The sequence below is a fragment of the Ictidomys tridecemlineatus genome, chromosome 2 (assembly GCF_052094955.1).
Source record: "Ictidomys tridecemlineatus isolate mIctTri1 chromosome 2, mIctTri1.hap1, whole genome shotgun sequence".
Classification (NCBI taxonomy): domain Eukaryota; kingdom Metazoa; phylum Chordata; class Mammalia; order Rodentia; family Sciuridae; genus Ictidomys; species Ictidomys tridecemlineatus.
The window spans coordinates 178582196-178653853 of NC_135478.1; the positions used below are offsets into that span (position 1 = coordinate 178582196).

General features: G+C 39.5%; 3 protein-coding genes across 9 annotated transcripts in view; 1 reads left to right on the top strand and 2 right to left on the bottom strand.

Moving 5' to 3' along the window:
• The first annotated feature begins 12506 nt into the window (after positions 1-12506).
• Opn1sw (opsin 1, short wave sensitive) lies at positions 12507-18757 on the top strand. 3 transcript variants are annotated; one of them, XR_013435249.1, is made up of 7 exons: positions 12507-12879; positions 13127-13295; positions 13747-13912; positions 14308-14547; positions 15053-15217; positions 15914-16007; positions 17715-17746. XR_013435249.1 is itself a non-coding variant. In XM_005319430.4 (6 exons), exons 1-5 carry the CDS (start codon positions 12525-12527, stop codon positions 15170-15172), a joined length of 1050 nt encoding a protein of 349 aa, XP_005319487.1. In that variant the 5' UTR covers positions 12507-12524; the 3' UTR covers positions 15173-15217; positions 17715-17746. The 3 variants fall into 3 exon arrangements, 2 of the variants coding, with proteins under 2 accessions (XP_005319487.1, XP_021578081.1); XM_005319430.4 differs by lacking the exon at positions 15914-16007; XM_021722406.3 differs by lacking the exons at positions 15053-15217; positions 15914-16007 and having other exon boundaries at positions 17715-18757.
• Calu (calumenin) lies at positions 16257-48899 on the bottom strand. 3 transcript variants are annotated; one of them, XM_013356041.4, is made up of 7 exons: positions 48763-48899; positions 38819-39050; positions 33297-33490; positions 29562-29728; positions 28597-28657; positions 20242-20441; positions 16257-18884 (listed from the first exon to the last, which is right to left on the bottom strand). In XM_013356041.4, the coding sequence occupies exons 2-7, from the start codon at positions 39037-39039 to the stop codon at positions 18780-18782; spliced, it is 948 nt and encodes a 315-aa protein (XP_013211495.1). In that variant the 5' UTR covers positions 39040-39050; positions 48763-48899; the 3' UTR covers positions 16257-18779. The 3 variants fall into 3 exon arrangements, with proteins under 3 accessions (XP_013211495.1, XP_005319486.1, XP_077896398.1); XM_005319429.4 differs by lacking the exon at positions 33297-33490 and adding an exon at positions 33564-33757; XM_078040272.1 differs by lacking the exons at positions 33297-33490; positions 48763-48899 and having other exon boundaries at positions 38819-38959.
• A 12262-nt stretch (positions 48900-61161) lies between these two features.
• Garin1b (golgi associated RAB2 interactor 1B) overlaps positions 61162-71658 on the bottom strand; it is a 15597-nt gene continuing 5100 nt past the window's right edge. For 2 of the 3 annotated variants that reach the window (XM_040291635.2, XM_078040273.1), the window contains 4 exons: positions 69348-69469; positions 66320-66363; positions 63384-63551; positions 61162-61573 (listed from right to left, as the gene is read on the bottom strand). In XM_040291635.2, the coding sequence (XP_040147569.2) occupies positions 61560-61573; positions 63384-63551; positions 66320-66363; positions 69348-69469 (348 nt within the window). In that variant the 3' untranslated portion in view covers positions 61162-61559. The remainder of the gene's footprint in view (positions 61574-63383; positions 63552-66319; positions 66364-69347; positions 69470-71658) is intronic. The other variant, XM_021722350.3, reaches the window with a different exon arrangement.

The following is a 71658-nucleotide window of genomic DNA, read 5'->3' on the forward strand; positions in this document are numbered from 1 at the left end:
TGGGCCAGGTTAATTACCACTGTCCTGGGCAACCCCAGGGCTGAGTGAGCCGGTCTAGGAGCTTTCACAACAAATTAAGAACCATCCTTCTTTCTTATCTCATGATTAGACTACCAGAAAAAAAATTCTCCACACTCTTTAGACTCTTAGGTGAGGACACAGAAGACTGTCGCAGCTCACCTCTGAGTAGGTGACATTTACTAAATTACTCTTGTTTCCTCATCTGTCTACCTTACAAGGTAATGGGAAGGATCAGGTGAGAGGATTATGTGAAAACACTCTGCAAACTGTAAAGTGCTATACAAAGGAAATGGGTACAATAGCAACAGGGGGTACTGGGACAGTACACAATAGGAAAGTGACCATTTAATGCCTTCCAAATTAGATTTATACATCTAATTTAATCCTGTAACAACCTGGTAAGACTGATGATTACCCTCAGAGTAAGATAAAGAAGATTGTCTAGATTTTTAATCTGTATCTGTATTCATCTGAGTGCTTAAACTCACCTAAATTCAGCTTATTCACATTTATCTAAATCCAAAGCCTGTTTTAAATGTAGTATTCACAGCGATCCAAACTTTCTAGAAAAACAGAGATAGGGACTACATCCTATAGTGTAGGATAGTATAGCCATATACTAAGTATAGCCATACTCCGCTTCCCACCCCCCAGCCCAGCCATCCTGCTTATTACCCTGCTGACAGAAGCTGTCTGGTAGAACTTGCTCACTGCATAAGGGAGGCCTGGATGGGGCTTCTTCAGGTGGGTAGGACCCACTCCAAAAGAGGATGAGAGGTGAGGCAAGGTCCTTGTAGGAGACCCTGTCAGCTCAGCCAGGCTCTTTCTTGTCCTTCCACTGTGCCTGTACCACATCCATCACACCTGGGGCCCTTGTTTTCTTCCAAGGAAGCTGCCCTCTGTGAGCTGGGAGCTCCATCGGGAAGAGCGATACCTTAGTGGTCTTTGGGTCTAAGCCAGTGTCCAGCCCTTGGCGATTCTAACAGTGCAGATTCTGTGAGTGGGCCTGTGAAAATGTTAACTAGGTCAGTCTCCTTTAACCCTCAGCACAATGGCTGTAATCATCGCTTTCCAAATTGTCTGTGGAGTGCATGAATGTGTGGGAAAGAGTCTCACAAGTGGGCACAAAAAATCACTAGTGGCCACAGACACTCAGGCCACACCTCACCACTTGGCTTAGAGAGGAGACCATAAATTTGGAGGGACCTGCTGGCCCTCTCTCCTGTGGAGCAGGCCTCCTTGGGAACATGTCCCTCTCTTGGATAGGTGGGGAGGAAAAGCCTACTTCAGAGAACGGATTGATCAGGATTCCTTTGTCCTCAGGCCATAAAGTTTTGTTATTTTCCCACAGGAGTGTCTGAACCAGACAACTGGCTCTCCTCAATAACATGGTCAGAGTGAGACATAACAGCTCATCTATTCTCAAATCGAAGAGACTTTTTTGGACAACTCTTTTTGAGCTTTAAACTGCCTTATAAATAAAAGCACACTTGACATGTCATCGTATGACCTCAGCACACATTCCCTAAATTGTTCCTCTTAGCGGGTATGCCAGGGAGTGATGCTGCTCAAAGCTAGAGTTCCTGGGGGGACTTTGCTGAAAATGTTTCAGAGCTGAGTCGAGGGTTGGGTCACAGCCAGTGCTTCTCTCCTGGGCGGGGGATGGTGGTGCCGTTGAACTGGGGGCAGGATTGTTCTTCTTTATGTAGCCTCTTTGGAGCAGCATTCTGTTCACTAAATACCAATAGTCCTTTCTCTGCTTTTACAACAGCCATAAAACACCTTGTGCCCTTTCAATGCCTCTTCCATGGTGGGGTCGGGATGGGGGAAGAGTGATGCTCTGGTAAGAATCCATTGGTATCTGCTTTCAATTTATTTCTAATATTACTGTGCCCTTGCTCCTTGAAGTAGAACTTAGGACCCCCATTGCTTGTTTGTCTCTGCATTGAAAAAGACACAGATGAAATTTTCTAGGGAGATTTGTAGTTCTACCTCCAAAGCTTCCTATTCTCTCAGGCATGAGGATGGCTTTTTGCAAGGCAGATTCTTAAGTGAATTCTCATTTTCATAAGAGCCTGTCAATCCTTCCTTCATATCATCACTTATGGGGAAATACTTAGGGGTCAGGATCCAACAGACAGCGCTGCCACAACACATCTTCTCAAGTTCACTGTTACCTCCTCTGCATCAAAATTAGCAGAAAGCTAATGCTGGTGGCCTATCAAACAGATTACTAAGTAGCTGGAGGCTACTCCAGATGGGGGAAAGTAACTATTTTTATGTTTTTTGTTTTTTTTTTTTTTTGTGTGTGTGTGCGCGCGCTTTTTGAATTTTGAGCTCAATCAATTTTTCATCTATATATATAGTTCACTCAAAATAAAAATTAATTTTTTAATGTAACTTAAGATGTACAGTGTCAGCCCTACCAAAAGCAAGTAAAGCTGGAGGCTATAAAGGAAGTATTCTTGTGTGAGAGTGCCTAATATTGATCACAAGAGTCACAAATTTATCCTGAGTTAATTTGAGCCTGATCTCATAGTCCTACAAATCTTCTTAACCCCCTGTGTTGATAAACTTGATCTGTTTTTCACTGATAAGATTATGAGTAGCTGTCCTCATGGTTTTCAGAGACTGGCTGAAATACTAATTGTTTTTGTGCTAATTATTTACAAGAAAGTAATGCTTTTATTATGGGGCAGACCGTTCAGAAAACATACCAAGTCCATTTGGAGAGTCTTTATTTAGCCAGCCAGCCAGCTGGCGACTACTCCCTGCAGGACCCATGACTGTCTCTGCAAGGAACAGCCTGGAGCCTGAGCATTTCAGGGGCTTTAAAGGCAAAATCTGCAAAAAAAAAAAAAAAAAAAAAAAAAAAACCACAACAACACATCCAGGTTGACACAGCTGCAAGCAAGCAGGAGGACAGAAGTTGAATTGAGCAGTTAGCAAAACAAAGCCATTTCCCTCAGGACTTTCCAGGTTGGCATAGCAGCAAGCAAGCAGAAAGGAAGTGGGTCAAAATGATCCTAGTTGAGTACAAGTTAGAGAATGGTTACTAACGTCTAGATAATCAGTCTCTGATAAGAAAAATGGGAACCAAAGTGAGAACAATGTTACATTGTATAAGAATTGCTGTTTTGTGTTGCCAAACATGCTTTGCTAAGCAACTATTGATGGTACAAAGGTGGAGTGTTCCCATGGGAGAAGCTTTTCTTATATGACATGGAGTCTCAGGGTAAAATGAAATTTGGACATAGCCTGGCCATGACGTGTTGTCTTAGTATGATCCCTGCCTTATGTATGCTTTGTCCAGTCACCTGCCATCTGCCATTATGGACCTCTGGACTGCTCTGATCCTGAGTGACCTTAACTGTCCATACTCCATCTGATAGAGAACAAGGATTTTAGGTTACTCCCCCCAACTTTGCCCCTCTCAGAAGGCAGCAGTTTGGAGATGTCCTTACCCATTTTTCCATAGCAATGGAATGTAGAAATTGACAGTGGGGAAATTTTAACAGTGGATTACTTTATGCTTTGAATATAACCTTTGCTGCTCTGCCACTACAACTTAGTTTTTAAGTGGACATATTTCCTTCCTTTCCTCTCTCCCCCTCCATACTCTCAGGGGAAACAGGATTAACTTTCTTCCCCTTCCTAGGCAGATTTATCTGTCCCTGAGTACATACCCACCATAGGAACCAAGTACTCTAGACTATAGAAGATCTCAGAAATGACTCTCCTAAATTAACAAGTGAATTACAACTCCAGACAGAGAACACATGGAATGTAGTCCTTGAGTCACTTCTTTAAAAGCCCCCTCTTCCTGCTGATGGGTAGAACACAGCCTTTGGGACAGAAGTCTCCTGTGTTTCTCCTTTGCTAGCAAAGCAATAAACTTTTTTTTTTCTAAATAAATAAATAAATATAAATAAAATCATAAAATACTAACAGAAGCAACAGTTAAGAGAGAAGTGCACTCTAAGCCTCCAGATTGCCAAAATTTCCTATGGATCAGAGGAGCAGAGCCTGTGGCCTCACTCACTAGCAAATTCACAGCATGATCATATTTCAATTTCATTCCTGACTCTTTAACTCTTTCAGGTTATTTCTCTCTCATTCTTGCATTTGATTCATGGTTTCTTTATGTCATACTTCCTGCAAGCCTCCCTTAATCTATGTCTAAGAGGGGATACAAACAAATAAACTCCTAATGATAATGAGGGGGAAAAAACCCCTCCTGAAGCTATTCAGAAAATATCTACTTTACTTTTTTCTGGACAATTAGAATGACTGGAAAAACAATTTGCCTCTTGACTGTTTTCCATTCAATTCTGGGCATTTATAAGTCTAAACCTAAATCAGAGCAGGGCAAGGGTGCAGTGGAGGACAGGGATTTTATCTCTGCGGACAGCCTTGATTAATATGACTAGGAAGGTAGTGATAGTTTGGGTAGAGATCAGGGATGTGTTAAACATCCTCTGAAGCACAGGATTGCCTCCACAACAAGTAATTATCTGGTACAATATGTCAATAGTGCTGAGGATGAGAAACCTAGGTCGGAATATATATCACATGACCTTCCATAAAGGCTTAAAGCCTCCATGTGTTGTTTTGTTCCTAAACTAATAAAGAAACTTTGACCTGGAAAGAGCACTGTGTCTATTATATGCACTTGAATGCATCCATTTTTTATGTCATTACCCTCTATCTCACCTCATGCCCTGCCTCCTCCTACTCAATGGCTTCAATACCTTCGGGAAGTTTTGGTTCCGGGTGGATGCCGGTGAGACCCTGTGCTTGGGTGATGCTCTTTTTGGCCTGAGCTCCTCAGGGGAGCATCTTACCTGGGGCTGGGTTGTGCCCAGCTTGGGCCAGTTTTCCTCCCTCTGATGCTGGATGGGATATAGTAGGAGGGAATGGTCTGGGGAGGTGTCAGGATAGGGCTAGGAGAGGCCAAAGATGTAGCTACTTAGCCTGTACAGTGGGAGTAGAAGGGCCTCAGTGTCTTGTACCCATGACAATTAGACTCTCAGTTGCAGAGGTAGGTGCCTTGGCAGCATCCTGCACAGAGCAGAGGTTGATTTGCTCCATTCAGGTTAGGCTAACTCACAGGCAATGTGCCCTGCCCAGGAATAGGTGCCTTAAAGTGGCCTCTGGCCCTTGTATTCTGGTGGGCTTGAAGCAGCCTTGCAATTTCTGAACCCTTGATTTGATCTCTTCAGTAACCCCCACGGGAAACTATCTGGGTGAGCATTTGTATGGGGTTATGTTGTGCACACGTGAGAATGTCTGTCTTTCAAAAATAACTGACTAGACTCCAATCTGTTCTTCTAACTTAGTGGTCAGGGGAACTCAGTAGATATCCTAGTCAGTCTAGAATATGGCTTTGGCTTTATTTTTATTTATTTATTTTTGGTACTGGGAATTTAACCCGGGGTGCTTTACCACTAAGCCATATCCCCAGCTCTTTTTATTTTTCAACTTTAAGAAAAGGTTTCACTAAATTGCTGAGGCTGGCCTCGAACTTGCAATCCTTCTATCTTAGCCTCCTGAGCTGCAAGGATTCCAGGTGTGCACTCCTGTGCTCAGCTGGCTTTGCTTTTATTAACCCACATAGGTAGCAGAGAACTATGAGGCTAGAGGAAGGCTGGAGGCATGTCAAATCTGCAGGCTTCATCCAGACTGGGTGACCAGTATATCCAAGGCCTTTGAGAGCCAGCCTCCACAGGTGACTGGTTGGCCTAGTGGCCACTAACACTTCTATAAATGTGTAAAAAGGAAAATGGTAGAAAGGTAAGGAAGCTGGCTGGATTCACTATGAAAAAGTCATATCAAACCCCACTCATTTCCTTTTTTTTTTTTTTGAGAGAGAGAGAGAGAGAGAGAGAGAGAGAGAGAGAGAGAACTTTTTAATATTTATTTTTCAATGGACACAACATCTTTATTTTATTTTTATGTGATGCTGAGGATCGAACCCAGTGCCCCGCGCATGCCAGGCAAGCACATTACTGCTTGAGCCACATCCCCAGCCCTCACTTCCTTTTTAAGAATTTTGATAGGGCCAATAAGATGCATTATCAAATGGGACCCTAAGGCAGATAGTATCTGGATTTCTGGGAAACATGTGACACATTCGTTGACCAAAGAAAGAATATCAACTTGAAAATAGTAGGAAGATGAAGGAATGGCTGAAGAATGGCACCCAAAGTTGTGAACCAGGTATGAGGTCTTCAGTGGAGGGCCACAGTGCTGTGTCTCTGGCTTGTCTAATGCCCTCTCTCCTAGCAAAGAGGGTTGGCAGGGGAAGGGAAGAGGAGTGTCCCTATGCAAATGGATTTCTTCTGCATTAATACTTCTTTAGGGGAAGATCATATCTATCTTCAACTTGGGTTGAGTCAATAAACTCTGATGGTCAGCCAGGCTTAGAGCTTTACTCTATTCCTTGGCTCAGAAGGAATGAGGCCAAAAGGAGTTGGAAGAAGAGGGGTGGGAAGAAGGTCTGAATCAGTGGCACAACTTCCCTTGCTTTCTAGTAAATACCTGTGGCTGGGGGTGAGCCAAGCAAAGCAAGGATTTCATTTTTTTGTCCCCACCTAGGCTAGGATGAAAAGTGGAGCAGCAGAGCCTGTCCTCTGATTGCATGCTGTGTGACCATGACAGAGACAAGGTTGGGAGAACCACCAGTGGCCAGGGTGGACAGGCCTTGGGGATGTGCAGGACTTTGGAGAGGCGGAGCCCCAGCACCTCCTCCTATAACTACAGACTTCACAAGCCCATACTCAGAGCTTTCCTTCTAGGGAGCTCTTCCTCCTACTTGGGAGGATTTGTGTGCTATGTATTTAGAAGGTGACTTGAAGCCAACACACTGGTGAAACTTCACAGGGGTCTGGCCAAGCTGGAATAATGACACGTCCAACAAGATGAGATTTGGAGTGAGCATAAGGTCCAATCTACAGGCACACTTATGTGACCTCATGTGTGGAAGGGATTGCTTTTATTGACTGTGAGTTCACTGGGATATGCACAGCTGCCAAAGAGTCCAGAGCAAGCTTAGACCCCATGATAACAGCCATGACAAAGGGGAAGGCATGCTCACCCCTGGCGCAGCCCCAGCCCTCTTCAGGATAATCCTAGACAGAGGCAAAAGGCCTCTGAGCCTGGGACCTGCTCATACTTAGCCTGAAGATAAGGACATTCATGTACAGAATAGAGTCTCTCGAGAGTGGTTGGTGATGGGGAAAAGGGATGAGGTGAACTGAGGGAGGGTCCAGGGGAGGAGTTAGTTGGGGAGGGTGCTGGGAAGGAAGGTTTGGTATCAGTACCAAGGAGACTTTTCTATCTGTTGGAGCTGTCCAGAGATAGACCCAGTGACCTCAGGAGGGAGGGAGGGTCCTGCTTCTTGCAGAAAATGTATATTTTGCATTTAATAAGCCCTGGTATAACAGCTTCATAGGGAATTTCTCATACAATCCTTCAACAAACTGGTGATATAGCACTAAGTTCCAATTTGCAGATGAAACAGGCAGAGGGAGACCAGTTCCCAAAGTCACTCGGTTAATAAGTGATAGAGTACAGCTTCCAATCTGGGTAGTATGACTTTGGAGCCCCTATGACTCCTCACTGTGGTATTCTGTCTCCTGGTCCTGGAGAATTAGAGCATGGGCTGGAGAATGATGTTTAATGATTCACTCACATATTCAACACAAAAATTAAGTACCTGCTATATGCCCCAGACACTACCTGAGCTTGGGTAGAATGAATAAGACACAGATGCTAGGCTCAAGGAGTTTATTGACCAAATTAGCATCTTCTTTTAACTTCTCTTCCTATAGCTGGTCTGGTCTCCTTTGGGCCTCTCCCAACCCCAAACACTGGGTGGCATTTCCATCTTAAACCATGTTGCCCTGTTAGAAGCTTGAAAGAGGAGAGAACATACCAATCTATGCAACAGAAACTTGATATGGACCTTGACCTTTTGAGGAATACCAGGGGCTTCATATAAATTTACTAGGTAACAATAAGCACCTCCATGGATTTCAGTTTCCCCATTGGCAAATATCTGCTCCTTACAAATCCCAAAATTAGTTTTGAAACATACTTACCTCATTTTTAGTATCTAAGAATTTTCAAAATGGTGATGGTGAGTGATTCAACAATTGTATTAATGAGTGAGTATGGGTGTGTGTCTCCAAAAGAAATAAAATCACTATATCAGAGAGATAACTGCACTACCATGTTTATTGCAGCACTATTCATAATAGCCAAAATAGGGAATCAACCCAGGATTCCACTGATGGATGAATGGATAAAGACAATGTGATATATATACATACACACACGCGCGCGCGCACACACACACACACACACACACATACACAACGGGATGTTATTCACCCATAAAAAAGAATGGAATCCTGTAGTTTGTGACAACATGGATGAGCCCGGAAGACATTATATAGTGTGACATAAACCAGGCACAGAAGGACAAATACCCATGTTCTGATTTATATGTGGAACAGTTGACCTCATACGAGAGTAGAATGTTAATTATCAAGAGGCCAGAAAAGGTAGGAAGAAGGCAGGGATAGAAAAGGGTTAATTAATAGGTACAAAAATGCAGTTAGATAGGGGGGAGTACAGTACAGAAGGGAGAATATAGTAAACAAGGATTTATTGTAGAGGCTGGGGATGTGGCTCAAGCGGTAGCGCGCTCGCCTGGCATTCGTGCGGCCCAGGTTCGATCCTCAGCACCACGTACCAACAAAGATGTTTGTAGGTTGTTTGTAGGTTGTTCTACCAACAAAGATGTGTCCGCCAACTAAAAAATAAATATTAAAAATTCTCTCTCTCTCTCTCTCTCCTCTCTCACTCTCTCTTTAAAAAAAAAAAAAAAAGATCAGCTGAGGCAATTTAGCAAGACCTTCATTTAAAAAAAAAAAAGGATTTATTGTATATTTCAAAATAGCCAGAAGAGAGGATTTTGAATATTTCCAATACAAAGATATGATAAATATTTAGGATGACATTTTTTGCTAATTATCCCTGATTTCATCATTGCACATTGTATACATATGTAGGAATATCACACTGGACCCATGAATGTGTATTATTATAACATGTCAGCTAAACATTTTAAAAAGGGATCTGGGAGTGTAGCTCAGTAGCTCAGTGATACAGCTATTTGCTCTATGCCTGAGGCCCTGGGTTTGATTGTCAGCAATGCCCACACACAAAAGTTTAAAAAAATTTAAATGATAATGGTAGCTAAATTCCTGCCATAAAGGGGCTGAAAAACTCCCGTTTACCCAGTTCCTATTGAGGAGTTGCTTGGAGAGAGGAGAGAGCCCTGTGTTCAGTTTTGCTTCTGATTTCACTGATTTTTCTCTATTCATTTTCAGTTTTATTACGTTATGCTCTTACCTTTAGTATTTCCTTTCTGTTTATTTTGGGTTTGTTTGTTTTCTTGTTTGTTCGTTTGTTCACTCATCCATCCATCCATCCATCCATTCAGTCCTGGAGATCAAACCCAAGCCTCTCCATATGCAAAGTACATGTTCTCCCACTGAGCTTATACAGCTATCCCTTATTTTGGATTTAATTCTCTTTTCTTTTTCAGTTTCTTCTTTTCTAATATAAATATTTAAAGGTATAGATTTCTCTTTCAGTACTACTTAGCAGCATCCTCAATTTTTTTTCTCCCCATTATTGGGGATGGAACCCAGGAGGACTCTGCCACTGAGCTCTACCACATCCTATTTTTATTTTGAGACAGGGTCTTGCTAAATTGTAGAGGCTGGGCTTGAACTTACAATCCTGTTGCCTTGGCTTCCTGAGTTGCTGTAATTATAGGCCTGCCCCACCACCCCTGACTCTCAATTTTTTTTTTTTTTTTTTGGTACAGGGAATTGAGCCCAGGGGCACTTAACCACAGAGCCGCATTCCTGGCCCTTTTTTGTATTTTTTTGAGACAGGGCTTGATAAATTGCCAAGGCTGGTTTGATTGGTGATATATATATATTTTTTAAATTTTTTATGTAGTGCTTGAGGATCGAACCCAGTGCCTCAAACATGCAAGGCATGCACTCTACCACTGAGCTATAGCCCCAACCCTCCAAGGCTGGTTTGAACTCACAATCCTCCTGCCTCAGCCTCCCAAGCTACTATTTAGATGTATATTCTTTTTTTTTTTTATAAGTGTTTGGAGAATGTCTAGATAGCTTTTTGTTATTGTTCTATCTTCAAGTTCACTGATCCTTTCTTCTGCTGTTCAGTCTGCTATAAGGCATCCAGTGAATTCTGCATTGCACATATTGAACTTTTCAGTTCCACAATTCCACTGGTTCTTTTTCATTCTTCCCATTCTTCTGTTGAGATATGTTAACACGCAATGACCATCCCCCCCACCCCTTCAGTCCTTCAGCTGCTTAAGGTCCTTTCTGCTGGTGCCAACTTCTAGGTTATCCATGGGTCTGCTTCTATAGACTATTTTTTCCTTTGGCTATGAGTTACACATTCCTATGGGTGCTTCCCCCACCCACCCCCACCCCCACCCCCATCATTTGCCTTTTAGTATTTTATTGTATCTTAGACATTGTGGATAGTATACTTTGGAGACTAGATTGTTGAGTTTCCATTTAATAGACAGTTAAATTACTAATTGATGACCTTGAACTAGAGGCTTCAAGTTTTATCCTTTGCTATTATGAGTCAGCTTTGGTTTTGCCTTAGACTCAGGGCAAATCTTTAGTTCTGGAACTAAATATAGATTTTAGCCTTATGACTTTGGAGTTTTATTTATTTTTTAATTAAATTTTTTTTATACTGGGGGTTAACTCAGGGGCATTTTACCACTGAGCTATACCTCCAGCCCTTTTTATTTTATTTATTTTGAGACAGGATCTCACTAGGATGCCCAAGCTGGCCTTGAACATTTAATCCTCCTACCATAGACTCTCAGTGGCTGGGACTGCATGTGTTGCCATCATGCACAGCTTTTATTGGAGTTTCAAATGGAAAGCCTGAAGTGTTTACCCAGTTCTTGGCAGGATTCTTTTGTTTGTTTTGGCAGTGCTAGGTATTGAACCTGGGTCCTATTGCATTCTGGGCAAGTGTTCTAACACCTCAGGTTGGAGGGATTCTAACTCAGACTTACTCTATCACAGTGGGTAGTAGTCAAAACCTCTAGTCAGCTCTTTCAGGTCTCCAGCTGTTGCCATTTGCTGAGCTCCTTGAAGTTTCCTCCATCCATAATTTGGTAATCGGCCTTTGATTTCAGGAGGATTTAATTAAATGCAAAGGCTTCCCCTTTTGTGGCTTGACCATTCTAGGAAATCTATCTTCAGTTTTCAACTTTTCTAGAGTCCCCAAATCTGTCCTCTGACTCTTCAAGCCTTAAAAGGCTGGACTTTCTGCTAGAGTTCTAGCTGTCCTATACCATAGGAACTGGGAAGTGCCCCCAAGAAAAATCTTTATTTAAGTGTAGATGGTTCCTTTAAGGGTTGAGTCCCCTCATTTCTGTGTGCTTTGTGATAGTTTAAGTGTTTTAATATAGTTGTTTTTCATGTCTTGCTGAGAGTTTATAATCTGCTACCTATGGGGGGTTCATCTAATATACTACTCTGTCATTACTAGATCATCCTTTCACTTTGAAGTGTCCCTTTTAACTTATCTGTCCATATTCTACCGGGGTGAGGAAGAAAACACATTCATAAAAGATAAAGTGTGACATTGAGTCCAAATGCACTTGGAACTTTTACAGGGGTCACATGGGCAAGCTTCCCAGAAGAGGTCTTTGAGATACACTGGGGGCTGAGCAGAATTTTTAAGGAACAAATTGAGGATGAGTGTGGCAACTTGGGCTCTGCTGAGGGCAAGAGTTGACATAAATGTGTTGTGAGGACAGTGAGAAGACCAACCTCAACCTGTCTAGACAGTGGGAAAGACACTGGGTAGGTTCGATATGAAGAAATGGAAGAAGCTGGCTCAAGGATGTCCTAGTCAAGCTGCCTCTGTTCTTTCATGATTGTTTACAGCGTGCTCTCCACTCCCCACCCCTTCCTCTAGCTTGGGTCTGATTCCCATTCTCTGGAGAGGGTGATTTAGATGGGCACCTTCCATAAAAGGGCAGATGAGGTTCAGAAATCTTTAGGGATATAGCTGTGCCAGAAGCCAAAAGACAGAAGTATCTTCATTGAATATGGGTCAGCACATTCTAGGATTTAGCGAACAGCATTGACTCATGCCAGCACCCAATATAGCATATTAGGTTCTGTGACCCCAATCTTTTGTCCTCTGAAGAACACACAATTGGCTTTAGGACCACAAAGGGTTTAGGCGGGGGCTTAGAGATCTCTTAATCCCAGACTTTGTCCTTGGGAGGCTTAGGATCATTCACAGAGCCCAAAAGTGTCTTTAGAAGAGGGGTTTGATGGGGCCGGGGGGCGGGGCGGGGCATGGTGGAAGGATAATCTATAAGAGGGATCAGAGGGGGTGGGGTTCATCCCATGAACACAATGTCAGAGGAAGAAGAGTTTTTTCTGTTCAAGAACATCTCATCGGTGGGGCCCTGGGATGGGCCTCAGTACCACATTGCCCCTGTTTGGGCCTTCCACCTCCAGGCAGCTTTCTTGGGCTTTGTCTTCTTTGCAGGGACACCACTGAATGCCATAGTGCTGGTGGCCACGCTGCGCTACAAAAAATTGCGACAGCCACTCAACTACATTCTGGTCAATGTGTCCCTTGGGGGCTTCATCTACTGCATGTTCTCTGTCTTCGTTGTCTTCGTCAACAGCTGTCATGGATACTTCGTCTTTGGCCGCCATGTTTGTGCTCTGGAGGCTTTCCTGGGTTCCGCAGCAGGTACTACAGGGGAAGAGGGGTCTGGGGAGGCAAAGGACACTACTCCAGGAACTAGACTATGGGTTTGGAGCAGGCCCCCAAGTTGACTATAGACATATGACCAAAATAAAATGTTTGAGTCTTAAACTCCACTCCAAATGTATCAGGCCAATTCTCTATCTTTGGGCTTGCTCTACCCATCTGTCTTCCACTGTACTTGCCAGGCTGGATGGGGCTCTGTCTATCCTATTCTCACATTTTGTCACAGGTCTGGTGACAGCCTGGTCACTGGCCTTCCTGGCCTTTGAACGCTACATTGTCATCTGTAAGCCCTTCGGCAACTTCCGCTTCAGTTCCAAGCACGCGCTGGTGGTGGTTCTGGCTACCTGGATCATTGGTGTTGGCGTTTCCATCCCACCCTTCTTTGGCTGGAGCCGGTGAGAGCACAGGGAAGTGGTGCTGACTTAGTTGGGGGTTCAGGTTAAAATGGGTAGAAAGAGAGATTGGGTATAACCACTTAGTCTTTGACCTGTATTTTTTTTTGGTGTAGTAGGTGAGGCAAGAGCTGTGGGAGATGAGCATCAACACTTTGCAGTTGGAATTACTGTGGCCTCTACCAGAAAATTCCTCTGCCACCAAGTACAGTGTTGAGTGCCTATAATCCCAGATTCAGGAAGCTGAGGTGGGAGGATCTAGAGTTGAGATCAGCTTGTATAACTTAGTCAGACCCTATCTAAAAAGTTAAAAAAAAAAAAAATTAAAAGGAAGAAAATTCCCCTGTCCCAAACCTGGCACTCTCTAAGTGGAGAACATAATCCAGGATTCTCAGCCCCACTCCACTGATTCTTGTGAAGAACCCAGAGTAAATGAGTTCTTGGTCCTTTGCAGGTTCATTCCTGAGGGCCTTCAGTGTTCCTGTGGTCCAGACTGGTACACTGTGGGCACCAAATACCGCAGTGAATACTACACCTGGTTCCTCTTCATCTTCTGCTTCATCTTACCTCTTGGCCTCATCTGCTTCTCCTATGCTCAGTTGCTGAGGACCCTCAGAACTGTGAGTGGTTTTTGAGAATCAGGGAGAAACAGACCAGGGGTCTCCAGGAGAGATGGAAGAGTAGGGACATGCTGTAGAACATAAGGTATCTGGAAATGTTCATGGCCAGATAACGGGTATCTAAAAAGCAGTAAAGGAAGCGGTGGTGGTGGGGGGGGATATGAAATGGAACGAATAAGGGAGTATTGCTGCTTAAATTGGTGTAAAGAGATGTATGCATGTGATCCCTTCCATCACTGTAGACCAGAAAGCTACCTCCACCCTACTGTCCTCAAGGGAGGAAAGCCAACAGAACCTGGCCAGAAGCAAGGCAATCAGAGTGAATGTTCCCAGTAGAAAAGGGTCCAGAGATCTGGGGGAAAGAGTGATGCGATGCTCTCTATGCTCTGCCCCAGGTGGCAGCTCAGCAGCAGGAGTCAGCTACAACTCAGAAGGCTGAGAGGGAGGTGAGCCGCATGGTGGTAGTGATGGTGGGATCCTTCTGTGTCTGCTACGTGCCCTATGCTGCCCTGGCCATGTACATGGTCAACAACCGCAACCATGGGCTGGACTTACGGCTCGTCACCATTCCTGCCTTCTTCTCTAAGAGCTCTTGCGTCTACAACCCCATTATCTACAGCTTCATGAATAAGCAGGTAAAGTTGTCTATCACATTCCCATAAGGTCCTGGTCCATAAAGTCACTGTTTTTTTTCCAACACCTTTTAACTCAGAACACCCTAGACCTACTCAGAGGATTTCTAGGAGTGAACAAGGGAAGCCATGGGAACCTCAAGGAGGCTAGAAAGCCCCTGGTAAGCACAGGGAGGAAGGCATGGTACTTAAGATAATAGAATCCAGGAAGGATAGAACTTGAGCCAAAAAAAAAAAAAAAAAAAAAATCAATCTACTCCCAAGAAAGGGCTCTGAAAACGTTTTGAAACCTTTCCCTTTCAAACTCTAGCATGTAGAAACAAGTGATTCTAGACTGGAATTTAGCTAGGTATCAGGATAAGAAAGACAATCAAAACCACCTGAGATATTGGGTTGTGAGAGGCTGTTGGGATACAAAAAATAAAACTTTCCCCCTATACTTCCTGATGTTATCTTCCTTTTATTCATCTGCCATGGGAACTATCTCCAATTCTGCCTTTCCCTCCAGTTCCGAGCTTGTATCATGGAGATGGTGTGTAGGAAGCCCATGACAGATGAATCTGAGGTGTCCAGCTCCCAGAAAACAGAAGTTTCCACTGTCTCTTCTAGCAAAGTTGGTCCCAACTAGGAACCCCATGTTGACCTGTTTGCAGCCAACTAGAACGTCATTTAAGTAAGTTTTCATGTTCTCCATCAAAAACCTAACTACTAACAACACAGTAAGGAGATGGGAAGGGGAATGAGGGCAGTTTTGTGAAGTCAATTTTTTATTTTTCTACTATTCCATTCCTGTCTATAAAGCTGTTTCAGCAAGGTCTACTTTAGACCACCCAAAAGCCATTTCAACAATCACCAGTTTCTACTCCTAAGAGGCACCCTTTACAGCATTTGGAGAACCATAAAAGAGCATAGCTGGTTTTTCAGAGTGTAGATAACACTTTTGTTCCTTTTGAGTGACCTTTCTCCCCCTACTGAGGATCAGTTCTGAAGTGATGTATTCTGAATTAAAGTGCTTTAGAAATATATATTATATATATATAATATATATATTTTATATATATATAATATATATATATGAAATCAAAAAACAAAAACAAAAAACCCCTTGGTAGACCCCAAATGAGTGTGAGAGAACTTCCTTATGCTATCTCTGCAAGTAACTGCTATAGCTTTGGTAGGGATAACTATGTCTAGAAGCCCCTGAGCCAGGTTTATTCTTAGGTGCTTCCCCTTGCCTGCATTTGGCTAAATCAATATATGTTTTAAGCTGTGTGTTTATTAAAATAGTTTAATTACCTTGATAGTCTCAAAATTAATTTGCATATCTTATTATCCCTTATAAACTATACCAAAGTGTTTCACTTTATAGCCTCCTTCTACTCCCTGAAGAAGAGCCTTTTTGAATAAAACCCAAGATAAACGCGTATATCTATCATACAAAGAATGGTGTCTGTTGGTATCAGGTATGCAATGAGCAGCTGGGTTCCTCTCCAGTGACATGACCTACAAATAGCTCAGAAGGATTATAGCTATGAGAGAGGATACTAGGCAATTTCAGAAATAGGAGAAAAGGAGTAATCAGTTTGAGAGAAGGTAGTACTTTCTCTGAGATTGAGTGGTGTGCTGAATCTTCTAGGAGGTCCTTTTCTGTAACATAGCATCCATAATTCTAAGCTAGAGCTCCATTCCCACAAGAATGAAGGACGCATATCCACAATGAATGTAAACGGTTTTATTTAGAAACAGATAGGTACCTGTTTGCATTATAGAATATAAAACTTGGTTTACACTCTATAAAAAATAACCAATATCCAAATTTAAGAGAACTAGCACTCACAGAATACATACTGTGGGTGTAGCTACTCATCATCAGCCTCAGGTTTGATTTAAACAAACAGCCCCCCCCCCCCAAAAAAAAAACCCACCCTCCCCCAATAAACCACAAACACTCCAAGGGGCTCATAGAGATGAGAGTACAATGCTTGCTGGCGAGTCCCCACATCCAAAAGCTGCCATCCTAGCAGATTATGGTTTGCTGTCTAAGTGCATGATTCTATGTCATGCCTGTGCTCTCTGCACCTAATAAACCTTGAGGCTCATACAGTTTATAATGTGCCCTACCTAAGCTAGGGTGGTGGCATTATTTATTATCTCTGGTGTTAATAAAAAGGGGGAATCTGGAGGTGGAGAATGTCCATTATCTATACTGGGGTTAAATGTAAAGAGTATATCCTCTATTGAGAGCTTGATGCAAAGGCCGGGGTGAAGTGACACCTGGCTCTTAACCACACCAAGCAGCTCACCTCAACAGGATTGTGGAAGACCAAGGGATATACCTAGGTTCAGATACAATCATCACTCAGCACCACCTGAATGTATTATCCAGCGATACAGAAAATAATAAAGGTTTTATATATATTTATCTTAGTAACCTGAGGGCTAAAAAGATTTGGAATAGTTCTTCTCAGAAGAGGTCCATCAGTAAGGGACTAAAGTGGACAGTTTATTATATAAAATATGGTTAAAATGGAGTTGGAAAGAGGGTGGTTTCTTCAGCTCCTTTTATAGGGTTCCTCTCTTTGATAACAATAGAATACCTGATGATCCAGGACAAACCATTTTTGTTTTTTGGCATCAGAGAGGGAGGGAATGAGGGAATGGGGTGTGATGGTCAAAGGCAGGAGGAGTGAGCAATGGTCCTCAAACCAAAGAGTCCCCTATCTGCAGGTCCTCCTACCCTTGAGTCTGAGCTCAAGCTCTAGGGTGGACACAGAGAGGCCTGGTAGTGAGTGGTTTGCATTCCAAGGTATGAGGATCCCTGGTAAAGTCAGCAGCACCTGGTTTTTGGAAACCAGCCCACAAGATAAGAACACTGCAACCAAGCTTGTAACTAATACTGCTATTTAACTATCATCCAAAAGAGAAAAGGGGAAGAAATCCCCACTACATTGGGAGGGTTTAAGCTTTCATATAAGATGGTCTAAATAATCTCTTCATTTGATCTTAGGGTTTCTTAAGCAAATTCCCATTCAATGATCGTAACTTGTTAAAGGCACTTTTTATGACATGATCGGAAAGGATTTTTTTTTTTTTTTGGTACTGGGAATTGAACCCAGGATGCTCTATGACTGAGTTACATTCAGCCCTTTTTATTTTTTATTTTGAGACAGGGTCTTGCTAAGTTGCTGAGGCTGGCCTCAAACTTGAGATCTTCTTGCCTCAGCCTCCCAAGTTGCTGGGATTACAGGCATGTGACACCATGCCGGCAAGGAGTGAATTTTAACTGCAATGACATCAAGATTAATTCCTGGGGAAGAAGAGCCTCCTGGAGAACTTAAAGTGATTTCAACAGGCAAATAATGTTGTTGTGAGCATTTCAACAGATGCACACCCAGAAAAAAATGTATGCCCTGAACACACTTATATTGTTCCTTTAGTTTTCCAGCTGTTTCTAGCTGGAAACTGCTCTATAAAAAGCTAGAATTAACTCTGTAAAGAGACTGCACTCACTACTTGATTGATTTTTCAAGACACTGGCCCTAACTTCCTATCACAGCTGTGCTTGACAAAATTAGCAAGTAACTAGTTCTACAGGGGAAAAAAGAATAAAGTCAAGTTGAGTCAAGCTTTCTTAGAGCACAGGGATTCTGTCCCTGACCAGAAATGGCAGGACCAATTGCTGAACCCATAGCAACTGAATGCAATATGAAATGTCAGTACTACATGTGAAATGTAAGACTTTTCATAGGCAAGATTAAGTGTTCTCTCTAAATATAAATCATGGAGCATATAATTTTCCTTGCTTTTCTCAACACTTCTTATTGATCTCAGGCTTAAAATATTAGTTAAATGAGAATTATAAAAATTATAAGGGGTTGAGAAAGAGTAAAGGGCTAATTTTTGCCTACAAGTGTGGGTTGAGGATCTTGATCCTTCATATCATACTCCCAACTAGAGAACAAATACAAAAATAAACACACCATGTTATACATTATACAAAGTGTAAATCTACAAACACAAGTGTACTAATTAGAGTTGTTCCTCAGAAGCAGTTCCCTCCAGTCCCTTAGAGAGGAGGAGGAATGGGGACGGGATGATTTTCATTATTTCATACGCCTTTTCATGTCTTAAAAAGTTTGTAATAACAGTCTCAGTAGCGCAAACAATTTCATGTGAAAACAAAAGCTGTAAAAATAAATTACTTTTGAAGAAACACGGGTTCCTCTGTCTGCAGCTCAGAATTCATCATGTCGTACTAAGGCCTCCCCAAAATCTGTGGCCTGGCTGCCCACAAACAAATCATACTTGTCAACAATCTCCTCCTTAGTAAGCTTGCCATCCTGAAATCAGAGAAAGCAGTGAGTTGAGGCAGAATATTTCCTATTCCAAATACAGAAATACTACTAGAGAACATGGGTTATTCAGGATTTAATTAAATGTGAATTCAACCTAAATCTTTCTTCCATATATACACAGAGGGAGAAAATAACAATGAATATGTTTCTCTTATTAAGAAAGTTAAAACTGAAAGGGTGGTGATTAATATAGCTCAAAAGTTCCAAGACTGAGGAGCAAACTGTTAACATGTAAAACATCTGTTAGATATGGGCAAGAGATGGCCAATAACAAATGAACAATACTTCAGAGTGAATCAATCAAGTTGCTATCTAATAGGAACAATGAAGTCTGCCAGTATCAAATCTAGCCTGCACCTCCTTCTGTCCTTGCCATCAACCAGATTAGATACACCCAAACAAAGACTGACACACACCTCAAACAGTATTAAGATTCCCAAGGGACAACTGCTCATATTTCCTTCCCTCATGTAGCTAAGACAAGGCAGTTGGCAACTGAAGTGACTGAGTAAGAACTCAAAACAGAACAACCTTAAAAGGTTTCTAAGATTCTGCATCTGAAACTGAAGATTAGCCTAGATAATACAATATTCAAAATAACAGAAATACCCATCTTTAGACTTTTAGTTTATTTTAACCACAATACTCAAATCTCTGTCAAAAGTGACAGAGTATAGTGATAACACTATTCTTTTTTCTTTAGTTGTAGTTGGACACAATAACTTTATTTTATTTATTTATTTTTATATGCTGCTGAGGATAAAACCCAGTGTCTTGCCCGTGCTAGGCGAGCACTCTACCACTGAGCCACAACCCCAACCTATTAACACTATTCTTAATGAACGGTATATCTCAGATAATCGATCAAGGACAATTTTAATAGATTCCAAGGAAAAGCTGATTTATAACTCTCTATTAAAAAAAAAATTTAAAGTACATTTAAGAAGGAAATAACCAGCAGGCAGAATGAGTAATAGGTTAAAGAAAAAAAAAAAGAACAAAGGAAGTAACAAAGCAAAAAAATAAAAAGAAAATTTCCTGAGTATCCAAAGATAATAAGTGATGCACGCTGTGTGGAGGCAGGCTACACAGAGGCTCTTTTATGCAGCCCAGGTTCCTCCAACACCTTGAACACTGGGCAGAGATGACTAAAATGAGACCAGAGAGCAAGTGTTGCCTTCAAAGTTTTCAACTGCCAAATTTAAATCCTAAGCAGACACATTAATTAAGATCTTAAATGCTCTATGTATCTTGACAAAAAAAATTTTAGGCAATTTTTTTAGTCTGTTTTCCTTAGAAACAGACTCATATTACTAGGCTACTTTGGCCTGTTCAGACTTACCTTATTTTGGTCTGACTCATAGACTAGGTGCCTAGCTTCTGCCTCTGCATGGTCATAGTCTGAGGGGAGTATCCAGTCTTTGGTTTCTTCCTTGTCCATCTTCCCATCACGGTTCTTATCTCGAAATTCAACAAACTGCTCTCGCTCTGTCTTCACCCATTCTGGCTCATCTGCATTTCCATCATGGCTGTACATGTCACCTGTGTGCACAGAAATACATACAAAAAAAAGTTTGTCTTTTTCCAAAGACTGCCTCATGCTAATTTGGTCTAACCCTTCTTCATCTGTTTTCAACCGAACAGCAATTTATATTGGTACTTCAGGCCAGAACCCTTAGAAAGAAGCTTATTTTCCTGAGATTAATTAATAATCTCGCAAAAAGACCATTTCCAACTATTGACTTTGAGTTACACAAAAGAAAAGAGACGCCTTATTATCTTAAGATATACAGAAATAAGATGAGTTGATCAGCACCATGACAGGTGGACTAGTTATTCCCAACATTTTATTTTGACATATGGTAGCTACTTAAATTGGACCACTGGTATAAAAAGCACAGTTTTAAATTCTCTGGGAAACTTAGAAATGTTATGTCATAAGCCAAAACAAACTACCAAACCAATTAATCAACTCCTACATAAAATGCATTATACCAGTGGTCTTTAGTCAGGGCAACATGCCCCTGGGTAAATAGGAACACTGTCAAGGAGTACACAGGAAAGGACCAGACAGGAAAGAATCAAATTTCATGTCCTGAACTTTCAGTTTCCCTAAAAAGCTTATCTGCAGAATATAGCTCTGGCCCTCAAGGCTTCTTTCCTGTCTCCCCTTTACCATTATCCTTTCTCACTGTATACAAGAGAGGCATATTCTCTCAGCCATTGTGAAACTTTACAATGTAAAAAGCTCCACTCCACGATGATGAAAAAAGTGCCAATTAGAAACATTAGTGTTGGTATTAAGAAAGATGTTTGAAAAATGCATAACAAATGTTAAAGACTTTGCTTAAAAAAAAAACCAAAAACCTGAAAAGAGGTTTTAATTGAGTTTTAGCCATGGGATTATTAAAAATAATTTTTGATGACAGAACAATTGATTTTTTTCATATAAGTCAAAAGGTATTCCAAAAACTAAATGATACTGCTATAAAAATATTCCATTCCCATCAACTTATATAAATAAGGTCTCTTAGTATCTATTCTTCAAAAAAATAAAATTAGGAGTTAGTGTTGAATTATTTTACTTTAATGGGAAGTAACTGCCATCTATAAATACAAAACTACTAGGAAAAAAGGTAGCAAAGAGATACATTGTTGTTTAATATGAACATGTTTGTAGTAAATGTTATTTTGTCTGTTTCTTAATAATTGTAACAGTAAATGAACCTAGAAAAGACTTAAAAACATTTAAAAACAACACTTAAACATACTTAAGAGCTTAGGAAACAAGTATTTGTATATATAGAATATACTTGCATAACTACGTAAAGGTGATTTAAGGCTTTTAGATACTTCTGTGGGGAAAGTAAATTAAAAATAGAATTAAGAAAGGAGACAGTATAAAAAATAGTAGAGAATTGCTAATTCAAGACAATACTATTTCTTGTCAGTTTTGTCATCAGTAAATGAGAAAAAGATCCCCAAATGCCTACAAAATTAAACAAACAATTGTAACCAAGCAATGGTCACACTATTACCAACTGAATGCTATTATTTAAAATAATACATTACCAAAAAACTATTTCATTTTTAATTGTTCTTAAATGAAGACATAGCAGCTAACATTTATTGAGTAGCTTATTGATTTCTAGGCATTATAATAAACATTCTACTTATACTATCACTTTATCTCCCTGAATTATTTTAGGACAAATCCCAGGTAATCCCTCACACTATGTATTTTAGAATATATCTGTTATGTTTTATAAAATCAATTTCTTCATATAATCTTAATACCCAGTCCAAATTTGAACTTTCTGATTCTTTTTTTAAAGTTGGTTTGTCCAAGCTGGCCATGGTGGCACATGCCTGTAATCCCAGCCTCTCAGGCTAAGGCAGGAGGATTGCCAAGTTTGAGGCTAGCTCCAGCAATTTGGCAAAGCCCTAAGCAACTCAATGAGACCATATATCAATGTGAAAAATACAGAGGGCTAGGGATGTAGCTTAGTGTTAAAGAGCCCTTGAGTTTAACCTCCAGTGACAACAAAATCACAAAAAAGCAAAAACAAAAATAAAGTTTGTTCAAATTATTCACATGAATGATGAGTAGGAAGTAGCTATGGTGTTTACTTTTAATTTATCAAATTTTAGAGATATATTTCAGAACTAAGATACTTCATACTATATCTAATTAAATGCACCTGCATCTCATGTAAGACATGGGAGCAAACCTAAAAAGGATAAACAGTTTCTGGAAACTCTAAGCAAAGGAGTTAGTCAGTACTGTCATTTTCTAAAACCTGGGGATTAAGAGCAGATTCACTCACTTCCTCTGACTTTATCTCAAGAAGTTCTTCAGAATTTCAACCTTGCCAAATTCTCCAGGCTATTATAGTATATTCAGAAAATGTATTTATATGAGGTTCAGAAGCCAGGGTCCTGTACCAATTACTCAAGGGTCAAGAAGACTTATTTACAGTATACAGATTGGAAAGTTCAGAATTAGAGAGGGAATGGAAATATGTTTAAAATACATAGTTTTCCCAAAGCCCAAAAAGTTTTGATAAGCAGATGCTGATCCATAGTGTGTGTGTGTGGGGGGGGGGGGGAGGTGAGGGGTGTAGGGAAGATGAAGGAACTTTGGATTCTGCAGAGGGGAGTGAGGGGAGGGATGGGGCTGTGGGGAGGGGAAGGATGGTAAAATGAGACAGGCATTACAGCCCTATATATATGTATGATTACACTATTGGTGTGACTCTATACCACATACAACCAGAGGAATGAGAAGTTGTGCTCCAATTGTGTACAATGTGTCAAAATGCATTCTACTGTCATGTATATAACTACTTAGAACAAATTTTAAAATATATATATTATTTTCATAGAAGCTAGAAAATACAATATAAGGCTGGGGATATAGCTCAGTTGGTAGAGTGCTTCCCTTACATGCACAAGGCCCTGGGTTTAATCCCTACCACCACCACCGAAAAAAAGAAAAGGAAAAAGAACCCAATATAATGAGCATTTTAGGGGTAGATGAGTAAAGACGTAAAAAATATTATTTGAATTCTACTTAAAAAGGATTTAATCTGGGGCTGGGGATGTGGCTCAAGTGGTAGCGCGCTCGCCTGGCATGCGTGCGGCCCAGGTTCGATCCTCAGCACCACATACAAACAAAGATGTTGTGTCTGCCGAAAACTAAAAAATAAAAGTTAAAAATTCTTAAAAAAAAAAAAAAAGGATTTAATCCTTGGATAATATTAAGAATCAGAAACTTTTTGGTTGAGATTAAGAAGTTTTTAGAAATACACACTTATTTTAGAGATGCATAACCAAATGTTTAATAGATGAAATGAGACAATGATTAGGATTTACTTCAAAATAAGAAAGGAAGCCAGGGACTGGGGTTGTGGCTCAATGTTTTATGTCCAGCACCTCATTAAAAAAAAAAAAAAAAAAACCCGAAATCAACAAATAAAGGTATTGTGTTCATCTAAAACTAAAAATATTTTAAAAAGAATGATGGCTTCTTTACCAGTTCTGCCTTCCTTCCTTCCATTTATTTTTTTTAAAAAAGAAGGAAGCCGGGTGTGGTAGTATATGCAATTTGGAGGCTGAGGCAGGAGGATTGCACATTCAAAACCAGTCTTAGCAATTTAACAAGGCCCTAAGCAACTTAGAGAGACTCCAGCTCAAAAAATACAAAGGGCTGGAGCTGTGACTCAGTGTTAAACATCCCTGTGTTCAATGCCAGGTACAAAAACAAAACAAAACAAACAAAAAAAAGGGGAAGAAGTGAATGTGGCAGAGGGTTGATGGTTGTTGAGGCATAGGGGTCATTATATTCTTCTAATTTTGTGCATGTTTACAATACTCTGTAATAAATTGAAAAAAACAAAAGAACTAAACAGCATAACTCTGAGGCCTCTTATTAATGCTACTTGTAAGAGGCAAACAACTTTGCTTCTTTATGATCTTTTTCCTCAACAGGACAGAAACTGGCACAGCCCTAGAAACTACAAAATGTATTGGAGAGACTTTAAGATTTATAGAGACCAACACCCCAGGTGTAAAAGTGTCTCCATTAGTTACTGACTTATAAAAGGAAGTAACACACAGATGTGCACACATACTTGATAGTTCTGGTAGTTTCAAGATATAATCCCTGTGCTTTTTTTTTAATCTATTATGATGCAGAAAACAGAAGTATCTCCTTATGTGGCAGAAAACAGAAACATCTCCTCATGTGGCCTCAATGCTTGGCAAGTGATAATAGTGATAAATCTAAACCTAAACAATGATGATAAAATGGCAAAAGAATGAAAAAAAAAACATTTAAAAGTAGAAAATCCTATAAATGTCAACATGGACTCAGAAAACACACTCAGACATTTATCCACTATCCTGATGAACTCCAATTAAAAAAAAAAAAACAAACTTTGGTGGGGGTAGCTATTTTCATTGCTCATCCCTCTTTCTCTAGTAGGTATGATTAGACAATATCTAAGTAGAGACTGTTCAATGCAGCTTAATGACAGGTGATAGAAGTAGGTCTTTAGTCTCCCTTACAGACTTAAAATAAGTATTTCAGGTAAAGATAAGAGATCTAAAAATAAAGCAGTGGTTCACTAGAATAAGTTATTATAAGCAAAAATAAAATGTGAAATATCAACAGAACAGAGAACTCAGAAATCTACACATCTATAGTCAAGTGATTTTTTTTCAATTTTGAGGATTGAACAGGGCCTCATGCATGCTATGCAAGTGCTCTTCCACTGAGTTACATCCCCAGTCTCTAGAGCCAATTGATTTTTTAAAAATATTTTTTTAAATTGTAGATGGACACAATTTTATTTAGTTTTTCTTAATGTAGTGCTGAGAATCAAGCCTAGTGCCTTGCACATGCTAGGCAAGTGCTCTACCACTGAGCCAAAATGATTTTTGATAAAGGTGCCAAAACCATACATCAGAGAAAGGACAGCCTCTATAATAAATGGTGCAGAGGAAATTGAATATCCATATTCAGAAGACCAAAACTTGACCCTCATCTCCTACCACATACAGAAATCAACTCAAAATGGACTGAAGACCTAAATGTAAAACCTGAAACTTTAAGAAGTACTAGAAGAAGACAGAGAGGAAACATTTTTTTTAAATATTTATTTTTTAGTTGGACACAATCTTTATTTATTTATTTTTATGTGGTGCTGAGGATCGAACCCAGGGCCTCGCACGTGCTAGGCGAGGGCTCTACTGCTGAGCCACAACCCCAGCAGAGAGGAAACATTTTTAAGACATCAATATAGGCAGTGATATTCTGGATAAGACCCCCAAAACCAAAAACCCAGGAAACAAAAGTAAAAACAGACAAATGAGATTATATTAAACTAATAAGCTTCAGTATATTAAACAATGAAGTGAAGAGAAAACAAGCAGAATGGGAAAAAAATGTCAACTATTCATCTGATAAGGGGTTAATATCTAGAATATATAAGAAACTCAACAGCAAAATAAACAAACAACAAATAACCCAATTAAAATGTGGGCAAATGATATTTCTCAGAAGACATACAAATGGCCAAGCATGTGTGTGTGTGTGTGTGTGGTATAAATAAAATGCTCAACATCACTCACTAATCATCAGGGAAATGAAAACCAAAAATTATAATGAGGTACCACCCCAGTTAAAATGGCTATCAGAAAAATAGACAAAAAAACCAACAAATGTTAGAGAGGATGTGGAGAAAGGAGAACTCTTATACACTGTTGATCAGAATGTATATTAGCACAGCCATTACAGAAAACAGTATGGAGATGGGGCTCAAGGTTAAGCACCCCTGAGTTCAGTCCCCAGTACCATGGTACTAAAAAAGAAAACAATATGGAGTCCTCAAAACAACAACAAAACCTAACTAAAGACACATGGATCCACTCATTTCACTACTGGTTGTATGTCCAAAGAAAATGAAATCAGTATATCAAAGAGATAGCTGTGGGCTGGGGTTGTAGCTCAATGGTAGAGTACTTGCCTAGCATATGTGAGAAGCACTAGGTTCTCTCCTCAGCATCACATAAAAAAATTAAATAAAGGTTAAAAAAAAATAGACACCTGCATCCCCATATTTTTGCAGCAATATTCACAATAGCCAGGATAGGCAATAATCAACTAAGGTATGCACTGATGGCTGAATAAAGAAAATGTGGTGTATATACACACAATGGAATGTTATTTAGCCAAAATAATAATAATAAAATCTCTCATATCCAGCAACACAGGTGAAACTAGAGGACATTTATATGTTACGTGAAATAAATCAGGCACAGGAAGAAAAAAACGGGGGAGGTTGGGTTGTGGCTCAGCTGTAGAGCACTTGCCTAGTGTGTGCATTGCCCTGGGTTTGATCTTCAGCACCACATAAAAATATACAAATAAAACAAAGGTACTGTGTCCAACTACAACTAAAAAATAAATATTAAAAAAGAGAGAGAGAAACAGCATATTCTTTTCCTAGAAGGAAGTTAAAGAAGTTGATTTGATAGAAGAAGACAGTGATTGTTAAAGGTTAGAAAGAGTAGGGGGAAGGTAGATAAAGGGAGGCTGGATAATGGACACCAAAAGATAAGTCAGACAGGAGAAATAAGTTATAGTGTTCTATAGCACTATAGAAAATTACAGTTTATAACAATTTATTATTTATACTTATAGAACCAAAAGAGAGGAATTCAATGGTTCCCAACACAAAGAAATAAAAATGTTTAGGAAAGGCTAACTACACTGATTTGCTCGTTATACTTTGTATACCTATACCTCATCATACTGTATATTGTCATACTTACCTCATCAACATGTACAATCATTATATATAAATTAAAAATTAAAAGGATGCTCAGTGATAAAGTGCTTGCCTAGCCTGGGTGAGGCATTGGGTTCAATCCAAAGTACCACCAAAAACAAACAAACAAAGAATAAAGATGTGAAGTATAAAAATATCTAATATGTTTCAAAATAGAACAACATTTGTAACAAGGACATTTAGTAATTGTGAAATAGTTTATTCAACTACTTGGTAAGACAAGTAGCTCTTTTTTTAAAAGCCACAGGAAAATCTTCAAATCATTCTGATAAAAAAGAACCAGAGCTTTACTTGGAAGAAATTAGCCCCAATGACGGAGTATCCTGCCCCCAAGAAAATTAACAGATAACCAAAAAGGAAAATGGAAACAGAAAACCAAAACAGAAAAATAACCCTAAACAAAAAGAAAACTAGTGCCAGACAGAAAACATGAATACAACATAATGAAAAGACAAGGTTATTAGAGAGCTGATCCCTCAAATAACCAGCTCTTTTAATCTACTCCCCAGTTCTTCTTCCTGAGTTTCTGAATGCCTCTCTGAGCTCCCTGTAACTATTTACTATCAATTCATCAGGGCATCTGGGATACTCTATTATCTGTGCTGCAGAAGATTGTAAGCACTAGCTACATGTAGGTATCAAATCCTTGAAATGTGACTAGTCCACACTGGCATGTGCTATACATAAGTGTTAAAAAATTTTTTTTTTTTAGTTTTTTTGTGGTACCAGGGATTGAACTGAGGGGCACTCAATCACTGAGCCACATCCCCACCCCTCCCCCTCTTTTGGGAGGGGTACCAGGGATGGAACTCAGGGGCACTCAACCACTGAGCCATATCCCCAGCCCTATTCTGTACTTTAAGAGACAGGGTCTTGCTGAATTGCTATCACCTCACTTTTTGCTGAGGTTAGCTTTGAACTTATCCTGAGCCGCTGGAATTACAGACTCAACAATTTATATTAATAAGGGGAAATTATAGTATTTTGAAATATCAAATGCAATCTTGAAATTAATCTCATCTTCTTCTTTTTACTTTTTTTGGGGGGGAGGCACCAAGGACTGAACCCAGGGGCACTTAGCCACTGAATCATATCCCCAGCCCTTCTTTTTACTTATTAATGTAGCTATTAAAAAATAGAAATTACATATGTGGGTCACATTTCCATTTTGATTGGTTAGTGCTACTACAGATAGTTTACCACAACCCACTATTCATAACACTGGTATGGTTTAATGATCTCTGAAGAGCTGAATCATGGGAAAAATTGTTTCTATGGGTGATTACATCTCCCCAAATGTCTCAGCTTTTTCTAAGGAAAAAACACTTGAAAAAGAAACTTACCAATATACTCTTCTAGATCAATGAAACCATCGGCATTTTTATCTATATCCTCCATTGTTTCCTAAAACAGAAAAGAATGAATTTCAAGAAGAGTATGATGTATCTGTACGTTTAAAACCATAGGAAAGTGATGTTTTTCTAGCTAGAAAATGGTAAAATATTAGTGTCTCTGAGTTATAACATCCCCAGTCCTTTTTTAATTTTGAGATAGGATCTTGCTAAGTTACTGAGACTGGCCTCCAACTTGCAATCATCCTGCCTCAGTCTCCCCAGTCACTGAGATCACAAGGCCAAATATTGGCAATTTCTTATGCATTAACCTAAAATAACTATATGAGTCTTCCTAAAATAACTATGAGTTTTCTTGAAAGAACACTGACACTGCTTAAAGATGGTAGCTCTTGTCATGCTAATAGGAGATGTGACCATTAATTATGTCTACATCTATAGGAAGTCTATGTTATCAGTAATTGCATTCTGTGAAAATTCTTCAACATCACTGCTATTAGTTTCTGGTAATTGATCGGGGGATATTTTTTTAAAAAGGATTTTCCTACCAATGAAATGGCAAAATACATCATTTGATGTCAAGTCATGTCATGACAAACAGAAAGCCTAAGGCACTTAGGAAAAAACCATGACAGAGCCAGGCACTGTAGCAATTGCCTGAATTCCCAGTTACTCAGAAGGCTGAGGCAGGAGGACCACAACTAAGCAAAACCCTGTCTCAAAATAAAAAATTAAAAGGGCTGGGAATGTAGCTCAGTTTAGAATACCCCTGGGTTCATCTCCACTATGGATAGTTGGATGGATGGATGGATGGATGCATAGTAGGCAGAAGGCAGGCAGTGACAGAACCTGGACTCTGAATCCAGCCAGTACTTGAAAAACTAGTCATTCTTCCAAAATTACAGGAAAGGTTCAAGAGAAACTGAATTCCTGTTCAGAACCCCGATCTCACCCACCTGCACTACTATGTCTTTCATATAGTCATATTCCTCAGGGTGCAGGAAAGCTGTGAACTCTTCCTTTGTGGCAATGAGGTCTCCATCCTTGTCTGCCATCTTAAACCTCCGCTCATCTCTAACCATCATCTGTTTATAGTTAAATCCATCATCAGGGTCTGGATCATCTAGAAAACAAACATTTAGGTCAAATATGGAAAGAAAATACAAAAATATATAGTATGGACAATCAATTTCCAAGAAATAAAAAACCAAGCGATGAAGAAATAATTCTTGATTATACAGGTAGCAGCCTAAAGACATACAATTTTGGGATGAAGCTCCAGTAATCAATCATATCTCAGTCAGGTCCAAATTGAAGTAAATGTCTGCCAATCAACATGGAACTCTGTCTCCTGGGTTACTTAACTCAACATGTAATGTTTCATTGTTATTGATGTTAAGGCTTGAATTTCCTAGTTATATATGGAAGGCAGTGGTGGTTCTAATGCCATACTGAGTTTGAAGTCTACCATCCCTAGCTGTGTGGCCCTGGGCGAATAACTTAATTGTGTCTCAGTCTCATCTGTAAAATGAGGATAATAATGATGCCTGCCTCACTGGGTTGTTATGAGGTTCAAGTGAGAACCAGCAACAACAGAACTAAGTCAAGCACTTAGAACAATGCCTGGCATATAGTTGGCATTCAATAAATGTCAATTATTGTTATTTTTATTAAACATTAATAAGATAGATATCAAAGACCTTCAGCCTCATTTTAAAGACATTTGGAGTTAAGCAACAGAACATCACCTCTTTAAGAGGTTACATTTTACCTATCATGAGTTACATGTATTATTTATCTTACACTTACATGAAATTCTAGAAAATACAAACTAACCTAGAGTTACAGAGAGTAGGTCAGTGGTTGCTTAGGGACAGGAATATATGGAAAGTAAGATATGAGAAAATTTTTTTGGGAGGGAGAGGTGATAGATATGCTCACTATATTGACTGTAGTGATGGTTTCACTGGTGTATACATATATCAAGACTCATTAATTGTGCATTTTAATATGCAATTGTGCATTGCTTAGGCTGTTATTTAAAAATAGACATTAGATTACAACTGAATTTAGTCCTATTTGTTATAATGTTTAACCACACAAGTAGCAGATACTATAAGAATCTAGAAGAATAAAATTTAATTTCCATAAGCTGAAAAAATGGCAAAGGAGTTAACCACAAAAAATAAAAAAGTTATTGAGTTACTGTATAAACCAAATAAGATAGCAGATGTGAAGATACTTTGAAAAGACACCACGTTAAAGGTAAGAAATTATTGTTCCTGTAATATATAGATTAAATAAAAAGGGCACTTTTTTTTTAAGACCTACAGGGCCCCTTTAACAGAAAGATCATACCACTGACCTCTGATATTGCAGTTCAATCTTTTCATATTTTAAGCATAGTTTAAAAAACAAAACCAAAAACGGATCTATTTTGAGAGCCAAGCAGCTTGAAGCTTCTTTCTTTGTTGAGTGTCAAAAATATAATGAGACAGCTTATTGCCTCATAAGGCTTTGAGACTCTATATTTGAATACTGAAAGCCAGAACAGGAGGGAGATGCAGAATTTATGGAAAATACCATCTTTCTCAGATACTAAGTCATTTCTTCTAAACAAATACCAAATTGCAGTACCAACTATGTATCAGAAAGAAGATAAGAGAAAAAGTCACTTCACATTTCCAGATTAGATTCTCAGCTAAAAGCCCTCCTCCCCTACTCTGGGATAAAACGTGGTGACTAGCATCAAACAACCTAATAGCAACATGTACATATAAAAGAATGGAAAAGGATGCAATGCATTATTTTTTAAAATATTTTTTAAGTTGTAGATGGACATAATATGTTTATTTATTCATTTATATGTGGTACTGACACTTAAACCCAGGGCCTCACTCGTGCTAGGCGAGCGTTCTGCCACTGAGCCACAACTCCAGCCCCGCAATGCATTATTTTTAAAGATGAAATTTATACACCTACAGTCCTGCTTGGGCTTCTATACTTATCCTAAGCACCATTTTATAGACTTTCCTGGCCTGTACACAGCCTCTGGTTGGCCATTTAATCTAATTTTGGTATAGGCAGAGAGGATTTTAGTATTTGGTATTTTACTTGGGGTACAGACAATATTAACATTCCTTTTGTGAAGAGTAGATTAATTGAAACAGATTTTAACAGCCAAGATTGAATTGAGAACACATTTTCACAAAAACTCTCCAGCACTTTTCTAATCCAACTCATTACCCACTGAGGGCTATTTCCCCACAGGCTTCCTGGGAAAGATGCCTTATAAAGACATTGCTTCTCCAGTCAGTGCTTCAGCTTGTGAACAGTTTCAGGCAGTAGGAATACCCATTATATTGAATCATCTGCCCTGTGAGGCAACAGAGCTCTCAACAGATTTTTATGCACATAATCATACACAGTTGAAGCAGCATTCTGGGCAGCATTTTTGTGTCTAGGTCTGAGCTAAGATTTATTAATGTACCATTTTGTTTACATCACCAATAGTCTACCCTTTGCTTTATATTTATAATTAATTCTAAAAAGTCAAGAGGGTGTTGGGCCTCAGCCAGAAAATAAGAAACACAGGATGACTCTCCATTTGTGCTGGCTTTTTAATACACATGTTCTTTATTGAATGAATGATATGTTTGGTTCTTGGCTAAATGTCAAGTATTGAGAGAGAGATTACCACTTTGGTCTTAGGAATGAGAACAAGCCCTACACAGAAATAAAAGTCTCTTCACCAGAAATGTATGCACTCTTGTAATTAACATGGACAGCTGGCTATCTTGTGGGGAAACAGATCTTTATATATACACTACTAGTCAGTGGTGGAGAATGCTTCCTTTAACTTAATTTTGCCTAATTTCCAGGATAAAAATGCAAAAATGCCATTTATATATTTTTGTCACAAATGGTAACCATGTATAATAGAGGAATCTCATAAATAACACCCTAGATCATCAAATCCATAAGACTGCCACCTAACTATTCCATAGCAGGCAAGTATAGAAATGCCAAAATCAAAGAAAATTACTAACAGGTGGCCCAAAGAAGCAAAAAAAGCTACCAAATCAACAGAAAGCAATCAAATAACATTTATCTGCCTTGGAGCATTTGCAAAGCAGGCTGATAAACTCATGTGCCAGAGAAAACAAATGGGAAATCTTTATTTCTAAACTTCAGTAAGCAGATATACTGAAGCAGTTAAATTTTATCAAGGGAAGCTGTTTTATTTGTATTTTATTTTAAGAAAAGCAGTGATTTTCTTCCTCTTCTCCCCAATTATAAAGGAATCTAATTTGGTTTGAATTTCAGGTCCACCATCTTTGTGTGACTGGATTAAGAGACATCCAAAGGTCTCTTGCTTTTCATCATTGGAACAATGCAGCCTTTTAAATGAGATCTACTCCAAAAATTGTTCTTATGAGGGATGATAGAAAAAAATGGTAAAATATTTGCAATGCTAATGATGTAGAAGATGCTAGACTTCAGAAAACCACAATTAAGCAAATTTAAAAATACATAATATACAAATTTAAAATTAATAAGATGCAAGGAAATCAGTTCAGTATTGAATTATTTAGGATAGGCACAATTTCTTCCTTTCCTTTACTGTGTGACCCATTTGTTTCTTTGACTCAAGACCATTGTCTCGGCCAAGCTGACATCTTGCCCCTTACCCAGGTACGTGCCATAAGTCACGTTTCTGTACTCATCCCAGGAGATTAAGCCGTCTTGATTCATATCAAACTCCTGCCATTGGTTTTCAACATTGTCATATATGTATTTCTTCTGGGCGTGTTTAATCCAGGTTTTCAGCTCCCCCTCCGTCACAAACCCATCTTTATCCGCGTCTATTTTATCTACAATCATTCTACAAGACAAAATAGTTACGTTTCAAGGTGCCGGCTCCACAAGACTTTTTCCCCCAGATAGTAGGGACCTACCTAAAACGTAGCCGTAGGTGGCATTTTTATACTCTTCCCAGGAAACGAGGCCGTCCTCATTGAGGTCATGCCCCTTCCACTGTCGCTCTACATCCTCGTAAATCCAGCGCTTTTGTGCAAATTTAATCCAGTCTTTGAGTTCATCCACAGTGACAAACCCGTCCTTGTCGCCATCTATTTTACTTACAATCTTTCTGTAGAAAATGCAGAGAAATCCAGCAAGAGGTTAAAAGGACACAAGGCTCTGGAAATAGCCAGGTGTGTGCTGTGACCATAGGTGTTATCCAGGGCTAACACAAAGAAATAAAAAAAATTGTCTCTGAAACAAAACTGCCAGACAGGCAACTGAAAATTTTTCTCTTAAGTGGCCCATTCTTGCCTATAGTGAGCCATCTGGTTAAGATAAATACAAGCTGTAGCTTGTGTGCTGAGACCAAAAGCAAACCCAGTCTAACTCTTTGGTTAGGTCTGAGCCTATGGTCAGAATTTCATGGAATATCCATGCCCATCTAAGTTCTCACACTACACCAAACAGGTAAACCTCTATATTTTTTCTTTATTACACTTAAAGGAGAATCTCCATTTCTTAGTAAATAATCACAATTGTTGACAATGGTTTTCTAAAAATTCAAAATATTTAAATCAGACTTTTAAAAATGTAGATGCTTTTGGAAAAAACATTCTTCTTAAAAATATCACTTATATTTCAAAGCAAGTTTATTATTTTATTTTTTTGTACCAAGGACTGAACCCATGGGTGTTTTATCACTGAACTACATTCCCAGCCCTTTTTTATTTTTTATTTTAAGACAGGGTCTCCCTAAGTTGCTTAGGCTGGCTTTGAACTTGTGATCCTCCTGCCTCAGCCTCTTGAGTCACTGGGATTAAAGGCATGTTCTACCACACACTGGCCAAAGCAAGTTTATTTTTAAAAATAGGTACATAGACAGGATACTTATCTAAAACTCTGAGGAAATATAGTAAAAATGTATATCTTTGATGAGACTGTTAATAAGCTGAGAGGGTTAGTGTGAAGATTATAAAGCTAATCAATCTACTTCTCTGCTTTGTGAGCTTCTTTCTTCCAGATCTGAACATCTTAACTTAGGGATTTAAAAATATGTTCATGATATGAAAATTCCTGTTTAAAGATGCAATCATTTACTTATAGAGGCTCAGAAAAATCAAGCCATATAAAATAAGTTTATGTGAACAGAAACAATCAAAACTTCCAAAAAGATGTGAAATTTCAGCTTACTACTATGCTTGACTGAAAAAGACTGTCCCCTGGTAATAAATGATGGCTTTTCCCAGTTTGTCTTAATTCCATTAATATAAGAAAGTGATTAGATCAAAGAGTATTGGTGACACTGTGAATACAATTTTGATACTAATATGGCATTAGCCATAATTGCATATTGCATAAACCCTACAAATAACAAGCATTTTCCTTCACAGAATATGTAATCTTGTAGCCTTAACTCTAAAATGTTAATATATATCCTCCTTTAATTACACGAACATAATAACAGAACTTTTTAAAAACTTCACTCATTTTTTGCAGTAGTAGAAATGTTAGGTAAGTGCTCCACCACTGAGTTGCATCCCCAGCCCTTTTTAAATATTATTTTGAGACAGCATCTAAATTGCCCAGGCTAGCCTCAAATTTGTGATCCTCCAGCTTCATCCCTCCCAGTATCTGGAATTACAGGAATGTGCCACCATGCCTGGCTTTTTGGCAACTTTAAATCTATAGAATTTAATCAACATTAACAGAATTAAGTTATACCAGTATCAAAAACTTCTGCATTATCTATAATGGAATCCAATTTTTATTAAAATGGCATTGGCTACCAATAATGCCATTGCACTATTAAGAAAAAAATGGCAAGGTATCAAAACTTCTACCCTCAAATGATATTTTTAAACTATTATAAATAGCCTGAGTGTATCACCCAGATTAATAAAAGACATATGACTATTCAAGATGGGATTTTTAAAATGAAAGTGGTTGAATAGCATTTTAGTCAATGGAAATATCCCAAATGTTTAATGTATGTTTTTTTTGGTACCAGGGATTGAACTCAGGGCCACTTGACCACTGAGCCACATCCTGAGCCCTATTTTGTATTTTATTTAGAGACAAGGTCTCAATGAGTTGCTTAGTGCCTCAGTATTGCTGAGGGGTGGGGGGGGGCTTTGAACTTGTGATCCTCCTGTCTCAGCCTCCCAAGCTGCTGGGATTACAGGTGTGCACCACCATGCCCAGCAATATTTCTTATTTTGTGAGACACACATGGTCTGGCATGAGAACATATATGCACATACATGTATATGACAACACTCTAATAAAAAAGTGATTAATGTCTTGCTGTTCATGCAGCTTGCAGGCAGTTAGTTATGAAAGTATATCAGACACATCCTATTTAAGGCATGAAGCTCTTAATTCTGATCTTTAAAAGCTTGTGTTAATTTATGAAGCTAATGGCATAGTATACTATGACAGTGGAGAATCCTATAGACATAGTTATGATGCCACTAACCAGCACTTATTCTAGGACAGATATAATGCACTTAGTGGACCTCCTGTTATTACAGTTACAAGGTAACACATGTCTCTACACATTTCAAGTGGCATAAAGATGACCCTGAGTTGTTTTTTAAAATTTGGTCAATAAATGGCTCTAGAAGGAGGTATAATAGTCCTGAAATTTTGGGTATGTAAAATTTTATATGTATAGATCCATACATGTGTACTTTTCTAAGGAAGAATACTTATTTTCATTAGACTTATAAAGTGTTTGCGCCTGTGATCCCACAAAAGATCATAAATTGCTATAGTTCATTTCTGTAGTAAATATATCAAGGACAAGAACTTTTTAATATTAAGGCATACCACCTCAAAACAAAAACCTTCATTTGAAGGATACATAAGTAAAAATCAGTGCTTTGCAGGGAGAGGGAGAATGATAATATACATGCAGAAAAAATTTCTTATTTGTCAAATCTTAATTAACAAGAAAAAGGTGTGAATAGTTGTATGTTAAAATTGGGGGCTGGAGTTCTATCGCAGTGGTAGAGTGCTTGCCTAGCATGTGTGAGGCACCGGGTTCGATTCTCAGCACCATGTAAAAATAAATAAAATAAATGTGTCCATCTACAACTCTCTTAATTATTTGCCTTATAGACAAATGAGAAAAAAGGGAGAAATCTAGTTTTCAACTTCTAGTATATAGTTACCTGCCAAAACAATGTTTAGAAATGCCATAGTAAATAAGTTTTTTGTTTTTTTTTTTTAGTAACCTGGGATTTTTGCTTCCAATAGTATGTTACTGCATATACTAGGGATATTTGTCACTATCTCCAAAATTTGGGAGAAGCAAACAGTACTTAGTTCATTCATATTCTAATTAAATACAGTTCACTTATGTGTTGAACCTTTGATATTTGCTGAGAACAGAAAGGAACATCTTTTCCTCTACTGAAAACTGCTAGCAAAACTGTTCTACTGCCTGCAAAGAGACAGAATATCTACCTTAAATGACCAAACCTAAAGGACCTTCATTATTTAAGGGTAATTCTGTGAAGCAATTTTTGCAGATTGAATGTAGGATGGACAGGTACAACATTAATAGGCACTGACATACAGGCTGAGAACACCCTCATGAATCTCTATTTTCAGCATGGAATATTAACATAGTTACATGATTAAAACTGAAAGTGAGCAGTCTCTCAAAGTTAGAAAAGCAACCTAACAAGAAGACTTTTATTTTTTTTAAGTTGTCGATAGACCTTTTTATTTTATTTATTTACATGTGGTGCTGAGAATTGAACCCAGCAACCCCAGCCCAAGACTGACTTTTTGATAGATGGTTTCTTTCTTTTTTCTGAACCTACAGCGCTTAACCACTGAGCCACATGACCAGGCTTTTTTTTTTTTTTTTAATATTTTATTTAGAGACAGGGTCTCACTGAGTTGCTAAGTGCTTTGCTAATCTGCTGAGACTGGCTTTGAACTCACGATTCTCCTGCCTCAGCCTCTTGAGTTGCTGGGAATACAGGCATGTGCCACTGCACCTGGCTGATATATGGTTTCTATATCTAGCCTCTTTCCTTTATTTGATGATACTGGGGATTGAACTCAGGGGCACTCTATAGTACTCAACCCTTTTTATTACTAGACAGGGTCTTACTGCATTGCCCAGCCTGGCCTTGAACTTGTAATCCTCCTGCTTCAGCTTCCTAAATTTTGGGTATTATAGAAGTTTACCACTGTATCCAACTATATCTACTTTCAAATGTCTTGGGATAGCTGGTTGTATAGCAAAATCTTTTAATTACTTTCTGTTACTGTTGAAGAATAAAATATTGTACCTTTTAGTCAGCAGATAACACAAATAAAGAATGTTAAATTGAAGTATAAAGTAAACTCTATAATAATGCCTTATATCATAGCACTATCCCCGATGGCAAAATATTTTTGGAAATTACTGAGTGGTACAACTTCCACACAAATCTCTGGAGTAGAGTTCAGAAAGCTGCACCAACAGTGCTCATTGAAGAGAAATTTTTTTTCACAAAATTGACTTTTTCTTTTAAAGCAAGGCCTTAGAAGACCCAAAGGACATTCTAGGACCTCCAATTAGAAATAATCAGCTGGGATTCTACTAAATAAACTCTCTAGGTGAAAGGCTATCTGCTCAGAGAGTCATAGAACCTGACTATGGCCCAGCCATTACTGAAGCTATGACAATAAGACCATTACTTGCTATAATCTCTAAAAGGCAAGGTTGCTTTGGATTGTGTTGAAGGACACTCTGAAAATTATAAACTGTACAGAAAGTGATAGTCCAGGGGTAAAATCTGCAATTTTTTCCCAAAGACTAGGCTTGGGCAATAATGAATAAATAGGTCACAAACTATTTTTCAAAATTAAAAGCAGCAGAGATAAAGATGGCCCATTTAATGTTCTGAGATCAAGACAATACAGTTCAAGATGGGTCCTGCAGTACCTGGTACTTTTATTAAAAAATGATTTTGCTTTGTAGAATGAGATACAAATTGTTATTCAATGGAGAAATATAGAAAAGCAGGCACTTAATTAAATTTTAGTGGTAGCAATTCTGTGGTTAGCTTTCAGAAGACAGGGTTCAGTATAAATTTAGTGGTGACTAAACCAGAAAAGAAAAAAAGAATCAGCTGATTTACAAAGAATGGTATTACCCTAAGTAGCCCCTTGAGATCTGGCACCTTACCCAAGCCTTTCCTTGCTCTCTTCTGGTGTCAGCTGATCAAAGGTCTTTGCTTCTTCAGCACCCAAGAAGGCATCGTGATCATAATCAAAACTCTGAGCATCATTGTGAACTTTGTCGCTAAGTTGAGGCTCATGATGTACACGGTCCTTCTTTTCTGTGGGTTTGCTCAAGGCAAAGGCTGTGCACAGGGACAAGCACATAAGGAACTGTCGCAGGTCCATGATAATCGGATCTTAAGAAAACAAAAGGCAGTTGATAAAGGAGACAATAAGTTAACAATTAAACAAGAAAACATTCATGTACCAGTTAAATTTTTAATATACATACAAGTCTATGCAAGTCAGTTATATTACCCAAGTATTTTATTTAATCCACACAATAAATATGGAAGATTATTGAAATCTCAAGATTATGATGGTGGGAAATTTTTACCAGTGTTCTTCATCGATTTTAAGTTGATAAGGAATTTATAGCTAAAATCTTTTTGTAAGTAGTGTCTCTATAAAAGACATCAAAATAGAACTTTAATCCTTTTGTCTGAGTTGATAACAGTTTAAAGTCATAGGACCAAGATTTAAATCCTGACTCCAAATCCTTAATTTTTTTATACTATATTAGTGGTATGGTCTTCAAACTTGGCTGGTTATTAGTCACTTAGGAAGCGTTTTTAAGTAAGTTTCCCCATTGATTTAGAATCTCCGAAGTTGCATCTGTATATTTAAATGCTTCTCCCATGATTCTGATGACCATCCCATTAGGAACTAATGAAATATTGAATAGTTTCCTTGTTCTATAACACCAATTTTTTCAAGTCCCAGTTCAACCCTGAATCACCATCAAAAACCAAACCAGTTAGATGGTCCTGTCATAAGAACTTCTTTATCCCTTTGTACAGTTGGGTTTCTCAAACTTGCTCAAACATAAGAATCACAAGGAGTACTATTCAAATACAGATTCCCAGGCTCTTCTCCAGACCTCCACACTGCTGCTCTGTAATCACAGGGAACTTCATGAACAAGCACAAAGCTGGAACATTTTATTGAAAAAATGTGATTAAAAATCTGCAGAAAAGCTTTGAGTTAAATACCTGTTTAGCACACTCTATAGATATCCCACAGTAATGTCCAGAGGTTAAGGCCATAGAGGTAAAAACAAACAAAAAACTTAAAATTTAAAAACCAAGGGGAAAGGTTTTCCTAGGCTTTCATTTAAAGAAAAAAATTTTAGTTGTCGATGGACATTTATTTATTTATTTATACGCAGTACCTAGAATTAAACCCAGTACCTCACACATACCAGGCAAGGCTCTACCACTGAGCCACAAACCAGCCCCTAGGTTTTCATTTTTAAATTAATCTTCCATCAGTGGAACATGGACTTTGAATGTTCCTGCCCCCAGTGAGAATAAGTTTTTGCAATTTCACATTATTGCTCACTCATCTCCCATTATGCCTAATCCCTGGTACCTTTGACTGACTTTATTTGGAAGTAGAGGATTTTTGCAGATGTAATCAAGTTAAAATGAAGTCATGTTACTCTAGAGTGGGCTCTAATCCAAAGACTGGAGTCCTTATTAGACAATAATTTGAACACAGACACACTGAATGAGAGTGCCATATACTGAAAGAGGAAGAGATTGAAGTGATGAATCTACATGTCAAGAAATGCCAAAGACTGTTAATAGCAGAAGCCAGGATTAGCTATGGAAGGATCCTCCCCTAAAGTCTTCAGAGATTATGGTCCTGCCCACACCTATGACTTTGAACTTTTAGCCTCCAGAACTGAACAACAATAAAATTCTATTCTTTTAATTCACTCAAGTTTGTAACAGTTTGTTACAGCAGCCCTAGGAAACTAATAGAAGGCTACAGTACACAGGGATCCTGTACTACAGGAGAGTTAAATGAATTACACCCCGTCCTAATCAGCATTTTAAACCAGTCACAGATTTCACCTTCCTCAGGATGTCACTAATGGACCTAGCTAGTCTAAGCATTCACAGTTTCTATGTAAATACTGATAAAAATTTAAAAATTCTTTCAGCATAACTTCTACAAGTTCTCAATTCAGAATCCCTATAAAATTCCTTATCTTGATCCTGTCTCAAAGTTTTGGGAACCAGAATGAAGGAAGTGAATTGAGTCAGGGAATAAGGAAATCAAACATCCCAATATATTACACACCTTTCAATGTAAGTCCATTTTTCTTGTAAGTCCCAATTAATAGCTAAAAACGTAGGTTATATTAACTTGGATTTATACAGCCCTTTGAATTAAAAAAAAAAAAAAGCCCAGTACAGCTAAAGGTGAATATGTTATATAAAGATCCTATAAAAAGGAAAGCAAATAGAGAAATAAGTTTAATTGCCACACAACCTATAGTGCTGACTATATAGAAAGACACAAGCTGAGGCCTCCATGAACATCTTCCAGGCTATGAAAGAGCACAAAGGGCACAGGATACAATCACTGGGAAAGCAGGGGAAGGGAGAAGTCCTGGACTGATAGAGGATACAGCATCAGAGTAGAAAGCATTACAGAGTAAATAGATCAGCGCCAATAAAATGAAAAGAAATATAGCTAAAGGACTGGGATTGTACAGTTCTTGCCTAGCATCGTGTGAGGCACTGGGTTTGAATCTCAGCACCACATATAAATAAATAAAATAAAGGTCCACTGACAATTAAAAAATATTTTTAAAAAAGAAAAAAAGAGAGCTGGGGTTGTGGTTCAGCGGTGGAGCACTGCCTGGCATGTGGGGGGCCCTGGGTTCGATCCTTAGCACCACATAAAAATTAATAAAATAAAGACATTGTGTCCAACTACAACTAAAAAATAAATACAAAGGAAAAAGAAAAAAAGAAAGGTAGCTAAGGAGGTAATCAGGGGTGGTTACTCCCTAAGCACCCATTCTCAAAAGAGATGGTTAGGCTGGGGTTGTGGCTCAGTGGTAGAGCGCTTATCTGGCATGTGTGAGACACTGGGTTCTATCCCCAGTACCACATAAAAAAAATAAAGTTATTGTGTCTATCTACAACTAAAAATATTAAAAACAAAAAAAAGAACCTGTTACCCAATGATGTGATAATTAAGACTGATGAAAATCCATCAGAGGAAGCAAGGAGAAAGCAAGATCACGAGATCCATAGAGAAAGGGGGTAGAAAGTGTTATCTTTCTTATACTGCTCCCACCAATGTTAGATTTGGTTATACTTCTGAAACTTCCTCAACATTTTCATTCCATTCCATCAAAACACACAAATTGTACAAAGATACCATAAGAAGATGTTCAATGATGACAGCTTGTTTTTTGTTTTAATTTTTGGGTACTGGCGATTGAATTTAGGGTGCTTTACCACTTAACCACAGCTACTGACCTCTTAATTTATTTTGGGATGGGGTCTTGCAAAGTTTTCCAGGCTAGCATTGAACGTGTGATTCTCCTCCCTCAGTCTCTCTGAGTAGCTGGGATTACAGGTGCATACCACGGCAACCAGCATGAGAATTTTTAGTTATTAAAATAATTGGAGAGTTGCACAGAAGATGGAAGTAGAACCTCATTGTTATACAGAATACATATATGATGTTGTAATGAGAAAAAGAAAAAAAAAAGTGTGTCACATTACATTGGATAGAGAGAAAGGATGGGAGAGGAGGGGAGGAGTAGGGAGGATAGGAAGGGCAGCAGAATAGAATAGACAATATGATTGATGTATGTACATTCCATGTATGTATTATATATCAAAATGCATTCTACTGTCATTATGACTAAAAAAATAAATAAATAAAAGTTTAATAAAATAAAATAATTGGAAACAAGCTATACCAGAGAACTGGTAAGACATTAAATCTACATAAAGGAAAAGTACACAGAGTTTAAAAAGAATGAAGTGGATCTATCTTCAGTGAAAGAGCACTCACCAAGATACATTAAGTATAAAAAGCAATTTAAAAAATAATGTCAAGATCTCTCTTTTTGGAGGGTGGAAGTGGAGGTGGAGGAAGGTACTGGGGATTAAACCCAGGGGCACTCAACTACTGAGTCATACACCCAGCCCTTTTTATATTTTATTTTGAGAAAGCATCTGGCTGAGTTGCTTAAGGCCTTGCTAAGTTGCTAAGGGTGCCTTTAAACTCTCGATCTTCCTGCCTCAGCCTCCTGAGCCACTGGGATTACAGGTATGTGCCACAGCGCTCAGCTCAAGATATCATTTTAAAAGCAAAAAAAAAGTAAAGAGTCTCCCCAGGTTGTTTAAATATATATAAAATATAACACACACAAGAAAATGGGGTGGTCAAATAAACACCCACGTGTAAACAGTAGTAATCTCTAGGCTCAAGGGAAAAGACACAGGAGTGCAGTGGGTCAGTGAGACCACTATGGAAGTGAACTTTAGTGCACATTTAATTTTTGTAAATAAGCACTCTCTCATATGTATTACCTTTTAATTTAAACATTAAAAAAATCTTTTCAATAGTAGGTGGCAAAACAGATATTTTCAAGCTGTATTTCAAAAGATTAAAGGAAAAATGCATATCTATCTTTGAAACATAAGAAAAAAAATTTTTTAAGTAAAATATTGGTCAAGGCAAATAACATTTCAGCTGACCCTTCAATAATTTAGTCTATCAGTTACATCAGTTGAACAGTACAGAGAAAATCAGAGACTTAGTGGCTCTTTTAAATTCAACATCAAAGTTGGCTATTAGAATCTATTTTAAGATAAAATGAAATTTCTACCCAAAACTAAATAATTCTTTAGATAAATACAATTTTATGAACTGAGGAACAGGATATGCTGTTGATGTTGGTAACATGATCAAGCAATAGCTATGCCAGAAGCTTACAGAGGCAAGTAAAATCAGGAGTCACTGTAACAAGGGATTTCCCTTATGACTACTAATAAGGGAACTTCACGTTTAGAAAAATGTTGAAAGTGGTTAAATATGTCTTTAGAATAAAATACAGCATAATACCCTAACAACTCTTGCAAACCCCAAATATTCCAAAATGAATAAATGGCTAAACACTTGGGTCCTGGAAAGAGTAGAAACTGTACAGTTTGGAGACATGTAGCATACAGAAATACAACAAATTGATTCACTTTGTGATTTAGAGGGAATACTACATTTATGTCTGACTTAATATTTTGATACAAGAACATAAGAATCCCAAAGACAATAAAGATCTGGCTTTATCATGTATTCATTTTTCTTTCCTTCTACTCTCTTAATTTTGCCATCCCCACTTCCCTACAGGCTCCCACATTTCATTAATCAACACTTCTCAAGTCTCTACCATCCCAAATCAGTCTTTCCCAGACAGTTATTTCTTCCAGCTTGCTTTCGCATACCCACAGGCGTGTACACTGCTGCCTCTGCTTCAACATCCACCATCACCTAAAATCTGGCTTTCTATCTTACCACTGATGAAACTGCCAAAAAAATTCATCAAGGACCACCTGACGGACAAGGCCAATGGTCCTACCTAATCTTCACCTCTCTGCAATAAGCAATGCAAAAATCTGCACTTTAAATAACTTCTATTTGAGGGGGAAAAAGCTCTTTGTGCCCACATATACCAGCTCCTGACTATGAGACTCTCTAACAAAAGGCCTCTTGTTTTATGAATATAGACACACAAAAATAGAAAATCCATATACATATAAAATTTCAAGTAGAAACAAAGGATATCCTTATAAGACAAAGGATATTTTATGTGGGAAAAAATGAAAAGCAGCAGCATAAGTTTTTCATACAAGGCATATGAAGAACTACATTAATAGAGTTCATTTCTGAACCCGAATCTGAACTCTATCATTCTTTTTTTAACCACACTGAACTCAAAAGTTAGAAAGCTCCAAGCTAAAGGACCCTTCTCACTTCTCTACCGACTTCAGCACAGCTACACATCAAAAATTAACATATTAGAAAAATTTATGACATACAAATGAAAACTTAGCTGTATGAGCTCTAACATGTGATGTAGAAGGTAAACCAAGGGTTGTGAAAAATGAACCTCTCCTTCTCCCAATATCAAATATCCTATAAGTTTCTCTAAAATTCTGTCCCTCCTTTATCAACAGTAGTATCATGTATATACACACACACACACATTTTTCACAGTATCACACACACACACACACACACACACACACTTTTCAGTATCAGGGATTGAACTCAGGGGTACTTGACCACTGAGCCACATCCCCAGGCCTATTTTTGTATTTCATTTAGAGACAGGGTCTCAATGAATTGTTTAGAACTTCGCCATTGCTGAGGCTGGCTTTGAACTCGAGATCCTCCTGTATCAGCCTCCCAAGCTGTTGGGATTATAGGTGTGAGCCACCACGCTCAGCAGCATCTAATATTTTTTTTTCTAAAAAAGAAAAAAATGTCTAGCCATTATCCACATGAATCCTAATACCTTACTTTATGTGGTTAATGCCACATTTATAGTGTTATATTTTATATCAAAAGTATACTATTTTATGTATTACACCACATAAAATGTATCAAAATTAATTCACCTGTTTAAAAATTTTCCTCTGAAAATTTAAAATGACACAGGTGTCTGGTATTATACTTCTACTGGACAGAACCATGTTACAGAGTTACAAACTAAAGGCCTAGAACAGAAAAGGTTATCAAGTAGCTAGCATCCTTTTGTAGTATGTCACCAATAATGGTCTTCTGCAAAGTTATTATCATGAATTATTTCAGTAATCTAAAGGAGAAAAGATTAATGACATAAGTTTGATTTTAATAACAATGAGTCATATGAAATCTATTTTATATATGCAAAAATTTCCTTGAAAGCTCTAAATTCTTACCTCTATCCCCATTCCTTCCTTCCTACTTTTGATTAAAAAAAAATCCATTGATCACAGAAAGTAGACTGTTTCAGGAAATTCAGATGTTTAAAATTAAATTCAACTTCTCAGGAATAAAAACAATAAGAGATCCCCCAATTACGGGTGACCATAGACCCATTGCTCAACTTTAATCAGTGGGAGAAATGGGTGTGGTGGTAAAATTCCAGTTCTCTGAGCTGGACATTCAGCAGAAAAGGCATTTCTCCATAATGTAGCCAAAATGGAATCTCACTGCTTAAGTGTCTACTTCAATTGGAGATTATGGTTAACAGCCTGACAGCAATTTACCTATACTCAACTGTACCAAGGCCTAGGTTATAAAATCTGAAAAAATAATGTCATCCTTCATAATTTGACAGGAGACATAACACTGACAAGCCACTTATTTAATATTTCTCTAGTGACAGTGAATTTATATTAGTTCATTAATACATTCTTATTAATTGTGGCAGTGGGAATTCATTTACAAGACTGCTAAGTATATAAAAGTACAAAATTTAGCTGTTGAAGGAAAATACCTGATAAGGAAACTAATGGTCCAAGCTTCATTAGTTCTATAATCAAAGCAACCCAGCAGAAACCTGAAATTTTTCTGGCTACAAAATCAAAAATTTTCTTGTAAGAAAAAAGTTCTAGAAATTCTGGAAGAAAAACGTCTCCTTTTGGTTGATGAAACTTTAATACATAATTAAGTATTATAAGAGTGCTATGCAAAATATAGAAACAAGAGATTTGATGTTTGTTAATTTTGTGTATTGGTAATACACATGAAATCTTCAGAACTTGGTAGTTATTTTAGCTCAACCTTTCTTCAGGGTCAAATGCCTATAAATTGTTTTAAAATTCTAGATGAAAAGACCTATTTACTATGATCACTCAAGCTGGAAGTGATCAGTACTAATTCTACATTTGTTTGTAGCACTCCATAATCATGATCACAGGCTACTTTAAGTTATCTCCTTAGTTCCCCTACAGATTCTACATATTTGGGAGAATTTCTTCATCTAGCTATTATAAATTTTTCTCCCTCTATAGTTTCTAATGCACTGTCTTGCACTTTTTAGATAACATTTTATCAGATTAAGTGGGTAGTACTGGGCAGTACTATGGTGCTGCCTGTTTGTGTTCTCCAACCCAATTCCCCTTACTGGATCTGGCTAAAAGCCAGCTACTTTCAAAAGTGTTATTTCAGCTGTCTTAACTCTAATACATAAATTGCAACATCAGCAACATCCATATTGAAAAGCTCAGAGAGAGAGGATCTAGGGCCTTTTTCTTTTTAGGGAGTACTGGAGATTGAACTCAGGGGCATTCAACCCCTGAGCCACAGTCTAACCCTATTTTGTATTTTATTTAGAGACAGAGTCCCACTGAGTTGCTTAGTGCTTCCCTGTTGCTGAGGCTGGCTTTGGCTTTGAATTCCCAATCCTCCTGCCTCAGTCTCCTGAGCTGCTGGGATTACAGGGGTGAGCTATCACTCCTGGCAGGATCTAGGGCCTTATATCCTAACAGGCATTTCTAATTGCTATTCCTGACTATACTGCTATCCCTCCAACATCCCTGGCATTTCCATGTTACAGAAAATCTGTAGTACCAATGTACAGATTGTGTGATGAATGCATAGATACTGCTACAGTAAGTATCTCTTGATACATTACTGGATGAATGGAAGCAAATAATGATGAGACATTGGTTTCAAAGCTCTACTGAGCACCATACACTCTAGAATACTCATTAGATTTTTGTAGTTTATGGCTCTCCTAGTTGTAATTCTAAGAAAAAGAAAATAGAAACCCTTGAATTGCTGAATACTCAGATCAGGCCTAGGGAAATCATTTTATCTACAAATACAATTCATAGATTATCTCTGATCCCTCATTTCAACTGTTCCACAAATTCTTCAGTGATGACTATTATTTGATACTTGGTTAGCTCATCTAATGAGGTAAAAAAATGCATTTGTCTTAGGTCAAGTTTCTTTCCATGGCAAACAGTAATTTATCAGAGATTCTGGGGTTCTCTACTCCCAAAGCTCAATAAAATACTAGAAAAAAAAAAAACTAGATGCAACCTATTCACAATTCATTAACGTTGACTTTATGGTCCAACTTAGGAAGTGAAAGCATTTCAGTTCTCAAAACAAACAAACAAAAATCCACTTCTCGGGGACTATGTACACTAAGAAATTCAAACAAAAAGCCCAAAAATTTTAGCAGGAGATCCAGGAAGTTTTTTCCTTGATACAAAAGCAGCTTTCCAAACTTCAAACCACTCAACAACTCTTAATCATGGCAGCTGCAGGGAATTAAGTTTACTTCATAACACAGTATGATAAAGTCAGAACTGGGATCTAAGGTTGGAAGCAATAAAACAAGGTTAAAAAAAGAGCAATTCCTTAATAATGCGTTTAAGACCGTTCTTGTTGCTGACTCAACTATGCACCAAACACCGGAGCTCAAAAATTTCTGTTTTTCTTTGCAATTATATAAGATATTCTAAAAAAAAAAATCACGTAGGGTCTTCATTCGTAATTTCCACCCTCTTCCTACACCCTTTAAGTCAGCGAACACGACTTTCTTGGCAGAGGCACCCAACTCCCGGGATGTGGCCTTGGGGAGGGGCTGGCAGATCTAGGCTGGCGGGGGAGTGGGAGGTGGCAGGCAGCAGATTCAATAACCCTTCCTTACAGTTCTCCGACCTTCAGGAGGCAAACAAAAGTGACCCTCTAGTCCGAGGGACACTGTGAAGGGTGTAGATCAGGAACCCGAGGGCAAGGACACTGGCAAGCCAGGCACAAAACATTACCCAACAAGACATGAGTTAGGGAGCCAAAGTTTGACGCGACGCAGCACTCACAGCGTGCGGGAATGCTAGCTGGGAGTTCCATCCCAGGAGGAGCGCCCCGGGCCCTGGAATCCTGGAAAGGCTCAGGCCTGGACTCCGGCACTAGCAGAGACACGAGCTAATAATGAAAAAAATGCCCACGCCTCTCCAGTAGCAAGGCTCTAGGACAGAAAGAAAGCGATAAGGACACGGCGGCGGCAGAAGGCTTGAGCACCACGATACCTACCTTTCTCGCAGCCTCACAGCCCAAGTCACGGTGGCCGCGGTTCACCCACCGGCTCAGCTCACACGCGAAAGCACCGCCCAACCGGAAGCGAGTCTGCGCCCCGCCCTCATCCGCCTCGCCGCGGCTTCCCAACCAATCATCAACAAGCCCCCCGTCGACGCAGAGCTTTCCCGAGTAGCCATTGGCCCCACAATTGCGTAGCCCGGATAGGCTGGAAAGCGCCACGTCCCCGCGAGCGCGCCGAGTTGCGTGGAGCTGATTCCCGCCCAAGTCTAGTCCCTGGACCTGCTGCAGGCCCCAGCCTGGTGCTTGGGCGGCGTGTAGGCGCGGCTGTCCGGACGCCACGTCCCCATTCATAGCGCGTGACTCTGCCTCCACAGGATGTCTGGAATTACCTTGCTAGTAATCTTCATGCCCACAAGACCGTAAATCCGTTTTTTACGGTCACCGCCATTACAATGGTGAACAGTCTCAATCTCTTACCCTTAAACCTTGCTGCCCAGACGTGGCATCTAGTGGAAGCTCTTCTCTCTGGCTATCCTGTATCTTTTAGCTTTGTCTCCCACCACGCCCCTTCACTTATAGTGCTCTGGCCACCATCGTCTAGTCTTTCCTTAACTACTTGTCCTTTCACATTTCTGTGATCTTTGTTCACCAAGCGTCTTCCTTTGCCTGGAATAAATTCATTTTCTTAATTTTCTGTTTGTGAAGGCCAGTAGAAGTCCCAGTTCAGTTGTTAGCTCTAGGAACCTTTCCTGACCCCACTAAGCATAATAACACTTATTTGCCTTCATAGCACTTTGTATCTTCAGTACACTACCAAATTTTATTGTATAACATTGCTTATCTATAATAACTTACTCTGGGAAACGACTAAGTTCCCCAAATAACTTCCAGAGTAGAGATCTGCCTATTCTTTGTATTTACAGCCCTGAGCTTACTGCCCAGGTCCGAGAAATTGCTCAGTAATACAAATTAAACTGAAGAAGTAGACTTCATTGTGTATCCCTGGTTTAGGAGAAACACAGGATATAACTCACTTGTTCATTTTAGTGTCATGAATTGAAACAAATACCGATGAAGCGTACTCTATTTTCTACACTACTGGACTGCATACCTAAATTCTTAACATAAAGCCTCTATAGTTTAAAATTCAGTTAAGAGAAGTAGTAAGTTCATGAAACATTTAAATGCAAAGCAAGTTAGTTTAAAGTGCCAAGATGAAAGACTGACAACTAATGCTCTGGGTATTCAAATAAAGGAGTGCCAGTGACCCTTGGTGGTAGCCGGAGAGGGATTCATAGGAAGGTGTGACTCAGGCTAGACTAAGAAAATCCCAAATGGACTAGTCAGCAAAAGGAATAGCAAAAATAAAAGCAAGTGGGGAAGCAGAGCAGAGGGTAAATTCTCAGGCCAGGTAGGGACTGAGAAAGGTTAAGAGAGGAAGCCATGCAGAAAAACATAGGTGCATGGAGGTCTTGATAGTCTGAGGACACTAAGCTGAAGGCAATGGGAATTGTGAGTCTCCTTTGGAAGTTTTCTAAAGTTGTGCCTATGTGGGGGCCCTGTGGAATGAGATTGAGAGTGGTTCTCTCAGACAGGCACATCTTCAAATAGGGATTGACTATAAAACAGGAGGTATTACTTAAAAAACTTTTTTAAAATGCCACCTGAAGTCAGGTACTGTGCTAGGTACTGGTGGATGCACAATGAAGGGGACATCATCCCAGCCCTCAAGAAACTACAGCCAAGTGGGAGAATCACCACTCTGGAAGTGTCATAGTGAAGGCTGAACAGGTAGTGAGATTCTGCTAGAGATACAGCCCTCAAACCTTGACATTCCCTGTGGATAGGGACCTGTCCTGGCAAGGAAAAGGAAACAGAAATGAAACCTTTATGCCAGATATATATACGTATATCTGGATTTGAACCCAGGGGCTAAGCAACATCCCCATCCCTTTTATGTATTTTATTTAAAGACAGGGTATCACTGAGTCTCTAAGTGCCATGCTATGTTGCTGAGGCTGACTTTTATTTTATTTTATTTTTTATTGGTTGTTCACAACATTACAAAGCTCTTGACATATCATATTTCATACATTAGATTCAAGTGGGTTATGAACTCCCAATTTTTTACCCCAAATGCAGATTGCAGAATCACGTCGGTTACACATCCACAATTTTACATAATGCCATATTAATGACTATTGTATTCTGCTACCTTTCCTATCCTCTACTATCCCCCCTCTCCTCCCCTCCCATCTTCTCTCTCTACCCCATCTACTGTAATTCATTTCTCTCCTTGTTTATTTTCCCATTCCACTCACAACCTCTTATATGTAATTTTGTATAGCAATGATGGTCTCCCTTCATTTCCATGCAATTTCCCTTTTCTCTCCCTTTCCCTCTCATCTCATGTCTCTGTTTAATCTTTTCTTCCTGCTCTTCCTCCCTGCTCTGTTCTTAGTTGCTCTCATTATATCAAAGAAGACATTTGGTATTTGTTTTTTAGGGATTGGCTAGCTTCACTAAGCATAATCTGCTCTAGTGCCATCCATTTCCTGCAAATTCCCTGACTTTGTCATTTTTTAGTGCTGCGTAATGCTCTATGGTGTATAAATGCCGCTTTTTTTAATCCATTCATCTATTGAAGGGCATCTAGGTTGGTTCCACAGTCTAGCTATTGTGAATTGTGCTGCTATGAACATCGATGTGGCAGTATCCCTGTAGTACCCTCTTTTAAGGTCTTCATGGAATAGTCCGAGAAGGGCAATAGCTGGGTCAAATGGTGGTTCCATTCCCAGCTTTCCCAGGAATCTCCATACTGCTTTCCAAATTGGCCGCACCAATTTGCAGTCCCACCAGCAATGTACAAGAGTACCCTTTTCCCCACATCCTCGCCAGCACTTGTTGTTGTTTGACTTCATAATGGCTGCCAGTCTTCCTGGAGTGAGATGGTATCTTAGGGTGGTTTTGATTTGCATTTCTCTGACTGCTAGAGATGGTGAGCATTTTTTCATGTACTTGTTGATTGATTGTATGTCCTCCTCTGAGAAGTGTCTGTTCAGGTCCTTGGCCCATTTGTTTATTGGGATATTTGTTATCTTATTGTCTAATTTTTTGAGTTCTTTGTATACTCTGGAAATTAAGGCTCTATCTGAAGTGTGAGGAGTAAAAATTTGTTCCCATGATGTAGGCTCCCTATTTACCCCTCTAATTGTTTCTCTTGCTGAGAAAAAACTTTTTAGTTTAAGTAAGTCCCATTTGTTGATTCTTGTTATTAACTCTTGAGATATGGGTATCCTATTAAGGAATTTGGAGCCCGACCCCACAATATGTAGATCAGAGCCAACTTTTTCTTCTATCAGACGCAGAGTCTCTGATTTGATATCAAGCACCTTGGTCCATTTTGAGTTAACTTTTGTGCATGGTGAGAGGAGGGGATTCAGTTTCATTTTATTGCATATGGATTTCCAGTTTTCCCAACACCGTTTGTTGAAGATGCTATCCTTCCTCCATTGCATGTTTTTAGCCCCTTTATCAAATATAAGATAGTTGTAACTTTGTGGATTAGTCTCTGTGTTCTCTATTCTGTACCATTGGTCCACCCACCTGTTTTGGTACCAGTACCATGCTGTTTTTTTACTATTGCTCTGTAATATAGTTTGAAATCTGTTATTGCTATACCGCCTGATTCACACTTCCTGCTTAGAATTGCTTTTGCTATTCTGGGTCTTTTATTTTTCCATATGAATTTCATGATTGCTTTATCTATTTCTACAAGAAATGCCATTGGGATTTTGATTGGCATTGCATTAAACCTGTAGAGAACTTTTGGTAATATCGCCATTTTGATGATGTTAGTTCTGCCTATCCATGAACAGGGTATATTTTTCCACCTTATAAGATCTTCTTCTACTTCTCTCTTTAGGGTTCTGTAGTTTTCATTGTATAAATCTTTCACCTCTTTTGTTAGGTTAATTCCCAAGTATTTTATTTTTTTTGAAGATATTGTGAATGGAGTGTTTTTCCTCATTTCTGTTTCAGAAGTTTTGTCGCTGATATACAGAAATGCATTTGATTTATGCGTGTTGATTTTATATCTGCCACTTTGCTGAATTCATTTATTAGTTCTAGTAGTTTTTTGTAGACCCTTTTGGGTCTTCTAGGTATAGAATCATGTCATCTGCAAATAGAGATAATTTAAGTTCTTCTTTTCCTATTTTTATGCCTTTAATTTCTTTCGTCTGTCTAATTGCTCTGGCCAGTGTTTCGAGAACTATATTGAATAGAAGTGGTGATAGATTTTAGAGGGAATGCCTTCAATTTTTCTCCATTCAGAATGATGCTAGCCTGAGGCTTAGCATAGATAGCTTTTACAATGTTGAGGTAAGTTCCTGTTATCCCTAGTTTTTCTAATGTCTTGAACATAAAGGGATGCTGTACTTTGTCGAATGCTTTTTCTGCGTCTATTGAGATGATCACATGGTTCTTATCTTTGAGTCTGTTGATGTGGTGAATAACATTTATTGATTTCTGTATATTGAACCATCCTTGCATCCCAGGGATGAATCCCACTTGATCATGGTGCACAATTTTTTTGATGTGCCTTTGTATTCGATTCGCCAGAATTTTATTGAGGATTTTTGCATCTAGGTTCATCAGAGATATTGGTCTGTAGTTTTCTTTCTTTGAGGTGCCTTTCTCTGGTTTCAGAATCAGGGTGATGTTGGCCTCATAGAATGAATTTGGAAGAGCTCCCTCTTTTTCTATTTCCTGAAATAACTTGAAAAATATTGGTATTAATTCTTCTTTAAAGGTTTTGTAAAACTCTGCTGTATACCCATCCGGTCCTGGGCTTTTCTTGGTTGGTAGTCTTTTGATTGCTTCTTCTATTTCATCCATTGATATTGGTCTGTTCAAATTGTGTGTATCCTCCTGACTCAGTCTGGGCAAATCATATGACTTAAGAAATTTATCGATGTCTTCACTATCTTCTATTTTATTGGAATATAGGTTTTCAAAATAATTTCTAATTGTCTTCTGTATTTCTGTAGCATCTGTTGTGATATTGCCTTTTTCATCCTCTATGTTAATAATTTGAGTTCTCTCTCTTCTTCTCTTCGTTAGCATTTCTAAGGGTCTGTCAATCTTATTTATTTTCTCGAAGAACCAACTTTTAGTTTTGTTAATTTTTTCAATAGTTTCTTTTGTTTCAATTTCGTTGATTTCCACTCTGATTTTAATTATTTCTTGCCTTCTGCTACATTTGCTGTTGTTTTGCTTTTCCTTTTCTAGGGCATTGAGATGAAGTGTGAGCTCATTTATTTGTTGGTTTTTCCTTTTTTTAAGGAATGACCTCCAGGTGATGAATTTCCCTCTTAAAACTGCTTTCATTGTGTCCCATAGATTCTGATATGTTGTGTCTGTATTTTCATTTATCTCTAAGAATTTTTTGATTTCCTCCTTTATGTCTTCTGTAACCCATTGATCATATGAACAATATGTTACTGAAAAAAATTCAGTAACATATTGTTCATTTTCCATGTGATGTAGGATTTTTCCTTTCTTCTTTTATCATTGATTTCCAGTTTCATTCCATTATGATCAGATAAAATGCATGGTATTATCTCCACCCCTTTATATTTACTGAGGGTTGCCCTATGGCATAATATATGGTCTATTTTTGAGAAGGATCCATGTGCTGCTGAGAAAAAAGTATATCCACTTGATAATGGTTGATATATTCTATATATGTCAGTTAAGTCTAGGTTATTGATTGTGATATTGAGTTCTATAGTTTCTTTATTCAAATTTTGTTTGGAGGATCTGTCCAATGGTGAGAGAGGCGTGTTGAAGTCACCCATAATTATTGTGTTGTGGTCTATTTGATTCTTGAACTTGAGGAGAATTTGTTTTACCAACGTCGCAGCACCATTATTTGGTACATAAATATTGATAATTGTTATGTCTTGTTGGTGAATAGTTCCTTTTAACAGTATATAATGTCCTTCCTTATCCCTTTTGATTAACTTAGTCTTGAAGTCAATTTTATTCGATATGAGGATGGCCACCCCTCCTTGCTTATGAGAACCATGTGCGTGGTATATTTTTTCCCATCCTTTCACCCTGAGCCTGTGTATTTTTTTTCCAATCAGATGTGTCTCCTGGAGGCAGCATATTATTGGATTTGTTTTTTTTAATCCATGTTATCAGCCTATGTCGCTTTATTGGAGAGTTTAAGCCATTAACGTTTAGAGTTAATATTGATATATGGTTTGTACTTCCTGCCATGTTTGATTATTTATCTTTTTTTTTTTCTAATTTAGTTTGTTTCTCCATGATTAGCTTTCCCCTGTACTCTGTCTTTACTGAGGCACTTCCTACTGATGGTTTTGGTTATTGTTTTTCATTTCTTCCTCATGTAGTGTTTTGCTCAAGACGCTTTGCAATGCTGGTTTTCTGGCTGCAAATTCTTTTAGCTTTTGTTTATCATGAAAGATTTTTATTTCGTTGTCATACCTGAAGCTTAATTTTGCTGGATACAGAATTCTTGGTTGGCATCCAGTGTCTTTCAGTGTTTGAAATACGTTGTTCCAGGATCTTCTTGCTTTCAGTGTCTGTGATGAAAAATCCGTTGTTAACCTTATTGGTTTACCCCGGAATGTAATCTGCCTCCTTTCTCTTGTAGCTTTTAATATTTTCTCTTTGTTTTGTATATTGGATATCTTCATAACAATGTGTCTTGGCGTTGGTCTACTGTGATTTTGTGTGCTCAGTGTCCTGTATGCATCTACAATTTGTATATTCGTTTCCTTTTTTATTTCTGGAAAGTTTTCTGTAATTATTTCATTCAGCAGGTTACTCATTCCCTTGGTTTGAATCTCTGTGCCTTCTTCTATCCCAATGACTCTTAAATTTGGTTTTTTATGTTATCCCATATCTCTTGGATGTTTTTCTCGTGATTTTTTACCTCCCTTTCTGAGTTGGCTAGACTCTTCTCAAGATGAAATATTTTGTCTTCATTATCTGACGTTCTGGCTTCTACTTGTTCCACTCTGTTAGTGATACTCTCATTTGAGTTTTTAATTTGGGTTATAGTTTCTTTCATTTCTAGAATTATTGTTTGATTTTTTTATAATCTCTAACTCCTGATAAAGATGCTTAACTTATTCTTTTATCTGTTTATGTAATTCATTTTCAATGTATTCTTTCACTGTTTGAATTTGCTGTCTCGTATCCTCTTTAAGGTTCCATTCTATCTGTCTAAGGTATTCCTTGAGTTCCTTATATGACCATTTTTCTGATGGCTCTAGGTCCTCCTGAATATTTAGGCTATCCTGCATTGTTTGTACTCCTTTTCTTCCTTGCTTTTTCATGCTGCTCATGTTACTTCTTGTTCTCTTTGACGCTGAGTTACTGTTTACTCCTATAAATTTATTTGATGCTTGGGAGAAAAGGTATTAGAAGGGAAGGGAAGAAGTCATTAAAGAGAATGAGAGTAAACAGATAGAATTCGAGGAAGGGGGAATAAGAGAATTGAAAAGAAATGAAAAGACAAATAATAATAAAAAAATGAAAATTAAAATTAAAAAAAATAAAATAATAAAAAAATTAAAAAAAATTTTTTTGAAAATTTACAAAACAACAACAAAAAATGAAAAAAAAAACAAATTAAAAAAAATTAATAAATGCAGTCAGAGTTTGATTAACTTCTCTTCCAGTAGGTGGAGCTGTGCCCACTGGGCCAAGCTTCTCCTCTCAATAGGTGGGAACCAATCACTGTGCAGCAGCTTTTCCTCCCAGACTGGGCGGGTCTCCAATCCTGGGTGCCTAGGGCCTTCTCTTGTGTCTAGACACTTCCCCTCTTTTCCTCAAGCCAGGCCCCGCTCACTGGTGACGCTCACCACAATATTGGCTACATGCCAGGTCTGCTGCTCCTGGGAGCTCTGTTTTCATGAACGCCTGGGCACACTCTCCCTGTTTGCCATTCCCTCGGACCCTAAGTTTGTAGAGCTTGGGGCTGAGAACCCCCAGCGAATTTGCTTGCCCTCCGGTAGCCACGCCCCCTGTAGCTGGTGCAAGGGACCTCAGTTGTCAGCACTGGTGGGAGCGGTAGCCGGGAGTTCTTGACCGCAAGTCCCGCGCCACTCCTGATTCCCTCGTTCTGGCTATCCAGCTCACGGGAGAGCTGGGAGGGGGGAGGAGCCCTTAAGGTTTCCCCCCCGCTGTGTGGAGAGGGAAGGCTAGGGGATTACACACCTGTTGCCACTGGTTCAATGAAGTTATCTCCTCCGCTGTGTTTTGGTGACATCAGTTCACTGCCATGGTGGTATCCCATGCAAATGGTGACAGTTCGTTCCTTTACCGGGTGACCAATGTAAGGGTGGGTCCTGACTGTCTCTCTCAAGCCCTGTTTCAATCCTGTGGCCACTGCCTATGAAGGCTCGGTTGTCATTTACTTCCATAGGATCAGAAGGGCTGACCAATTGTTTCAGCGGGATCGTTAGTGCTGAGTCATAGCGGTTTGGCTGCGAGAAGCAGGCGAACAAGAGCTTGAATGCAGCTGATCCCAGCTCGGTGTGTGTTCTGAGAGGCCCGGACTGTTCGCCCCAGATCCACGTCAGCTGTGCATTGCCTTGTGATCCTGAGCAAATAGCATTTAGACAGTTTACGACTCCCTATGCCCACGCAGCTGAAGAGGTCAGAGATTTGATCTCTCCGCGCCGGCTGCCATGTTGGATCTCTCTGAGGCTGACTTTGAACTCATGATCCTCCTGCCTCAGCCTCCCCAGTAGGTGGGATCAGAGGCATGCGCCACTGTACCCGGCAATGCCAGAGAGATTTTAAATACAATTTGTATTTATCAATTAAAAACAAAAAAAAATTAAAGATAGAAATAACATGTCCTGGATTTAGTGATCACTTGGATGAAAGAAATGAAGAAGGGACTCAAAAATTAAAAATTTTAATCATGGGAGATGGGGAGAATGAGCTAGACACATGGAGGTAGAGGGAAATGAGTGAATTCCAAGACATGGTGAGTCTAGGTTATGAAAGAACATCTAAAAAGAAAGAGCCCATAGGCTGGAAGAGATACTTAAGGTGGAGAATTGAGCTGATGGAGCCAAAAGAACAGATGAGCATTCTGAGGAGAATGAAGCAGATTAGGCATCATGGGAGCCTCAGAGTTAGAAAGTAGGTAGCAGGGTTTGAGGACCGGTGAGATGATACACAAAAGAAACGTCGCCATCAATTGCACTGTCACATTTTGCTATATAGTGCTGCTTATTCTCTTGTACTCCTGTAGCCCTGGATTCCTTCTCTGAGCGCAGCATCGAAGGACTGCTGTGAAAGGCATGATGTTGATTGCAGAAAGGTGATGTTCCCCGCCAAGCAACCTAGCTCTGTTCATGTGCTGTTACTGAACCCGCACTCCTCAAATGGATGTATTGAGTGTTTCCTGTGTGTCAGACACTGTTCCACACACTGACAATATAGCAGTGAACAAAATGGATTAAACTCTGTCATGGTGCTTATATTCTGGTCTGTAGGGGCAGGTGAAACAGATACTGAACAAGATATAAAAAGAATTCAAGAGTGGTGGCACATGCCTGTAATCCCAGCGACTGGAAGTGTAAGGCAAGAGAATTGCAAGTTTGAAGCCAGCCTGGGCAACTTAGCAGACCCTGCCTCAAAATTAAAAAGCAAAATATAAAGGGCTGTTGATGTGCTCTGTGGTAGAGTACCACTTGTTTAATCCCTAGTACCTTAAAAACATTTAAAAGGAAAAATATATAAGAGGTGGTGATGAGTGCTAAGGCAGAAATGAAGCAGAGAAGGAGAGTGAGGAGTGTTGGGACTATTGGGAGTGGTGTTGCCATCTTAGAAAGGACAGCCAGGGATGGCTCAGGAGTAACACCTGAGTGAACATCTGATGGTGGTTAAGAACATTCTGAGAAAAGTGAACAGCAAAGGCAAAGGCGTGGAGCTGGGAGCATATTTGAGGAGCAGCCGGAAGCCAGGAAGCTGGAGGGCAGTAGAAGGAGGGTATGATGTCAGCCAGGTAGCAGGGATTGGGGGGAGGGGGAGAGAGTCACACTTAGGGCCTTAATCTGAGATTACTTGACCACATTTCCAGGCTCCTTTACCTGGTGGTCAAATGACTGATCTCTGACCAAGGAAAGTTGACAGAACTGATGTACACTACCTTCCACTACTGGCCATCAGTGAGCCATGTACAGTTTTCTAAGTCCTCTTTCTATAAACCCTTTAAACCACAGGATGGAAGGAATCCAAGTTCCTATGAAAGAGCCACTCATTGACCGGAAGCAATCATTTTGGACTTTTTGTGGGTAAGAAGTAAAAATTAGTTGGTTTATGCCATTTATGTATGGGGGTTTATCTCTTATGGAGCCAGCATTCTGCTAATATAGGTGGGAAGACATCGTTTTGAGTAGAGAAGGGACATGATCTACGATTTTAATAGAATTACAGTAGACTGGAAAGGGTAAGGTTAGAAGCAGGGAGGGCATTGAGGAAGATTATTTTTTTTTTTGATAGTGCAGGTGGAGTGATGGTGGAAGTTTTGTCCAGGTGATTCAGTGAAAGTAGTGAGAGGGGTCAGATTCCGAATAGATTTTGAAAGGATTTCCTGATGGGTTAGAAATGGGGTGGAGAGGGAGAGAAAAAAAAGTCAAAGATAAACTGAAAGGTTTTGGGCAACAAGAAAAATGAAGCTGCCATTTACTAGATGGGGGAAAATTTGGGGAGAGTAAGTTTTGTGTGATAACATTGAAAGATTAGTTTGGACTTGTTGAGATGCCTGGTTGTGGGAGACCAACCTTACGGGTGACTGAGTTACACTCCCCAGCTGGGTGCTGAGGCACTCAGTCACAGAAAGGGTGTGTCTTGCTACAGCCCCATGGGTGAAGCTATGCTCACCTGTTCCTCTGTAATATAACCCCTTGCCCTGTTTAGGGTAGAATATTCCATGGAAGTGCCTTGTGTGTGTCCCCTTCTCTTACTGTGCCCTTGGGTGTGGCCTACCCAGGTGTCAGTCAACCTGCTGATAGTGGACATCATGAAGACAGACTCAGCCCCCTGAAACCTGACCCCTTGCCTCATTTGAATAGCTTCTCCTCAATAAAAGGAGTCAGCGCATGCTCTCGCTCTCTTTCTGCAGACCCTTAAGGTCAGAGGAGCCGTCACAGCGACCCCAAAGAAAAAGGTATTTGTGTCTCTTGTGTGGTTATTTCGTGTAGCCCAGTTAGCCCAGTTTAACTAGAGTGACCCCTGAGCCTTTTAGTCGCGAGAACAGAAACCCGGCACCTGGTAGGAGCGACAGGTTGTAGGATTGGTGGGGTTGAATGAGACTCAAACTCAGAGGAAAAGATAGGAGGTGGCATAGTGGGACAGTAGGAGTAATGGGGTAGGATGCAGGTTTTAATGGAAAAATCTAGTTGAAATCAGAGGAGTCAGTGGCTGAGAAGGGTGGAGGATAGAAGCTCATAGAATGGTGACCGGAGTATGGAAGGGTCATCTATGTGGACATTGAAATCACCAATAGTTAGGATGTAATTCATCCTTGGGAGGACAGTGATTCAAGAGCTTATTTTTTTTTAAGTTCTCCAACCATTTCAGTCTAAAGCCCCATTTGATGAAGACAAAGACCCTTTTGGAATATCTTAAACCAGAGCAAAAACATCCAAGAAACCTTCCAGTTGGAAGTTAGTTGGCTGTTCTGCAATCCTCATAGTCTGGACTTTATTGAATGCAAAATATTGCACAAATAAAAAGAGACCAGTCCATGGGCCATCAGACAGGACACTTTTTAGAAGCCCTCTTGATCTATAACTTGTGAACATGTACTTTGAGCCTATCATCATCTCTCTTTGGAATCATTAATTTAATAAGCACTAGCACAGTATGTCAGCATTTCAAGGGAATGTCATACACAAAAGAAATTAGCCAGTGTTTGCAGGACTGACACAACAGCAAACCTAGGAAGTTTGAAAACCAAAGAGCAATTCACTCTACTTTACACACATCTTACAACCTTCTGTAGGAAGCATTCCTCAACCTCAAACCCAAGTCTGACACACCAGGGCTGTGCTAGCAAGGCCAGGTTAAGAACAGTCTAAGGAAGCAGGTATATAGCTTGAATCAGAAGAGAAGGACCATAAAGCAAAACTGGTGAAAGGGGAATTTGAAGGAGAGTCCCTTGCACTGTTCAGAGTGATCTGAACAGAGAAGAAAACACACTTTTTTTTTTTTTTTGGTTTATGGCTTTACTTTCAAGTTTTAAATTAGATAAATAGAAGCTTAGTGAGGCATCTCTCAGTGATGTACTTCTTCTCTTGTCCTCTTCATCTGTTCTCCCAAGTCTCTTCTGCTTCCTTCTGTTACCTCTTCTCTTTGTATCTCTTATCTTCTTTGACTCCCTCCTGCCACCTCTCTCTTCATCTCCACTTGGCTCTCTTCAGCCTCCCCTCTGCTTCTGCTCCTCACATTGCTTCTCCATCTCTTGGCTCCAGCCATTCGGAGTGCAGGTCTTTCTGTGCCCACTCACGGCCCTTGGGATGGGATTGGGCTGTGCTTGTGTGTGGTACTGAGGATGCAGAGGTAAGCACAGCTGGAATGAGGAAAGGCTCTGCTGTCACCACATGATGATGATGACCCTAGTTTTCTCTTAGTTGCTGCTTTCTCTTCCCCTCTGTCCAGATAGAGTCCCTGGATGGAGCTGAATGCTGCCCAACAGTGTTGGTTAGGGTTGCACAGACTTGCCCCCGTGTAAGTCAAATAGAGTTTCCTGTGAGTGTCAGAGAGAAAAGTGTTTGATAGCATATAAATCACTCAGAAAGTTCTTTTATAGGCACATAGAGACAATAGTCTCTCCTTATATTTGTGGGGCAAGGATGCCTGAAATGGCAGATAGTACCAAAACCTGCAAATATTCTGTTTTACCTGTAGGTATGTATCTGTGATAAAGCTTAATTTACAGGTTAGGCATGGTAAGAAATTAACAATAATAACTATCTTTAAAAAGAAAAATTATAACAACATAACAAAAATTATGCAAATGTAGAATGTAGTTCATTCTCTCTCTCTCAAAATGTGGAATTTTCAATTTAATATTTTTTAGATTGAAGTTGTCTAGGTTAACTGAAACCTCAGAAAGCAAAGCTGCGGATAAAGAAGAAGGGGACTACTGTACTCAGGTTAATTTTTTAAACTGTCAATTATTAATGGTCTCTTGTAAGCATTAGTGGTTCATGCCGAGTATTGTAGCATGCACCTGTAATCCCAGCTACTTGGGAGATTGAGACAGAAGGATGGCAAGTTTGAGGCCAGCCTCAGCAATTTAGCGAGACATTGTCTCAAAATAAAAAATGAGCCAGGTCTGTGATTCCAGTGGTTTGGGAGGCTGAGGCAGGAGAATAGTGAGTTCAAAGCCAGCCTCAGCAACCTAGCAAAATCCTGTTTCTAAATAACATATAAAAAATGGCTGGGGAGGGGCTGGGGATGTGGCTCAAGCAGTAGCACGCTCGCCTGGCATGCGTGCGGCCCAGGTTCGATCCTCAGCACCACATACAAACAAAGATGTTGTGTCCGCCGAAAACTAAAAAATAAATAAATGAATATTAAAAAAAAATGGCTGGGGAGGATATGGCTCAGTGGTTAGTACCCCTGGGTTCAATCACCGTACCAAAAATAAAAATTAAAGAAAAAAAAAAAAAAAAGAAAAGAAAAGAGCTGGGAATGTAGCTCAATGGTAGAGTGCCCCTGGGTTCAAAGCCCTAGTTGGGGAGGGAGTGAATTATTGATTTTTTTTTACTTTAGAAAACAAATCACCCCACCTTCTCTATGCTCTGTCTCTGTCAGACCACATAGGAGATCCTTCACAGATTCTTATTAAATGAATGAAGGATGGATGGGGGAGTCTTGGAGCAAGAAGAGAAGAAGGTGGGACCTCAGGGAAGTTTACCTGACCCAGGCCTCCCTCTCTGTACCCCAACCCTGGCAGTACAGAGACTACCAAGTGATGTGTGGTGGAGCAGGGCTCTAATCCTAGCTCCTCAGGAGGTTGAAGCAGGAGGGTTTTGCAAGTTCAAGGCCATCCTTAACTTAACAAGACCCCATCTCAAAATTTTAAAAGGGCTGGGGGTGTAGCTCAGTGATAGAGCACTTGCCTAGCATGTTCAAGGCCCTGGGTAGAATCCCCATTACTGGGAAAAAGTAAAAGAAAACAAAGTGCCAAGAGCTGTAGGAAAAGAGACTGGCTGGAGGGAAGGGTGGTTAATAACTCCCCGAGGAATCTCTTACACCTCTCCACAGAGCAAGGAGACGGAGCCCCAGCATCATTCTACACATGTCTTTGTCTCCAGTCACTTGTGAGAACTCTGGGAGCTCTGGAGGAGCCACACTGCAGAGGTTTGCTCGGCCCCATTGGAGGCAGGGAGGTATGTAGCAGGAGAGAAGAGAGCAGGAGTCACATCAACCATGCCCCTCACTCCCACCTCACTACGTGCTCTGAAATCACCCTCAGCACTGGACCCAGTCCTGAGGCTGAGCACCAGTGCTGTCCCATGAAGACCCCCAGACCAACCCCATCACCATACCTATGGATGGGGCCAGCTGTGGCCAGGTGGAAGCTGCCAGAGTGCTGAGGAGTGAAAGTGGCTGCGGCCCAGAGGGGTTCTCTCTTTCCCACTCTCCACAAGTGAACGATTCCCTCCAACTGAGGTCACGGGTACAAGGGATGCTGTCTTCCCGGGCAGTATATTTCTCTAGGTTAAGAAAAGAAAAGCATTTGCACTCTGGCTTACAGAGCACTCTTACAGCTTACAGCCAGTCATTGGGGTGGGGTGGACTACTTATGCGCCAGGCACTGTTCCAGACAATTACACACATTCTTCCTCATTTAAGCCTCATGACAACTTGGTGAGGGCCGTGCTGCCATAATCCCCATTTTATGGAGAAGAAATGTAAGGTCCAGAGAGGTTGAGTAATTTAACAATGGTCACATTATGAGGTGGCAGAGTCAGAATTCAAAGCCAGGCAGCCTGGCTCCAGAGCTCACATTTTTCCCATCACACCATGTGTGCAAGACAGCCCCATTGAAAGGAGGGACCCACTGTGGCTGGGACAAGTTAACTGAGTACATTTCTCCCAGAAGATTGGCCAGCTGAATTGGCAATGGCCTTGAACTCAGATCAAAGCCAGAAACTGTTCTTGGTCTCCTTAGCCCTGGTTAGGGCTGAAACCTTGGCATCACCCGGGAGCATGTTTCAAATGTACTATTCTCCAGCCCCCAGACCTAATGAATTAGAATCTGCACTTTAACAAGACTTATATGGTCTGTTTGTGCTTTAAATTTTGGAAAACACTGCAGTCTTAGGCCATGCCACCCACTGATGGAGAGCCAAAAGGTTAGCTATGCAGGTAAGCTTTGGGCCTCTGGTTTTTTCCAACTCTCTCTAGTTCCACAGGCTGGAGTATAACTGCCCTTTCAAAGTGTCTTTCCACTACCTGGTCCAGTGAGAAAAGAGGTCCAGAGGACATCCCAGGATGGTTCATTGAAATTAGCCTAGGAGCATTTTCAAACATCTGGCCCCCATGACATCAGATATTCTGTGACCTTGAAATTCTAGCTGTTCTCTTCAGTCCCAGAAATAAATTAGAAACATTCTCTGTTTCTGTTTTTTCCACCCTAACTTTGTGGGTTATGTTTAAGTATGTACGTACCTGTGTGTGTTTATGTTTGAATGCATGTGTAAAAATCAAATGTCACAGAACAGGAGAAAGCAGTCAGACTGGGAGGAAATGGAATTCAGCAGCAGCTCTGCTCGCCATTCAGGACAGGGGCTGTGAGCTGGCTGAACGTGGTCTGTGGCTATGTTATGTTTGCCCACTAGATGTTACCCTACACTGTGCTTTAATTTTTTTAATGGAGGAGGGACATGCCATGTTTTTTTAAAAAAAATCCATATTTAAGTCTTTCAAAAACTTAAAGTATGTGGCATTAGCAGACCTGTGTTCTAGCACACCCACAATCAATTGAAACCTTCCCCTTTTTTTGTTTTGTTGCCACTGTCCCCACCACTCCCTATTGTCTCTTCAAGGTTGAAACTAAGGTTCTGCTGCCAACAGTTTGTTTATGTATATATATTTGGTTGTTGATGGACCTTTGTTTTTATTTCATTTATATGAGGTGCTGGGAATTGAACCCAGAGCCTCACACATGCTAGGCAATCACTCTACCATTGAGCCATAACCCCAGCCTCTCAACAGTACTTTGATTATAACTGAGTTAGAGAAAAGTCAACTACTTCTTCTATTAATGTCCCCAGACTTTTACCCATTTATACCACCAGTGTGTAGGCCTGGTTTGGACAAAAGTTAGTAGAGCTCCCTTAAGAGTAACCTCCTCTAAATTCCGAAATAGAACATGATGTTCTGTCTGTCTCCTGAGCCAATATGGAGAATAATTTGTTCGTAGTATGGTATATGGGTATTTATTGAACTCCTATTGTGTCCCCAGCCTGTGCTTGTTGGTGTGCATAATTCAGAGACATGAATACAGTTTAGTATTTGTTGAAGAAATAAGCCTACAAGACAACTAGAGAATAATGTTGAGAGTTTATGACAAGGACAGATAAGTTTGGGCAGGAAGGTGGTGCGAACATAGGGTTTAGGACAGGTAGGATTTAAAGTGAACCTTGAGGGGAGGGGAACAGAGAGGGGATGAATGAGCTATGGGAAAGAATAGCTGAGGTTTGGCTGCAGAAGCTGTGGGCTGGAGGTGGGTGATGAGGAGGCAGAGGAGGTGAGAGACAGGTAGGATGGGGAAAGTTTATGCAGGGCTGCAAGTGAATTGGGGATAAACTAGAACCGGGAAATAAGACAATCAACTACTGCTTCCAGAATGTGTCAAGACCGCCCACACAGATGGCCTCTTCTTCCCGGAATGCCTTCCCTCATCCGCTCAGCCAGCTCACAGGAATTCATCATCCCCCATGACTCTGCTCAGACCCCGAGCCTCCTGGGCCAGAGTCCTGGGGGGCATGAGAAACCTCCTTCTTTGTGCTCCTTTGGCAGGAGAGGTTTTGTAATTTTGGTATTTACCCATCTGACTCCATTCCAGGATAAAGTCCTTGAAAGGGCCACTGTGTTTTTCTACACAGTGACCCCAAAGCCTATCAACAATGAGTGGCACTTATAAAACACTCAGTACATGCTTTTGAATAAAAAAAATGACTGAATAAACTAGTGGGAAATTACTGCAGTCTTTGGGGGAAGGACTGAGTGAGGATAAGGTCTATGGGTCCTGGAAATGAAGTAAAGAATATAAAAAATATTTCAAACTGTTGTTAGAACTTGGTGCCAAATTGACTATAGTGGCAAAATTGCCCAGAGGAATTCTACTGCGGCAGGGAAAGATCATGGCAGTCCCCATGGCACCGGGAAGGTCAGGAGAGGGAGCAGCAGAGGATCTGACTCCTAGGCCTGCGGTGGGGACAGTTCTCCCAGGCACAGTGCCTTGGCCCTCTCTTACCTGTGCAGATCTTGTGGATCTTCATCTTTTTGCAGCTCCTGGAACTCCAGTCATTTCAAGGTCAAGGAAATGAAGGTTGAAAGTAAAAAGAATAGAACATCAAACTCGTATTTCAAACTTATTTCTAGTTAGATTTTTCCTGATGCAGAAGCTTTAGAGAGATGTAAATATGAAAAAGACCAGCTGTGGCTACATTAGGTGGGTGCAATGCATATTAAATTTCCAGAAGAAAAAAAAAAAGGAAGAGGGAGGTAAGATGGGGGAAGCAAGAAGTAGAGCCCATGCTACTGATTTTGCTGAGGAGAAGGGACTGGGACTCCATTTGTTGGATCCTGTGTCTCAGCCATTTATTTTATTTACTGTAACACTGCATGTTGTTGCCAATGTGCACAAACTGATACTAATTGCAACCAGACTGGAACCTGCCTGAATGAGGAGAAAAATCACCAATCAGGGGTTTCTGCTGGTAAACTGAAGCAAACAAATGCCCATACAAAGTACTGACATAAAGTGAAGCAAAACCCACCCTGCCTCCCATTTTCTTGCACCCCTCTGACCCATTTTGTGTGTGCTGGGACAGACTAGGTTGCCATAGCTTCATAATTGATCTCTCCAAGTCTCTTCTCCCTCCCTTCAAATCAACTGTCAGAGCAGCAGCTAGCATGACCTTTTTAAAATGTAAATTGGATCACGTCATTTGACTATTTAAAATGCTGCTAAGGCTCCCACTACATTTAAAGTCTAAATTCCTTCTTGTGGCTTCCTAGGCCCTGCCTGGCTGAGCCCCTGCCCACTTTTGCTTATTCTCTTCCACTGCCACCTGCTCTTCTTCCCTACTGGCCTTCCTACCCTTTCCCAAACTCACCAAGCTTCTTCCTCTTTCATTCCTTTGCACCCATTTGTTCCTTTTCCACTCTTTCTCTCTTTTTTTGGTACCTAGATTGAATCCAGGGGTGCTTAGCCACTGGGCCACATCCCCAACCCCCTGAGTTGCTTAGGGCCTTACTAAATTGCCCAGACTGGCTTTGAACTCATAATCCTCAAGCCTCAGCCTCCTGAGCCACTGGATTACAGGCCTGTGCCACTGCAGCTTCCACCCTTTATATTGTTACTGACTATACCTCCCTTCAGGATTTAGTCTCCTGTGACCTTCCAGAAACATCAAAAGCTGTCTAGGTCAGTGATTTCCAGTAGGCCCCTCGTAACTCAGCCCAGTTCAGTGAAGCAATCTCTTATAGTGATGAAGAGCTCATATAGATCTGAGCCCAAGTCCCTGCTCCAAGTGTACCTGTGAGCATAATGGGCCTCAGTTTTCAGTTCTCTAAAGTGAAAATAATACCAATAATGCAGCAGAGCACCTAATTTTTTTCAGGCTTGCTACTAGAACAAAATACATTTCCCAGACTCCCTTGAGTGTGGCCATGGGACAGAGTTGTGGCCAATGAGATATGAGCAGAAAATGTCTTTTAGGTAGTAATTAAAAATCAGTGATTTAATAATTGGAGACAGTCAAAACTGTCCTTTTGAAATATCTTGATTTATTAGAATCTAGCACTCTTTAGCTCAGCAATGTGACATCTTATTCAGAAATTTCTTAGAAATCTCTGTATGATACAAACAGTAATGATGCCTGGTATATGTTCTTTAGCACTGGAAAACTGCTAAGATTTTTTGTGTTAATACTTTTCTACCTCCAACCCAAGTTAGAGCTCATAATACACATTAATAATTACTGAGAGCTTACTTATATCCACCTCCAAACCTACATCAAGTGCTTAGCAAACAGAAGTATGCTAAGCACTTGATGTAGTATAAGCTCATTTAATCCTGACAATATTTGGCTGCGGTTGGCATTATTTTCATTTTACAGATCTGAAAACTGAGGCCCAGAGAAGTTACACAGTATGCTCACAGGTACTCTTGGAGCAGGGACATGGGCCCAGATCTATATGAGCTCTTCATCACTATAAGAGATTGCTTCCACTGAGCTGAACTGGTTCTTAGTTTGCTACCATCACTCAGAAAAAAAATGGTGATTTGCTCTGCCTCTGAGCTTCTGGTCTACCTGGTTCCTATTGTGCCAAAAATCTCTTTGTGGCAATTCATTTTTCTCCTGGTGATATTTACTCATCTATTTGTGTTCTTTTTTTTTTTCTTTTTTTGTAGGGTGGTACCAGGGATTGAACTCAGGGGCACTCGATCACTGATCTACATCTCCAGTCCTATTTTTTTTTTGGGGGGGGCAGTATTTTATTTAGTGACAGTCTCACTGAGTTGCTTAGCACCTTGCTTTTGCTGAGGTTGGCTTTGAACTCGTGATCCTCTTGCCTCACCTCCCAAGCCGCTGGGATTACAGGTGTGCACCACCACACCCAGCTTCTGTTCTTTTAAGCCACAATGACATTCACTGGGACCTAGAGCCCCACTTGCTTACTGGTCTTGGTACCTTCTGGTCTCAGTGTTTTCAACTCCTATCTTTCTTAATACATAAGATTCAATGTGAAGTCATCTGTACATAGAGGGATATTTCTTCAAGCCAAGAAGATAGGCTTGTACCATAGAACTTTTCAGAACAGACTACACATTTAGAAAACAGTCACAGAAACTCCATGAAGTCCAAGCAGAAGCCAAGTGAGCAGGTAAATGAAACCAATAGATTGATAAGTGTTTTTAACGGTGTTTTGGGTATTTCTGTATAGGACCAGGAATTGGATCAGAAATTAGGTTTAATTTTTCCACCTGCGTTACCTTCCCCATTTTCTTTGACAAAGAGTTACTTTTCATTTTGTGCAAGACTCCTCCTTGAAGTCAAACCTACCTTGCTTGCTCTGTGGAGAAGGGGACAAAGGTAAAGGGCACCTGGAAAAGGCTAAGCCAAGGATAAAGACCGGGTGCTGCGCTGCGTGGCAGTACTTTATTGAACCTCCATGGGCTCATTAACCCAGGGACTTGGTTTCTGGATCTCACTGCCTAGATCATCTGGGCTGCAGGAAGGGACATCATGGTCTGCTAGATTTAAGTCATGTACCTGAACTGGTTCCGCTGGTGCAAGTCGGCAAAGATCTGAGAGAGGGCCTCACTCTCCCCCTTGGCCATCAGCTGCAGGAGGCTCTCACTGGGGTGGGAGGCTTGGGGTTTCTTCTGTACTAACTATATGAAGAATGAACAAAAACCAAGATGGTGGTGAAGGCCTTAGGACCTCTGTGTATTTTCTCAGTATCATAGTCAAAACTCTCAAGAGTTGGAATCCAATCTCTCCCATTGGGCAGCTTGTATGTATAGAGGCAATTCTGACCATGTCTGTTTATAGCCATGTACTTTGTGCCTCTAAAGTTAATATCTTCATTGAATACTTGATAACAATTTAGTAGAGAGCCTATTCCCATTAATATACCTTAACATAGTTTATTGAATAGCCTACCAATGTAAACTTTAATAAAGTTAATACTACTTGGTTTTATAATGAAATGTAGGAGATCATATATTTATTTTAAGTATAAAGTATATTTTAAGTATATTTAAGTAATATTTTATCATATATTTAAGAATTTAATGAATTAAAAACATTTCTCTGGCTGGGGTTGTGGCTCAGCAGTAGAGTACTTGCTTAGCATGTACGAAGCCCTGGGTTTGATCCTCAGCACAACATAAAAATAAAAATAAACAAAATAAAGGTGTTGTGTCCAACTAAAAAATAAATTTTTTAGAAAAATAACTTCTCTAAGAAAATCCTACATGAAGTTGCTTTTTTACAACTGTCTAAAATTAATTTCTTTCCTGTTGCTTATGATATTCCAAATGTACTTCAGCTGCACATGCTGCCCCATATTAATTGATTCACTCACTACTGAAAATCAACAATGCAAGGCAATAAGGATATAACAGATAAGAATCTGTCTTCATGGGATGTATGGTATAGCTCATAAGCAGAAAAGACCTGGAGCAAAAGGGTCCAGGGGGCTTTATTGGTGAAATCTATCAAATATTTTAAGAAGTAAAAAAAAAAATCACTTTAAGATTTTTCACAAAATCTTCCAGAAAATAGAGGAGGAGAGAACACTTCCCAGCTCACTCTCTGAGGCTAGAATTAATTTGATCCCAAAGCCAGAGTATCATAAAGATATCACAAGAAAACTATAATTCAGCATCTCCCAGGAACATAGTCTTCTAAATACTTATCAGAATGCTAGAAAACCAATTTATTTTTGCAGGAATATATGGTTGATTTAACATAAAAAATCAATTAATGTAATAGCATATGTTGACAGAATAAAGGACAAACGTCATGATTGTCTTCATAGATACAGAGAAGCATTTTAACAAAGGAACATCCTCAAATTGATAAAGAACATTTACAAAAATCCCAGAACTAGCATCATACTTAATGGCAAATGACTAATTGCATTTCCCCTAAGACTGGGAACACAGCAAAGACACTTGCTTTGCTTCTTCTATTGAACATCATACTGAATGTTCTAGCAGCTGCAATAAGGCAATAAATAAATGAATAAATCCAGATTGCAAATATATCTATCTTGTTTGCAGATAATATCAGTGTATTATTTCACAAGTTAAAGTAGCAATATTTGGGTAACATAAATGACTTTTGTAGATTTGTATGAATCAGTGAGAATCCAGAAATAAATCCTTAAATCTAAGATCAATTGAGTTTTCTTTTTTTTTTCCTTTTCCATTTTTTATTGGGATCAATTGATTTTTTACAATGATGTCAAGGCAATTCTGGGGAAATGATAATCTTTTCTACAAATGATGGGGACCCCAATTGTATATCCACATGCAAAAACAAACAAAATAATGAAAAGAAGAAAGAATTTAGTCTCTTACCTCATGCCACACACAAATATTAATTCAAAATGGATCACAAACCTAAGTGTACCAGCTGAATCTACAAAACTTCTAGAAGAAAACAGGATTAAAGATTTGTGGGTTTAGGTTGAATAAAGAGCTAGATACAGAACCAAAGCCTGATCCACAAAAAGTTGACCAACTGCACTTGATCAGAATCAAGCATTTTCGTTCTTCAAAAGATGTCATTAAGAGCATGAAACCAGGGCTGGAGCTGGGCTCAGTGGTAGAGCACTTGCCTAGCAGGTGTGAAGCACTGGGTTTGATCCTTAGCACCACATAAATAAATACAATAAAGGTATTGTGTCCATATACAATTAAAAATATTTTTTTTTAAAAAAGAGCATGAAACCAGGGCTAGGACTCAGTGGTAGATGCATGCAAGTGCAAGACCCTGGGTTCAATCCCTAGCACTGAAGATAAGAAAAAGGAAAAGAAAGGAGGAAGGAAGGAATGAGACAGTGAAAAAGAAG

Bases quoted from the DNA above. Each gene is read 5' to 3' on its own strand.
- Opn1sw (XM_021722406.3), top strand. From the start codon at position 12,525: ATGAACACAATGTCAGAGGAAGAAGAGTTTTTTCTGTTCAAGAACATC. The intron at 13,296-13,746 runs GTGAGAGCACAG...GGTCCTTTGCAG, and splicing joins CCCTTCTTTGGCTGGAGCCG to GTTCATTCCTGAGGGCCTTC. The intron at 14,548-17,714 runs GTAAAGTTGTCT...ATTTTGAGACAG, and splicing joins ACAGCTTCATGAATAAGCAG to GGTCTTGCTAAGTTGCTGAG.
- Calu (XM_013356041.4), bottom strand. From the start codon at position 39,039: ATGGACCTGCGACAGTTCCTTATGTGCTTGTCCCTGTGCACAGCCTTT. The intron at 29,729-33,296 runs GTAAGGGGCAAG...TTTGTTTTCTAG, and splicing joins GACTTATGGCACGTACCTGG to ATGATCCAGACCCTGATGAT. The intron at 28,658-29,561 runs GTGGGTGAGATC...TTTCTGTTTTAG, and splicing joins TGAAAGACATAGTAGTGCAG to GAAACAATGGAGGATATAGA.